Source organism: Amblyomma maculatum, chromosome 11, assembly GCF_055883805.1.
Source record: "Amblyomma maculatum isolate TAMU_Amacu chromosome 11, ASM5588380v1, whole genome shotgun sequence".
In the NCBI taxonomy this organism is placed as follows: domain Eukaryota; kingdom Metazoa; phylum Arthropoda; class Arachnida; order Ixodida; family Ixodidae; genus Amblyomma; species Amblyomma maculatum.
Window position 1 is genome coordinate 52,051,382 of NC_139354.1, and position 72,089 is coordinate 52,123,470.

The 72,089-nt window shown below is 42.5% G+C and overlaps 2 protein-coding genes across 2 annotated transcripts; both read right to left on the reverse strand.

Moving 5' to 3' along the window:
* Window positions 1-706: 706 nt before the first annotated feature.
* LOC146173798 (female-specific histamine-binding protein 2-like) lies at window positions 707-12,715 on the reverse strand. Its single transcript, XM_084583256.1, has 4 exons — window positions 12,443-12,715; window positions 7,994-8,160; window positions 6,167-6,246; window positions 707-816 (listed from the first exon to the last, which is right to left on the reverse strand). The coding sequence occupies exons 1-4, from the start codon at window positions 12,650-12,652 to the stop codon at window positions 722-724; spliced, it is 552 nt and encodes a 183-aa protein (XP_084439382.1). The 5' UTR covers window positions 12,653-12,715; the 3' UTR covers window positions 707-721.
* Window positions 12,716-23,681: 10,966 nt separating this feature from the next.
* Window positions 23,682-36,690, reverse strand: LOC146173799 (male-specific histamine-binding salivary protein-like). The gene is made up of 5 exons (XM_084584701.1): window positions 36,516-36,690; window positions 32,860-33,026; window positions 28,083-28,162; window positions 25,674-25,760; window positions 23,682-23,824 (listed from the first exon to the last, which is right to left on the reverse strand). Coding segments are annotated over exons 1-5 (507 nt in total). The 5' UTR covers window positions 36,687-36,690; the 3' UTR covers window positions 23,682-23,822.
* Window positions 36,691-72,089: the final 35,399 nt, after the last annotated feature.

Consider the following 72,089-nt stretch of genomic DNA (forward strand, 5'->3'; position numbering starts at 1 on the left):
TTCTGTCTTTATACAACTTCACAGCAAGCAGTTTCATTACTTATTTTAGCTAAATATGGTATGCTACTCAGGTTTGCAGATTAATGCCTCGAATATAATACTTTGGAAAGCATTACTTATTTGGAATAGCAGTTAAGTATCTTGCTGCCACTTCACTCGACCAAAGAAATCATTCAATGTTCACCCAACTTTCTTTGTATTGGTTGGCTTATTGGACTTTTTCCACGTCTGCAGCAACAAGTATAATTACAAGATGTTTAAGCCACCGTGAGCTGTAACCTCAAATTTCCTTTTAAATAGGCGAACTGGGATTAAAGAAATTATAATTTTTCGTGTTAGGTTCGAATATTTTCCGAAAGTGCTAAAGCAACAAGGACGGAGAAGAAACAGACTGTGGCAAGGAACAAAGTTCAAATCTGTTTTAGTCCAGCGGGTAGACCAGCTACCTTGTACGGTATTCATCTAAAGGCGTATTTGTAGCAGTTATGAACCATCATAAGCCCGACCTAGATCTCATATTAAACTTGACATGCAGGCTCTAGCCATGTAATTGCCCGTAGCTGGCTTATTTCTATTGAAAACAAGAATAAAGGATGCCAGAAGAATGATGATCCGACGCAATATAGACCTAGGGTTTTCACCAGCACATATGGCGCATCAGTTCATCTTTCTTTATTTTTCAAGCCCTGAAGTTTCATTTTATCGATGCGATTCATCTAGCTTACTTACCCATGCCACACGTTTCATAAGGGATGCTTAAAAGATTGCATGTTTCGCCATCGGAGTATATCACTGTGTCGTTTAAGAGAGAACAGTCTGCAAAAATAAACAGTAATATAAAAGAAGTCTTAAAACGAGTCAACTATAAGCAAGCCTCCGTCTTTCAGTTTTCAAATATAGTCTTTGAAAATCTTGGATGAAAATGTCACTATAAGCATCTATAAGCGCTCAGGAACATTATATTTGATCTTTTGCTTAGTCGGCATCTTCAATATATATATGTATGCTTTCAACATTTCGTTTTCAACTACTGAAACTAAGCATCATAATAAACTTCCACTAACTCAACAAAATTCAGGATATCCTGAGCAAAAAACCGCACTTTTCCACTAAGTTTAAAAACTGATATAATTCGAAAGATGTCAATATAATAAATGGCTTACAGGAAAGAAATGGCGCACTATCTGTCACACTTGTTTTGCGGACAACTGCCCCGCGTTATAAGGAAAGGGAGGATGATGGAAGTGAAAACGGAAAAAAAGAAATGGGTGCCGCGATGGAGGGCTCCGGAGTAATTTCGACCACCTGGGAATGTCTGAGGTACACTGACCGCACAGCACACGGACGCCTCTTCGTTTCGCCTACATCGAAACGCAGCCGCCGGCGGTCGGGATCGAGCCCGAGTTTCTCCGGAAACAGTAGTTGGGCTTCTTTACTGCCCAACAGCGGGGCTAGAAAGCAGTTAATATTTAAATAGAAATTGCAGGTAACGCTTGCACAGCCATTCATTTTTTTCATTCCACCTCCTCTAGGGAAAGGTCTGGTAAAAATGCAAAATTATCAAAATTTTATTCTGGACGCCCATCTGGCAAATACATTTATCGTAATACCTTGTTATATACCGTAATAGTTCCCATGAGCTTACTAAATGCTTACGTGTCTGTCACTTCCCTGTATAAGAGAGGTACGCAGACTGATATTATTCGCTATAGGCCAATGTGTTTCCTGTTCGCGTTTTCAAAGATGTTCCTGCGCGTCATATTACGAACTAGCAAATATAACAGCCAAAAATTTATTTTTAACTTAAAGATGACGTTTTAAAGGGTAGGTCATGAAAGAATCACTCAATATAAAAAATATAAAATATATATGCATGATAGATAGTAAATTGCACTGGGTCATGTAAAAGACAACAAAATGCACTGTATACTGCTATTGCAATATATTTGTCTGTTTATTTTGTACATATTAGATGAAGTTGGACAACCAAGGTCAAAAAATCACAACTTGAAACTGTTCACAACGGGTATGGGTCGAGCGTACGCTATCTGTCAGACCATGCCCCTTAATCTGCTATAAGCATTCATCGTAATTCCTGTTCCACATTACCTGTATGTATTCTACCTGATTTATTAATTTAATAAGGAGTATGATATATGTTTTCTCCGCCGCAGTTTATATGTGTTCATGGCACTCAACTGCAGTACACGGACTGTTGAACAAGTCCGAACATGTTTGACGCGGGTTCAAACAGGGCCACTGTGGAAGCTTGCCTATGGCGGTTAGGAGCAAGCCCCTCTTGGTCTGAGGAAGTCAGTGCTTGTTGAGATTGGCCAGCAATCTTCAAAACGTAAACAGTCAAACGGCAGACATTCCGCACTCAAACGCAGTTGCCTATTCTAACTCGTTTCTTCCCCGCACCTGTAATGATTGGAATAAACTGCCTGCATCCCTAACAAGTATAACTGAAGATGAAAAATTTAAATCCGAGCTACAAACTTTTTTTCTTGCCTAGTATTAAAACTTATTGTATGGTTATTTGCCTATCTTCATTGTATACCGTTTAGCTTATTATATATTTATATTTTATAATTTTTTACACCTATGCCATCTTCCTAAACTAGCCATGTACCTCGTTATTTTTTATATGCTTTTTTTCAGAGATTTGTACACCTATTGTGCTAACCTTCTGTTTTATATATATATATATATATATATATATATATATATATATATCCTGTATGCCCCCACCCCTCTGTAACGTACATCTGTACCCTAAGGGTATTTTAAATAAAAAAATAAAAATAAACTGTCAGAGCCAGGCACTGCACCATCCCTCAGATTGTGAGTTGTTCTGCAACACCTCCTTGAAAGCTAACGGCTATTTATTGGCCGTTAGCTGGAAAAGGCAGTTAACGTTATTTTGCAAATATGTGAAACATAGCTGCAAAGAAGTTATTGCCAGTAGATTCCCAAAACCTCAACATCTTATATAAATGCTGGACACATTTTTGTTTTGCCTACATTCTTGGCAAAATATGGCACATGGTAATACGAGACAAACTAGAAGAGATGATTTTTTTGTATTCTAAATTCTTTCATGTGTCCTGTCTTGTGGTTGTCTTTCTTGCGCTTGTGTTGCGCTGTCGTCTTACCGAGTAGGAGACAGGCGCCGCACTGACACAAAAGTTTTGTTCCATTTCAAGAAATGCAGATATTTCCTTACGGCCATTCTTTCTCTGTTATTGTAAGGAAAGCAATAAATAATTATTTAGCTGTCACCGAGCGCGATGTGTGGGTGTTTTTAATCTCGCTGTTACTTTGCGATCTTTTTTGCATAGAAATCTTTGTGAAGTACCGGGCAGAGCATGCCATTCATAACACATGCGATCAGAGTGGCTAAAATTATTTTCTATTGTTTTTGTCTCTCCTGCATGTCTTTAAATAGTTACCTAATAGCGAAATCAAGGGCAAAGTGAAATTAAAAGCATACAGCTTTAAAAAGCGAATATTCTGTGTGTATGCATACCTTCATAGAGACATGGGACACATGGAAACAAATGCTTTTCACAAATATCGTTTAATCATCACAGGCAATTGGGTAAATGTTTTTGAGTTGACTCCTTTCCTTGGCGCTCTTTTGTATTCCTTTTCTCTACGTGTTCTGCTGCCCACATGTAAGGTAGCCTAGTGAGCAGCAATACGTTACCCTCCCTGCCTCTCTATTCTGTTCTATTCTCTATATCTCCTATATACAATCTTCAATAAACCTTATGAAGCAATTCATCTATATATATGATACCCAAACTACTACATTTAACTCTCCCCAATGAGGGGAGAGGAATAGAAAATTGAATCCCGATGCTGCATTTCAGTTTCTGCTCAACGTCACCTCATGATCACCGACAACCGGAGCTAAAAGCATTTCAGGCTATAAAAACAAAGCCGAGAGCTATGGCACCGTAGATGCTGTGGTTAAACAAACGCTTAGCAAGAGATTTGAGAAGGACGAATTCAAAAATGATTTTAAAAAAGCAGGGGTTAGGTTAGCAAAGGAAATAATTTTGTTTCTATTCTGCTGATGGTTTTCCCGCAAAAAATACCTGATTCCCCTTGATGGTAACTAGAACTCAGGTTACTGATTAATACCTAGTTAAAATATGTTGCGTTTTGAGCCCTTTTATTAGCGATAGAGATAGCTCAAAATCATATTAAGCACCAGTGAATCCTTACTATTTTGATTCTTACTTTCCTTTCTAACTATGTCGAACCCTTAAAGGGGGGGGGGGGGGCTGATCAAGATATTTGTCATGAGGAGCTACCTCCCAGAAATTTCATAATTGCTGGAAATGCACACAGCTTTTTTCAACATTACTGCTTTCCTGAGTCACAATAATCACCTTTTTGTATGGAAAAGTATATTTTCTAGTTTCTTTTTGACGTTCTTAAGAACGGTTTGAGTTGAACTCGTTTTATACAAATAGGCTTCTCGTCATGTATGCTTCGGTGCGACTTTGCTTCCTAGTGTCAATTTCTAATGCTTTGAAACATCCTGGGTTCAACAGCAGCACAACTCGCAAAAGGGAGAGAAAGAAAGTACAAGCGTAACTAATAGACCGATTTTGTTCTGCTTAATTAGGCAGAGTGGTGTTCAGAAAATGGTGATATGGACGTGTATTAAATTTTTCACGCCTTCTCTATGGAGCCAGGGCCAAACGGTACAGTCTTTATCGAACGTTCAAGGATTAGAGTGTTTACTTTGGAACATTACATGACAATCCAGATGTCTGGACACATGCATGAAAATCCTAGGCGTATAAGAGGGCCGGAGAGAAAATCGCTTTACTTAAAGGAGATTCGTAATGCTATCGATACAATACAAACAATAAATGTAGCATGGAAACAGACCTCTTAAGCAAAGAAACAATTATCAAAGGATTCGCAGGCCCGTCCACATGTAGTTGCTCACGGTCGCTTTCTCTAAAGCGCAATGTGCTCTATCCCACTAGCATTGAAGCGCAGCATGTCGTCTAGGTCTTTCTCTGCATGTATAACACTGCACCCACAATCTGCAGAGCAGAAAGCAAAGGCGCTTTGAAGAGAGCGGCTGTGTTCCAAGTATGCATTGAAGAAACTATACGCTTGCGATTCAGGCCTTTCAGCTGCGCTCTTTGAACAAGGAATAATTCACTCTTATTGATGGTGGCGTCACCACTTTTGCCTTCGACGATCGCAGCAGTTTCACAAATTTCATTATTCGCAGTAGCATATCGAGCACATTGAGCGGAATTAGAATTTATGCAATGTGTTGGGCGCCTAGTCGCGTCTTCCCGTTGCAATGGTTTAGGAAAAGTACCCGACTCTTTTCTAGCTTTAAGGGGAGAACTTATTTCTCGCATATCTACCGTGTGTTGCTGTCTCTTTCTAACAAGAAAAGAATAAAGGTTAACATAAGGCAGCCCATCTGCTGAGGATTATAAGCGCGTCACAGGCGAGCTTTGATGCTAAGAACATTTCCCATTCTTTCCAATGACGCACTTTGCGATGCTGGAAATTGTTTATGCTTTTGGCAGGTTTGAAGTTCAAACAATGCAGGTTTTTATTTTTTATCTGAATATTTTTCATCTGGAGCGTAAAAGTGTGCGGTCAGAAGCATCTGACTTCTACGCAGATTCCCCCAAACATTATGTTCATTTAGGGCGAGGAGTTTAAGGAAGTTATCGTGAAACGCGCCCCGTTGGTCTCGATGCCTTATCTTTACACAGTCTGGACTGCCATACAAATATTCGGGAGGTGATGAAATGCGAAGGTTTTTAACTGGCAGGTTACGCTTAGATCCACTATTGCATATATTATCTACTCAAGCAGCGAAGCATCGCAGATATTCACCACTTGTTGTTTACAGTACTCCCTGTTTACAAGGCACTTGGAATATGCTTAGAAGAGCAGAACGTTGGGCGAGTTGGTTGAAATGCGCACTGAACAATGTGCTCACAGACACGTGGATAAGTCGACAAGCGCTCGTCCTTATTTTTCTCGAATTGTTTGCGTCTACGCGCAAACCTAACAGAATTTTTGGAATATACCTAGACTCCAGGATTCAAGGGAACCAAAATGTCTAAAATGAATGACTGTTACGTTACAAAACACGAAATGTTATACTTACTACGCAACTCGTACTGAATAGCATTCTGTTGAGTGTAATTATAAGTAGAAAGAGGCATTGTTCTTAAATCGAAACTAAAGCTGAAATATAAAGGTTTCGTACAAAATAAGATCAGTATGATACCTTAAGTATAACAAGTAACAGATCAGCCTACTTCTTCTATTTTTTATCTAAATGTGTGGCGAGAGTTCTCAGGCAGGCAACATGCAGTAGAACACTATGAAATGACTGATAACCTAGACTTTTGGAGTACAGGTAATCTCTAAGAGCAATGAAAGAGAAGCACATTTGCTTCAGGTTAAACAGAGGCAAATAACTAAGAAAACATAATTACCACAAAACAAGAAATCTTTAAATCATTTTTTAATAGAGAACGATGATTTTCTCGTGCAAGTGAAAATATGCACAATATAATAATATAGAGCAATAAGCAAAACTCTACAATCAGTTCTAACATAGTCAATTAGCGAAAGACAGGAACAGAGGCAAATGAAACACACGAGGCAATGCTGATCTATTAGCTTTGGTTTACAGAAACGGACGACCTGCCAAAATTGATTCATGCACGCCAAAGAAGGCCAAGTATGATGCGAGAGCTGTTTGCTATGTTGCTTTCTGTGTTAAATACTGGAAGCGGTTCTTTTTTTTTTTATTGCGCCAGTAATTTTATAACCAATTTAAGGCCTAACACCAACAACGAAGAGCATGAATATTTTTGAAGTAGCGAGTCTCACAATCACAACTGCCACTGTTCTTCATTTATCGTATACATTCCTATCGAAGCATTTACAGTATCCACTTTTCTTGACCATGCGGTAAAACACAAAATAGGCTATTCACTACTCGTGGAAGTGTTCCAGTTATCTCACTACATTTTGTAATGAGCTATTTACTTACCTATTAAGCTTGTGCAAACAAGGCATGCTTCTCTGCATATAAGCCCATGAATGCAAAGCATACACTACGTGCATTTAATGTCACCAGGATAAAACGAGCTGTAGACATCTGAACTAATTCAAAAGAACCCAGATAATAGGGGGGGAGGGAGCCTCTTTCCACTGCCCAACTCTTCCACTAACACACCTGTCAGCGTTCATTCATATTCGTTGACTGTTTCACTGTCCCCATTTCCCTGTAATGCCAAACCGCAGGTTAAAATAAATTATATAAAAAATAATACCCGAATAGGGCACCCTGTCTCCAAAGACTCGGGACTAACCACCTAAATAATTGCCTTTCAATGCCGATTCTTATTCGGAGAAGATAAAAGCACCTCGCCACGTCTCCTTAGGGAACAAAATAAGATTTAGGGTGGCATTTATTTTTCACTTTTTCACACAACGGTAATGCCAGCCCTGTTTATGAAGACAGCGGGAAAAGAAATGCCAGGAAGAGGTTGTGATGCGGAAAAAATAGAGTAAGAAATCTTCAAATCATTTTCGAGTATTTTTTCCCGTAAGGTGCCTCGTAACAGCAGAAACAATAATTTTAGATTCACGTCAAGAGCTTAACACTGACTGCTTGACCAGCTACTGTCTGGCGATGTAACATTTCATCGGGGCACTGTGGGCAGCGGTTATCTAAAATGCTGGGATACGGAAAAAGAGTGCTGCTGTTGTCCTCATGACATGTCTAGCATACCTCTGCCGAGTCATTGTTTCGTTGGGCAGTGATCAAGCGACTAGAAGTTCCCAGCGTTATACTGAGAAATTATAGAAGTATTTGTATGTTACAACGCCCTTTGTGCTAAGGACATTCGAAGAAGTGCATCTGATGCACTGATCTTCCATAAAGTATTTCTCTTTGACATAGTTTGAATTCACTTACCGCTTTCCATTTGAGGACGCATTCTGGAAGCTGAAGTTCGACACCACCGTTTTCTGATCCAAATATGTATGCCGCACATTTACACAAGTAAAGTTCTGACCCCAAAGGTATTCGGCAGTGTTGAACGTAGACTTTACAAGGTAATAAACATCGGTTTGGTTTAGAATCTGAAATACGTGATGTGCGACTGATTACAAACCAATGTCAGTCGCCATACTGCGGCCAAATGCCTCTAACCAGTGTTATTGTAAGGTGTCATACAGAGGCAGGGAGAAGCACTTAACTTAGTCAAGCGTAACTCCTATTCCGTGCTTGACCCGCCCAGATATCCTACCAGAATGGGTGGGTATGCGGTCTTGGTTGCGAGCTCCTTAGTCGTAGACTACTATAGAGCAACGAAGCATGACCCAGGCTTTTTTAGAATGGCGTTTAGCGAGAACAAAGAGCACATTAGAGAGCTCATCCCTAAGTGAACTTCTTAGCAACCTGGAGCCTGCCCTATATACCCAAATATTTGAACTTCTTTAGGAAGGGGTTTTGGAAAGTGTTTTTTTTTTATTTCTTATGTTTTAACCACTGCGGTAATCTTTATGTATAGATAAATGTTCCATTCGCCTACTTCTAGTCTTTGCTATTATTTTGCAGAGCGCAATGATTTGTCGTTAATGGCAATATGACGCAACTGCTGCGAGCCCAGAACAAAATTTGAAACCATTTTTGTAGATGTAGGCACGAAGAGTGTAATGTGAAAGCATAAAAATATCCGGCAACTGCCCACAGTTTCCTGTAAGTAAATTTACCGCATACCTTTGGTTTTATAAGGGAAATGCTTAATTACTCAGTGGGACGCCGGACAACATTCAGAAGCAAACATTTATTATGAATTAGCATCTTGGATCAGTTATCTGAATATGTTGTGTTTGCTGCGTCACAGCCAAGTTGCTTTGCATCTTAAACCCATGTGACTAAGTGATTAATTATCTGAATATGTTCGCAATAACTACGCTACAATAGAAAACAGTTACCTTGCAATTATGCTCAAAAACGTTACAAATTAGTTTTCTAATTTAGATTTGTGTACTCGCTGGAGAGCAGGGAAGTCACTGAAAACAAATTTCTGCCATGAATCCGAACTTTACTTTCGACTAATCTCTTACAACATGTGCGTAAAAATATCTGATGCAACCGACAGCTGCCTCACAATAAATGCTTTCCGAGAACCCTCATTATGAATGTACATAGCGGCGGGTGCTGAAAGCTTTTAAACGCACTCTCACTGCAAAAAGTGACCAAGAGTTTGCTAACTGCCCGAAGTATTTCGATGCAGGTCACACGGCTTCAACGCTGTGCATCTCAGGGTGAACGGAAAGCACCAGTGACTGGGTACGCCTTCGGGCAAAATGCTGTTGATTAGCACAAAGATATAATATAGATGATTTCTGTTGCAATGATTGGGCGCCGCCATCATGATAATCCAGAGAGGGAAAGTCCACACCGGCTCCTCTTGGAGCTATCTTGGGGGGCGTATGTTATAGGTGCAGCGATAGTGGCAATGTACAGCAGCTACTAAGCTTGGCTCTCGAAAGCTTATCGCCAGTGGCGGGCATTAGGTGTTTTCCTAGAGCGCGCGAGCGAACCGTATGCTATCCTTCTTGCATGGCGGAAACTGTTGGAAGCAGCAGCAGCGGCTTAAGCGAATGCGAAGGTCTTCGCTCCGTTCCCACAAGCCCAAATATCATTAAATGCTTGCTACGCTACGTTGACAAGATAGTGTGTACAAAGCATGTCTAGTTTTGTGCCGTTCTGTAAGAGTTAGGATCAAACGAGTCTTTCTAATCGAATGAGGAAGGTTCGAGGATGCTAAACAAAATTATGTTTGTAGGATACCTATTTAATTATTTAAACCAAAAATGTAAAAGTAAAATTATTCTGACATCAAAAAAGCCATACGATTATTATCGGCATCCAAGAAATGTCACGTCAGGCCAACCAAAATTGAATGTTTCTGACTTTATGAGCCAATAACTGCGTAATAGCGATCAGAAGTATGTAATAACGAGTGTCAATTATTCAAACAAAATATTTATCAAGGAGTAAAAGCGAAAAAGGCCCGCATATGTTTTCACGTCGCAACGATGTGGCTGCCATGGGGACAGCCGTCGGGGACGTCATGGCGCAGCCTAGAACGTGGGACATCACCGACGTCCGTCGGCGCTCCTCTCTACGACAGAAATGATGTTGTTGACTGGCGCCGTGACGTCACATCGCATCCTGCCAAAGCGCGACGCCATGACGTCCGGCTCTCTCTCTGTCGGTGCCGGATGACGCGGTACTTGTGTGCTTCGTGGAGGGGTTGGGGCGTAATGGTGCGGAGAACGCAACGCAGAACGGTGGAAGAAGAGTGAGAAATAGATAGGGAAAAAAAGAGAGGCAAGTGGAGGTGAAGAGGTTCGATTTCCGGTTCCGCCGTGTTCCCACCAGTGGACTTATGGTTGGAGGTGAACGGTTGATGAGGTGGAGGTGAATCGGCGGAATTGGACTTATGGTTGTCCGATGACGGACGGATCACTGTCCCAACGGCGCAATTGTTGGGCCATGGCCTAAGCATTTCAACCCACAAGAGCGAAGAACCAGGCCGGGGGAAAGCTTGTACCAATTAAAAACTCGTGTGTAGGCGGCACCAGCGATCGAACCCTGTACCTTCCGAAACTGAAGCGGATGCTGTACCAAAAGGCCATGCTTCTTTACACGGTAGACGAATGTCTAGGAGGCATCAACACTTTCGTATTCCTCCAATGCACATTCTGCAGTGCTCCCGGAATTTTTGATGAATTTCGCTGTTAAGTGTTTATGAGAATGTGCTGGTTGTATTGTTTATGATGCATGTATTTTCAGTAACGTTTTAAAATCCCTATGCTAACAGTGGGCACACGCTTGCATTGAATTGCAGCGCTGATTAGAAGGGGAGTACGATCCATTTCATGGCGTGTATGTTTTTGTCAACCGCGCCCATTTATATTCGATACTGCGCTGCCTTCATATCGCATGAATGAATGAATGGTTTGATATACACGTACAATGGCTAGAATGGTGGAATAAATGGCTGTCTAACCCCTACAATCGCGAAGAAAGCTTGGCAAGAGTAGGCAGCTGTAGAGCGCTGGCTCCCGAATGCAAAAAGCATACATGATAGAGTTGTGCCGCTTCAAAAACTTAATTGTTTACGTTAAATCACGTTTGATGACAAGCACATAACATAAGGGATGTCCACTGCACCATCACAAGGTATTTTTATGCAGCCTTTCAGTACGTAGCCTGGCGCAATGGCAACGTGTTCCCAACCAGTTGTTAAAGCATCGTTTACGAGGCGTGTCGTTGAGCAGAGAGCAGCAAATGTGCGGCCTCAGCTGCACCATGCAAACAGACATGCTCGCAACACTTACAAAAACGGATGTCGCAACCTTAAAAAGAGGCATAGCCCGATTGCGAAGCGGACGAGGGCTTTCTTGCTATGCACTACTCTTTTGTCATTGCTAGTCCAATACGCTTCGCTTCGAAGGCACATCGGACGGCACATTGAAATTACTCAGCGCTAGATTAAACAGTCTCTCTTAAAAATTCATTCCTGACCATCTCATTGTAGCAACAGCAGAAAATATATTTTAATTTCGGCGGCACATTTGCAGCGAAGCCTGCGTGCTAGCAGAAGATTAGTGCACTGCACAGGCGCAGCTGGCTGCATCAGAACTTGCTTGCATTGCCTTTTGCATTCCTACCAAGAAGACGGCATGGGTCAGCGAACCTCAAGGAAAATTTATTTTGTAGTCGGCTTATTATAGATAAGCAAATGTCATCATGCTCGTTTGCTCTGGCGCAAGCGATCCAACTTACCGTTGGCTCGGAGGGCTCGCGGGAGATACTGCCCGCGCGGCGTGCGTTGTTTTGCGGCCGCACAGACAAAAACTCGCCGATGGTACTAAGCCTACACAAACCGTTCGTAGGTGATTCACTGATAGACCAGGGGTCATTACCCTCTCACTAAAATTTTTCTCGAAAAAGGGAAAACAATATCTACAACAAGTGATGTCGCTCCTGAAGGTATTCCAAACGCTGGCACCTTAATGTTATCATAAATATCAAAACCACCGAGATGATGGCACTTTTCGATGCATCATCAGCGCTTCTACGTTCTTTCCTTTCTTCCATCCGCATTATTAGCAGCGAAGTCAACATATCGAGTGAAACGTGCGGCTCAATCTTCATTATGCCATTCGGTGTTGCGGCTCTGTGAAATTCCACGACAAATATTTCTACTTTTGGGACCAAAGAGTTGCACTCAGTGCAGATACACACGTGCAGTACGCGCCATCCCGAAACAATTTTCGGGAAATTTCTTATAGATCTTATAATATTCTCCAGTGAAATTGAAAATAAAATACAATTCCTTACATTCCAAGCGTCCTGGTACTTGCCAAGCCTTGTTTCGTTCGCCCAGATCGGAGTGGTGCTTTCGGTTGCAGCACAAGGGAGAAAAAATACAGGGGCAAGAAATGCAACTAGTAAAATAAGAGGGATTTTCTCATTGGAGATTAAATCAAATAAAGGCGAAATGCATTGTTTTCTGGATACGTCATAATAGTTAAATTCAGGAGAAACCATATTCCTATGACTTATCCGAACCAATCCTTATTACGGGCACAGATAGGAGTTGAAGAAAAGAATGAATTGTGTAAGTATTTGTACCTTATAATACCTAAATGTGAAAAGATCGAGAATGCCGACGCTGATGTTTGTTATGTTCATTCATTTTTGTTCTATCATATTTGCATTTAAAGTTCAAATGTGAGTGATTAGATGAACTTAAAGCTTTATTTAAATCCAGGCTTGGCCAGAAAAACCCACAATATAATTTTGACGTAGGAAGACATTTAAAACCTCAGATTGAATACCGGCCTGATGCTTGAGAGCGAATAGAAAACCTGAGTGTGCAGGCGGTTCAGGCTTCCTGCTGCGGAATTTACGAGACGAATGAAGTCATTGGAAGGGCTCCTGATATATAATGGAGTCGTAGTACATACTGATAATGTTTCATCTCCAGAAAGAAGAAATGCTTCTTTTGTTTAAAGTTTTGCAATTTATCACTAAATGCGCATCCAACCTTCTCAGTTTGTATAACTTTCCCTGAGAGGCTCTAATTCCTGATTGAGAGGCTTTACTTTCCTCAAAGTTCACTTATAATATTCGCGATGTAAAATGTATATATTTTCTAACACAAATGAGAAATGAATAAATATAAGCGCCGTGCCTTAAACAAAGCACTATAACTGCTCTTCTCACAACTGTACTATTCTTATGCAAATCACTCAAGAAGAAAGCCTTATTTCGTGTTATAAAGTAAACGCTAAATTTATCGCCATGTTTGCGTCGTTCAATGAAGAGTTAGGAGAATGAAATAAATGTGTAAGGTATGAAGGTGAAAAAAAGCACTTAAACAGCAAATTGGGTGATGTGGAGTAATTAGTTACTTGATCACAAGCAAAAAACTCTGGTAAACGTCGAAATCGACAGGAATGTTAGCATAGCGCAGGGGCGTGCAAAACGGTTACTCAAGACAGATTAGACCGGACATCGTCAAATTTAAGGCAGAAACACAAGCAATCCCATAAAAATTTGGAATAAATAAAAAATTGTCCACGATTACGTTATTTCCTAAAGCGAAACTAAAGAGGCGGCGAAGAAATTACGGAGACCTATAATATTCCTGCGTGAGAGAAATCATAGGGAGAAGGAATAGGTTTAGAAAGGCAAGGGAAAATGTCTTGAGATTGATGACGCCAAAGTATATTACATCAGTTATTGCAGAGCCATTTCGGCACGTTGAATAGGTAATCTTCTCTAATGAAGAAACAGTGTCAGACAGCATAAAGTAAAGGAGTTTACAATTGACAAATTTTAACTTGAAGAGCGGCGGAGGCAAATATGTCTGTGTGTAAAGCCATGGAGATAGACGAAATCCCAACCAAGCTAAATAATGGGCTTGATCCTTGAAGCAACTACATGTTGATAAATATGTTGGAAACAATCATAACAAACAGGAAATGCCGGTCAGCTGGCGACTGAGTAGGATAAATTTATTATATAAAAAATGAAGATAGGAAGAAAATTAAATCATATAGACCGATCACGGTAACGTAACCTAGGTTCAGGCTGGCAATGCAGGCAGTCAAACTAAAATGTAGGCATAGATAAAAAATAATGTACTGGGCAAACTTCAGAACGGGTTCAGGAAGGGTAGGCGCCTAGATGATAACATTGTCTTAATGACTCAATGCATAAAAATAATCAGCCCGGATAATATACTGCTGTATTTGTCCTTTCCGGACATAAACGGTGCCTACGACAGCGTAACCAGAGAACTTCTGTAGAAAATACTCAATTCTGAAGGCATCGGTAATTAAGTAATTGAACTACTGAAGGAAGTATACAGAGATAATAAAATTCAAATTGCATGGGAAGGGTTAAGGAGTGCGCCTACTGTCGAGGTATACAAAGGTATAAGGCAAGGATGTCCGCTTTCAGCGCTGTTCATGATGTATATAAAGAATATGGAAAGGAGCCTGAAAGACAGCACCCTTGGTTTTATTTGCTCGTATAATAGTTACGTGGAACATACGTATACCAAACGCTTCCAGGAATAATATTTGCGGACGACATAACTTTATTACCCAATAGCCAGGAGAGTTTACAAGCTATACAACATATGTGAATACCTAGGAGATGCAGTATGTTTTACCTTCACCACACTTCTGTCGGGTCTGATGGTATTCAACGATTTCAGTGATAAAAAGCTGAAAATACCACGAAGTGAGATATTAAAACTGGCATAATATAAGTACCTCGGGGTATGGATAAGTGAAGAACAGATATACATGAAAAAACAGGAACAGGCCACCAGGGCGAAGAAGCGAAGGAATGCAGCGATAATGAAGCACAGGTCATTCTAGGGGTACTGTAGATATTAAGTATCTAAAGGTATTTGGAAGGGAATAACGGTATCAGGGATTAAGTTCAGGAACTCGGTTTTGTGCTTAAGGACAGAAGTCCAATCGGGGTTCGAAATAAATCAAATATCTGTGCTAAGGTCACCACTCGGAACCAACGGCAAAACTACAAACGTTGAGTGCAGAGAGACATGGGCTGGGCCAGTTAGAGGCACGAGAGCCTAAGAGCAAAATATTGTACGAAGAACGCCTAAAAAAATGGACGACAATAGGTCAGCAACTAAAGTATTTAAGTACTTATACCGAAAGGCATTAACTCGTATTGGCGGAAAAACAAACAACAGAAATCTAACCATTGGGTATGTAGGAAAGCAGGAATGAGAAACAAAGAACATCAAACAACACGTTAAGAGCAGGAAGCTAAAAACTGGAATATTTCCATGGAACAGATGACAACCCTAGATATAGATAGAAAATAAAAACCTCGGATTAAGAAGGACACCTAGGACAATTTCAAAAGGCAGCGGCCTCGTTTTTGAAGCTAGATCAGGATGTCTTAGAGCCTGAAGCTCCAAAAGGAAGTTTAATCATGAAGGTGAAACAAATGAACATCTTATACAGAAGTTTGGCAGTATCCATCCAGATGTCGATGCAGACATTGTCACTCTAGCCGGGTAGCTGGAGCTTATAGATGAAAAGAAAGCGAATAGTTGAGCATGGTGATGAATATCACCATCCTGTTTCAAAGGGGACACTCCTAACGTCCGTCCGTCCGTCCGTCCGTCCATCCGTCCATCCGTCCATCCGTCCGTCCGTCCGTCCGTCCGTCCGTCCGTCCGTCCGTCCGTCCGTCCGTCCGTCCGTCCGTCCGTCCGTCCGTCCGTCCGTCCGTCCGTCCGTCCGTCCGTCCGTCCGTCCTTCCATCCATCCATCCATCCATCCATCCATCCATCCATCCATCCATCCATCCATCCATCCATCCATCCATCCATCCATCCATCCATTAACCTATGCGCGGCTTCAGGCCGTACACTCTTCCTCCTCGCTGTCGTTATCACGCGTCCACAAATACTGCAGCTCTCTCCCTCTTATATCCTCAATCGAGGTGTAACTGCGTCTTGTTCATTGCCACGGAGACGGCAGATTCGTTCGACATGGATAAATATGATCTGTTTGTCAATAGCATGGCGTGGAGTAAAACAAACGAAAAACAAAACAGTGTGGAGTTGTGGTTACCGCACTCGTCTGGGGATCGGAGAGTTATTGTTTCGATTCCAGGTGGAGGCAGTGGAATCGGCATCTTTTCTTTAAGTGCCACTATGGTGAACACTTATGCGCTCGAATTCCGGTCACGCCACTCATTGGACCTTTCGACCTAAAAACCCCAGCACACGTTCATCTCACAGCATAGATTGTCATTGTCATGGCTAAGCAAACGCAAGGCGAAGTCCTTGAGGATGGGAATCTTGCAGAAGCGACGAAATGTATGCCGCTGAAGAGAAGCCGCTGAAGGTAATATTCATAGTCTTAAAAATACTTTACGTATTAAAATTTTTCATATCAGTATTCATCACTGTTATTTCACTCTAGCTCATTGGGATAACATTGTAAACAGTGCACAGTGATCGTCTCTCGTGAGGCTTCAACATTGCGACGTCGGCACATGTATTTTCCGCAAACTAGAGCTGCAGCTATTTTCTGGGTTGATATTTTTCTTAGTATTTATGGTATGGTAATTTTTAGGGCAGCATTAAATGGGAATGCTGCCCTTCTGTAAACAACATAAAATGGGAATAATTCAGGCAAATTAATTGCTGCATATAGTCACTAGAGCCTGAGCGAAACTCTGTCTGAGGATATGCATGTTTCTTGTGCCTCGTAATGCAAATATATGGATGCCGATGATTGCTAATACCCATTCCCATGATTCACAATCTCATGCCCATTTTTCTGTCAGATTAATAATTGTAAGGAGAATATGGAATTTTTTTCTTGGTGGTATGTCCATGCTGACGGGAATGGTCTAATCTTATATAAAGATAATATAAAGCACCGCTTTAACTAAGCCGTATGAACGTGCTTGTGTGGCATAGAGTTAAAGTGTATTCAAATATCATATCAGGCTGATTCTAATGTCCCTCTCTAACATCAAAGGAGAGACCCGAGTTGGCGCAGCCGGTTTCTAGGCAGCGTGCGATCTTTCAGGCACTGGAAAAATGCTCAAGGGTAGCGTAGCGTAGCCTTCGCTACAAAATCCTGTGCATGGCTCTGCCAGGCGGTAGCTGACAGCTGACATGGCCAGCATTAACTGAATTTTGGGTCGCCTGATATTGCGTTTGGCAGGAGCCAACTCGGGCCTCCCCTTTTACACGGGAGGGTGACATTGGTAGCTATTCTAGACTGTTGAATTCATATTACACTTTCAACACGTAGGTCCGTTCATAAGGCATGGTTACAGCGGAGCCTTATATGGTTGCTGGTATCCCACGCTGTCACGTTATGACTTTAAAGGCGGAGCTTAAGAGCCTCCTAAATTTATTTTTCAGAACATCCCTGAGCAACATTGCTGCAAGGGATGAGCTAAACATGTACTCCGAAACATTGCCCAATTTAGTGCTTTTCGAGCAGCAGTACAGTGTAGTAAATTTCTATTTTGACAATAATAAAGCAAGGTGAAGAGCACATTGTTTATAAAACATTTACTAGTTTGGAGAATAGTTCCTGTCTGGCTTTTTTCGCGTGCATTCTGGAACTGTGTTTCTCGTCCAAAAGGATTTTAAAAACGTAACAGCATGTGGTTGTGGTTATTTGTATAAATATCCACAGTTAGTCAAAAAGGAGCCCACTGCTAAGCCTCGGAAAGAACAGGAGCGAAAATAGCGTTCTATATGAAATTATTCTCACGGTTCTAAAAATAGGTAACTGTTTGAAATATCGATTTAAACGTTTCTCTGTGGGGTACCGGATTAAAAATGGCGAGTCTGTCTTCACAACTTTCTCAAACAGTCCGGCATATTTGAAAAGGTGATGAAATGATAAAAGCGTGAGATCAATCTAATCATAAATTTGTAATTTCTCAAGAGTGGCGCCTTTGTTGAGACAAAAAACCGCATTAGGAATGTCAACCGTCCTTTAAAAAAGAACACGAACCCTTCAGGACTGGCAGATGCGCGAAATGCCTGTTATAATATTACACTTGTACCCTGGACGAACACGCGATTCAGACATGGTTAAAGTTTGTGTAAAATTTTGTCTTTTAATTAATTTGGTTCCTGCAGCAATGACGTCAATGTTTATTATAGGTCAAGCCAACCTTAAATCACCATAGATACATTGTTCTTTGAACCGTTAGTTGCCTATAAATTTTTAGCCTGCCTCTGTAAAATGCGGAATGGCAGCGTGAGATGATGCAGCACATACGTAAAAATTCTCTTGACTGGAACATTTTGAATGAAATTCATTAAATCAGGTGTCATGCATGCTTTTTCTAGGAAAGAAGTGCGTAAAGTTTAAATACCTAGTTGAAGGCCTACCGCTAAATTGATTTATGCATACTACTACATTAGGCCTGATTAACACGTGAAATCCAGGCGAAAGAACTACTTGGCGTGAAGGAGTGCTCATTCCATCAACATTAACAATTACTGGTAGACATCACTAATTTTTTCTGAGTTGATTAACTTGAGAAAAGCTGTTTGCCCTGTTACCTTTTCGCAAACTAGCGCCTTCTCATGTATATACAGCGTCGAAAATGAGGAATAATGCAAGACTATCTATTGCTTCAGTATTTATGACTGCCAACCGAAGGGTCGTATTACTGTTTGTGACGAGATATTGCAGTTCTTTATTTCACTACTTTGCAGCAATTTGGGACGAAGCAAATTAGCACCTTGGTACTTTGGTTTGGGAGCGCTGTATTGGACGAAATGGTTAAATACTACCGAGCTTGCATTCATTAAATGTTTCAAATGTCATTTTATGCAATGGGGCAGTGTGCGTGTACAGTTCAGGAGAAATTTTTCAGTACGCGAGAAAATCAATTTTCGCTTACAGGAGTCACGCTGTTTCGCGATCACTTCATTTTACTGTATTATCATTCTGATCTGACTTTCCACTCTAGAGGCATCGTTTCGTGACACTGGTAAATAACAGAAGTATATACTGTTATTCCTCATTACGCATCTTGAGTACACTTCTCACGAACAGTGCATCGACAAAATATTGAGTAAGGTGTCAGGAGACCATCTGTTAGCCACCACCCAGTCGGAAAAAACTACAGAAAATTTTCTGATGTTACGACAAAATTTCTGTGCGGTTTTTGACGGGAAACCTGTTGCGACAGCAGAACATTCTGTAGTAACATCAGAAATTTCTCTAATTACAACAGAAAAGTGTTACAGAACTACAGACAACAGAAATATACTACAGAAAAACTACAGAACTACAGAAAAAACTGATGGTTATGACAGAACTACAGGATATTTTGTCGTATTTTGGACACAGTTCCGTAGTTTTTTTCGACTGGGCACTAATATAACGTGGGGCGTAACTTCACACATCTGCCAATCTATACATAACAGATAAAAGAGAAAGAAAAGGTGAAAAATATAATGAGTAGATAAGGTTTAGAGTTGATGTTGTGGAGATTCCGAACTACATGTAACCACATTGATGAAATGAGGACAGTCATGTTTTGCAACATGTTAGCCACCATTCACAAGTTGTCTCAACGTGAAATGCGCAGTACAAGGCCCCAAAATTTCGTTCAAGGTGTAAAACGTCAGAAGTACATGAAATATGTGAAGAATAGAATTAGTCAGCCGAGTAAATGTTTTTCAAATGTGCACATGACGGCATTGATTTGCGTAATGGTTACTCTAAGCGTCAGTGATCTGGGATTCTTGATTAGTGAAGAAAAATGAGAAATATTAAGATATCCAGTGTTTTAATATTAACGGAACATAAAAACCAAGAAAGAACTGAAAATTTTCTTCTTGAGGCTGGATTATGGATCTCGGTTCATCCTTCTATTTATTCAGCGACTTAGAGAGGAAATCTTAAGCGCGCTTCCACTCACCGCGCACTTTCCTTTCCGAATTTGTATTCACCTGCGTGACAGAAATCAAGATGGAAATCTGGGAACGAGATAGAGACTCGTTATGGCAACGAACGCTTGCGGGCACTCGCGTTCACGGTAACGTCCCCCTTAAAGCAGCACACAGCGCTGATATCAGCGAACAAGAGCGGTAAGGTTAAAAGCAACACCACTTCTTTGTAACATTCTGTTGTCAAAAACGCACCGTAATTTTCGCCTGCTTTACATTATGGCCGCGAATCTATTTCTTTGACATGATACACCACGCCGCAGAGTGCGTGACGACCAATAGGAGAGGCACACAACCATACACATACATAAACAAGGACAATGATGCACAGACAGCTGATCAATTGTACACCAACATCCTTTTCCTTCTCTACTTCTAAGCACACACACCACGTCTTCTTTGGCGGTCTTACCAGGGATCTAAAATGCCTTTCTCTTTCTTTGATAGGAGCAAAAAAGGCATGCTGACGCAACCTTCACTAGCTAAAGATATCTCCCAGGCTTCCAAAATTGCTCTCGTTGTCTTTGTTCTTCCTCAAAACTGCTACCTTGTAAAGTTCTACTTGAAACATTTCTTTTTCACATAAAGTGCAGTCTTTGCAGCATAACGCAACGTTAGTCCCGGACTTATCCAAAATAGTAAAGACATGTTTCTTTATCCTATCATTTATGCATCTTCCGGTCTGCCCGATGTAATTCTTGCCACAGGACAAGGGAATGCGATAAACAATCCCTTGGATACACTCAGAATATCTTGTTCGATGCGCTGTTTTACATCGTGATGTATTGCCACTTCCATTTACACGCCCACATCTACTTCTAGCTTTGTTGGATATCGTAGGAATTATATGAACGCCGTGCTTCTCCCCAATCTTTATCATGTTGTGAGTGAAGCCGTGGATATAGGACATCAAAGAGCTCTTCTTCCTCAGCAGCAGATGTTCATTCTCTATCCTTTGTCGCTTAATTTAGGTCAACATGCTTTCAGCTATGTTGCACATGAATTCGTCAGGAAATCCTGCTTCTATTAGCCTCTCGTTCTTTTTTAAGAAACTTTGCTAATACTGTGATGGCATGATTTCGTAAGAGCTGAAAGCAAAGAAGCCTTCGCTATGCCTCTGTTCACTGTCTTCGAATAATATGGCGTATACAGCAGGAATTGCTTCTAAGAGTTATAAAGTTTTTGCAATCAGCAGCAACTAGTATTTTTTAAGTGCGGAAAATAGCCTCACTTTGTCAAGATAGCTAGTGACTGCATCGATACCTTACTGTAGGCGCTACTTCACTACGAGACCCAGAAGTGCACCAACGAGCAAAGTCATCTCTTTCCAAAGCACTGAGGTGCAAGTGCAAAGTAAGAGCAAAGTCATCCATTTCCAAAGCACTGAGGTTTAAGTGCAATGTTTATGGAAAGTTCTGTAAGATAGTTTTCATCGGTCAGTGGATACTTGCTTCATCCGCGACCAGCTTATTTGTAGTGCATGTGGCTATTTTACTAAAAAAAGAAAGTGCTCATTAGTATGCCCAACGATTTTATTTGCAGGTCAACAACTCTCAAAGGCTCAACGAAAGCCCTGACGCTGTACCTGAAAAAGCAATCGATTTGCGCAGTTAATCAAATGCGGCGGTTTTTGAAGTAGGTGCGTTCAAACGGGATCAAATCTGGAGTTGTTACGCTAGCACTGCTTCGCCTTAAGAAGCAACGCGGCATTAGACAGCGTCGAAACGCAGCAAACTTTATGGGAGTCCTAGGAGAGCAATGTCTGAAATCATTAATTTCATTTAGCTTTCGCTTTCCACTTCATTGCAAATCAAGTCCACGGTATATGAAAGCCACATGCTTGTAACAAACTCCTCTCCGTACACTTGTAAATTCGGCTTGTTGGGGTGCAGATCAGCTCAATTAATGCGAGCTAGCCACAACGTGCGGCGATCTGTGCGCCGCGTCTTGTCGCGGTCGCAATGTCTGCGATGATTCTCGGCAGGCGAACGAAGTGCGTGTTTGTCGTCTTCTTCTTTCGCCTCAAAATGTTACTTCGAATGCAGCAATCAAATATAGCACAGAAAAGTCATATCGTAGCTGCGGAAAGATACAAACGAATACGAAGCAATCCGACCTAGGTAGCGACGCACATGCGTTCAGTCTGGCAGTGGTTCGCCGGCAGGGCCGGCTCGTGAAGCGCACATACCGGAAGTGACGTCGGTACAACCCATGCATTCAGTCAGTGTATATGGTATATGCTGAAGTAACCGGCTAGGGGTGCTAGTCAGAGGTACTGAATTCTGGTGACTTTGGTGGGGTTTCTAGACTCGCTGTAGGAGGAGGATCTCTGTACAAACCGAGGGTGACTGTCTGTATCTCGCTGTCGGTCTCAATTTAATGAGCAGCCACTCCGATGTTATTTCGTGATGCATCTCTGTACAAAATTGTCTAATCAGTAGGATGAACATAACTCGAAATGTGAGCAAAGCATCTGATTGTGTAAGCATCAGCTCCCAAGTTCTTGGAATGAAGATTACTCTGAGGTTATCTGGGAGCGGGGAAGGAAAGGTAATGATAGGGCGGCCGATAGGCTTGAGGGAAACTTGCTGAGCTATCCAAAGGCCTCATTTAGTGCTAAAAGAAGCGTCATTTTTCGGTGTAGTGGTTGCTGCATGATGCCTCCGACGAGATAAAGAGCCCCGTAGATTATCGGCACTCACTTACCTTATGTACAGGAATGTTAAGAGCAGCCTTCAACAATGTACGAAGCGCCATTTCAATCTGATTATTTTGTGACAGTTTAGAGTGAGCTATCGAACTTTAGATAATTGTTTTGAGTGCTGATGCCTGGACAAGCTGCTTGACTTGACTCTCGTGTAGCCCGGCGAGCTTAGTGACAAGGTGACGTAGAAGATGCGTAAGCTACCTGCCAATTTTAACGGTCGTAGAAACATTTTCCTGATTAGTTGACTCATGTATATGAGGTGACGAGGTGACCTGACATTGTAGAAGTGATTGGAAGGTCGTGTTGTCTTCGATACCAAGTTTACACAATAAGCGGCAATTAGGATTTTTTAGCCCCGGGAAATAGCCCTATTTTGTCAAGATGACAGCACCGATATCTTATTGTAGTCTGTATTGCTACAGAAGACCCAGAAATGCACCAAAGTGCGAGGTCGTCTGCATATAATGTATGTTTTATATTTTGTATGCACGGAAGAATACGAGATTGGGGAGCTATTGCGAAGTTGAAAATGTTGGGTGAGAAAATATCGCCGTGAGGAGTACGATTCCTCGCTTATAGTGTCTTTAAAATAATTTGAAAAATTCAGTCGTTTTAAAATAATAATGCACAAAGGAAGAAGCCAGCTCTTCAATAAATTAGACATGTGAACGAATTGTTGTTTCTATGTGGGTACGATTTATCTGCCGGAACAATTTTGAACTCGTTTAAACAGAGTTGTAAAAAATGAGCTAAAGCAAATCAGAACCTCAGAATCAGTAATTAAACGCTGAGTTATCCGGAATGAACAAAGTTAAAGAAAGCAAATTGATATTCTTTATTAACTATTTAATCCTTTGAACTCAAGATATTTCGGTCACGCTGTTTTGGACAGTTTCACAATCATTGTTAGAAATCTCGTAGCTGCCTTTTTCGGCACAGAGGAGATCAAACAAGAAATAACAACACTTGGGAGTAGTCCCGTTTCTTAGGTATTCTTCCCTCACCCAGAGCTCGCATCCTGTAATAGAGAAGGAAATACACATTTCATCCAAAATAGAATCCTTTTTTTCTTTCGGGTAACCGAAGCTCTTTTTTAAAGTGCTACAGGTCTGAAAACCTTTATTAGCCCCTAAAAATTACTTATCACATATCTGGCTGACAGTTTATTTTAACGAGTTCTTCATAACTTTTACAAATATAACTGCAATCAACGAAGTTAAAAAATAAGCTATTCACATATAAACTGTGCTAAATTTGACCACGATATATTTATTAACACCAAAGGTTTGCGCATGGTCTACAGAAACGCACCTTGCACCTTTACAATTGTTCTCTTACAGAAGGGAACGCAAAATTATTCCTTCCCCGAGCTCTTGGGTTCACCAACATTAAGACGACAAAAGTCCTCATTCCCGACGTGTATTTCACTTATGGACGGTAAAGTATCAGAAACTAACCCATTTCTTCTCGCACGGTTTCGAGTTTTGGTTTTGGCGCGGAAATTTGACTCAGTCATCACGTTCAGGAAAAACTACGCAAGCCATGAATAAATGATAGTGCTTAAGCTGCTTTGTCGATATTCCTTTACATCCGTTACTTCGAGCGGCCTGATGAAACGAAGTTACTGACCTATTAAGTTGTAGTTATGTCGCAAATTATCTGATGTCCACTATGATTTATCAGAGTGGTCTAAAGCAAGTACGGGTTTTTTTTTTCCGAATAATACTGGATATGACCAATAAGCATGATAACTACGGTTTACCAGTATTTTTTTTTTACCTTCAAGTCGTAGGTCTTTATAAATAACAGATATACCTATTTTTCACGGGGTTAAGTGTGGGGAGTCGGTAAAGCTGCCTTGGCGGCATAAAGATTAATCCATAATCGGATTATATACGCGATACTAAACTGGTTACGCAGCCCTTGTTATCTTGAATGTAAAGCAAAGCTGAAATTCAATGCAACGAAGACCGCAATACCAGTGTCCCACACGAACGTTGATCGGCAGCAACACGTACTTGCTTGCGGCTTCCACCAGTACGTCTAGCATACCTGTTTGTTTTCTGTCTATGTCAAGTTGCTTTTTAGGCTTTATTAAATTGTAATTTTAAAAGACGCCTCTTCGCACGATGATTTTATAGCAAGGCGAATATTTGGAATTTGTTAAAAGTTTTCGATTAGCATATGTATGATCGTATGGATTTGCATATGTAAAATTACGTGTCCAATGTTTTGTTTTCTTTCAGGGAATTAGTCAGGCATCACAAAACTGAAGGCCATAAAGTGAAATGTGGGCCCCATTAAATTTAACAATTGTTCACTGTGGTTTGAAATATTCAATCTCAATGACAAAAGAAATCATAGCTCATTACTTTGCCTTTTTTCCATTGCATTCATATATAACGACATCGTTATACGAGGTAGTTATGCTAGAATAATATTCTTTTCCTTGTCTTTACTAAGTACAGAAATTGATTTTGTATATCTTGTACAGGTACTAAGACAAAGGCATTGTTATAAATCTTTAATTCCGAAGAGCCGACTCAGCGAGCTTAAAAATACGTTTTTTTCTTTGCGTTCGGTATACCGAATCACAATCCGAATTAAAAAACTCTTGAAAATGCCGCGCAATTTTTTTCTAACCTAGCTTGAGTTTTGACTCATAATTATTGCCTCTATAAAAAAAGTTGGATAAATTTTACTAAAATATTTCATATTACTCGGGATTAGCAGGTTCGTGACTATGCGTTTGTTGTAAAACCAATGTGCACAGCACTGCACGCGCGGATCTCTCCATTTTGTTAACATGCAAGTTTGCAAATAGCTTGAAGCATGGATTTATCGGTGCATGTCTTCGTCGTACTTACACATCCCACCATTTTCATAAGGGATGCTAAAAAGATTACAACTTTCGCCATCGGTAAAAATCACGGTGTCTGTCACGAGAGAACAATCTGTAAAATTAGGAGGGAAACAAATTGAGCGAGAAGTGAGTAGATGAAAACAAAGCACAAAATTTGAATTTTTTGTAAAGTCGCGTTTAGGGCACATGAAGAATAACATCTGGCGGGTGAAGAGCAGTTAAAGACATGACACATAGTATTTTAACCAGTAATGTATAGATAAAAATCGCTTCACACTTTATGTGCTTTTAGAATGCGTCAAACACAATGCAATTTTTACTCCAAGCCTAATGATAAATTGAGGTTGTTGGCCTTGTTCATATTATAGTGAAGCATTTTGTGCAAACGCAATTTTTTGTTAACCACCGGAATGAGTTAAGGGACGGAAAGATTATTACACATGTCAGGATCACTTAAAAAAGTATGTTCTATAACATCTCTTTTACGCTGAACATTCGACATGATACGCTTCAAAGCAGATGGGATAAAAATATGAAACCAGAAATAAAGGCTCTTCAGCTCCAAAAATATTATCGCACCACATGCAGGAAAGGTCTCTTCCAGGTATGAAATAATGCAGACTTTTTTTGCAGGAATACAATAGATAATTACAGTCTTTCTAATACTTCATAATAAATTAATAAGGTGGGCCAAACAAGATAACGATCTGAAGACCTATAAACAGCTAGCCACCGAGGTTTCAATAATGGAGGACTATTGCTTTTGGAGTAGTTTTATTTATTTTAGAGCGCGGTATATGTGATGACAATTGTATTTCAGTAGTGTGTGTTACAAGCTGAGGAGAGACAGGCTGAAGGAATGGGCCCATGATAACTTGATGAATAAAAGATTTGAAAATATTGAAATCAATTTCTTCCAACTTTTTCATGCTTTCTATATGTAGCAGCATTTGACGTAGCATATTGCCATATATTGCTGGATAAACGGAAATTGTGGAGTGCGAATTCTTGCGTGGTTAGGCAGCAAAAAAAGTATACGCTAAACAGTTCTTTAGGTTTTTTTACAAATTATTATGTTATCTATCACAATAACAGATTTACTGTATTGCCAATCATTTGGATCTATCTTACAACTACGTCTTTTCTGTATCTATGCATACCATGACCTGTAAGACAGAAGAAAGCAATTGCAGGTTTATTTTTCTTTTGCTAGACAAGCCGAAGTAGCAGCTATAAACTAGCCAGCTCACTTCGTCTTCTACTCAAGACGAGATTACCGATGATGATCAACATGCGCAGATGAAATAGACATTCAGTCGCAGTGCTTAAACTCCTCCCCATCCAGAAGGAAGAGGCCATCCTGGTTGCAGGCTATTGATGTAGTTCGGCGGATAAAATGTTTCAAACGCGACATGTGCACTGTCAAGGAGCAGTAACTGCGGTAGTCATGAAGAAATGGGACAGGCGCGTACGTTTTAAGCAGTTCAGAGGAGATATTTGTTCCAGAACCGTGTACGGGCCAATAAAACGGCAGAGAAAAGTTTTCAACAAGCCGGTGTGCGAGTGGGTGTCAAAAGCAATACTTCGTAGCCAGGGCAGAAAGACACTGATCGATGGGTCGAATCATATAGGTGGAACAGTTTCTCGATAAGCGAAATCGGTTCCGAGTATTCCTTGCCCTTCAGCAAGGCAATGTGTGCTTTAGCAGTAAAAGAGATTTTATTAAAGTCTTACAATGTCTTTATTTTGTCTACAATAAAATGGAAAATTTGGGTAAATATTCGACACTGCTCCAGCTTTTGAGTGCCAAACGTTTTCCTCCATCCTTTTTAGCTGTGTTTACTACTATGTAAACAGGGAACGGTGTTAATTCTAGGCGCTGCAGCTCAGCAATACGCTTGGGCGAAATGTGATTTTGTTAAAGTTATATTTACGTTTTAAGCAATAGATTCCTTCCTAATGAAAGGTATCCTTCATGCTCTTTTCTTGTATGATCCCAAAGACTTGAATGGGCCCGATTCAGCAGAGAAGGCGGAGAGAAAGCGACTCTCTTGAAGCAGGTGAGTACACAAAATCTCGCCTCAAACATTACGTGTCCTTCTTAACAAACGTTTATGAATTTGCCATTAGACTTAGTAGCAGACCAACACATAATTGCTCACTGAGACCGTAATATAAAAGTAAAAAGAGAAGCGGTTACACAATGAGATGGGTTAACCGATACAGCGCATTTAGGCTTGACCCTGAAGAAAATTTCAACTAAAGCAACATCTCCTAATTCAATTCCTTCATTATGTTCTGTGATTCCTAATGTTCAAAGGGTGTTTCGAATATATAATTCAATATTCACGATAGCCAGAAGGACAAAAATACAAAGAACTTAATTTGTATGTGCCCAATACACTGTACTTACTGGGCAGCTGGTATTGAATGGCGTTTGATTGATTGTAACCATACGTTGTGGTAGGTATTGTTAGCAGACTGAAATCAAAACTGAAAAAGAAAAATTTACTGATCAATATCAAATCACCACGCTAAATTTAATGTGAGTGCGCAGGAAAATCTGAATAATTCTGTGGCTTAGGGCCAATCACACAGGAATTTTGAGGAGCAAATAGATTTTTGAAATAGAGTGCATTGATGTTGACTGCTTAGACTTATTCTGAAATATTATGCGCAATCCATCTAAGCCCTCAACGCAAGACATTATTATCGCTTGTTCTGAATACTGTCCAAATATCTTGTAAGAGTAGAGCAAAAAAATGAATTACCACCAAAAGCGAATGCTTAAAAAACTATTCAATGACCATATGTTAAATATTGATAGTGAAAATTAATATATAATTATGATCGAAAACGCATTAGAATCGCTGCAATAACTCTATTATCGAAATGCGAGAGCATGCTTTTTATCAATTTTTTTATTACTAATTTTCTTAGCACTAATTTTGATTATTTCATAACCACAAATTTCCTTGCTAGAAATGTTTTACAAGTAATTTTGTTAAGACTGATTTCCTTATTATAATTTTGTATTTCTAATTTTTTGGCGACAGATTCTCCAATACCTGATTTTTTCACTGATTTTCTTAGCGCTAAGTTTTTTGTGGGTGTTTTTCTTATCACTGTTTCTTTTTACGTATTCATTATCACTAATCATGCTTCTAAACCTTCGTTTACATTTTAAAATATTTTTCATCACAGCCCCTATCACCAACACGTTTTGGCCTCAATTTCTGGCTACACAACATAGTAAGCTTAGGATTTCACCCTAATAAAAAATCAATTTTTAAAGTAGGTTTCAATAGTAGACGTATATGGCACAGATACGATAGCGTCTTTATTTTTATGTATGACTTTTTTTTTCTCATCCGAATGATGAAACTATTCAACGGCCTCTTTGCCGTGTCTATCTGATCACTCTTTTCATTCTTTCTTTGTCGTCATCCTTGCCTTATTCTGTTCGCACCGCTACCCAGTGTACAATGAACCAACTATTATCGAATGCAGCCGTCTTTGTGTATTAGTGCTCCTGGAAACGAATCTCCTTCATTATATCATCGGACCGACAGGGGCACGTTTTGATCGAAAGTGATGCGCCTGTCGTTTGGTGCCTTAGCAGGATGTCCCCACCTAAACAGTTGGAGAAATTGAGCAGTGCTAACCACGGCGGACTTCTGTGCAAATAATTACTCCTTGCATGCACCCACATTTAAATGTACAGTCTTTGTCAAATGTATACGGCCCAAGAAGTTTTGTTCTAAGCCCAGTAACGAGGCTTGTAAAGAAACTCTAGTGTCAAAAATCTCTCGGGTGACAAATACACCCTGATTCTCCTCTAGCTTAAATTCATATTCCAGTAGTGCTGGCAGCAGCCGCATTACAGTGCTTAGAAGCGAACCTTTTGGGCCGTATACTTTTGAAAAAGACTGTACGTGCGAGCAGATGTCTTGTGTGTTATTCTGCCCATTTTCATGCTTATTTTTTTTTCAACTGTGGCTGTGAATGAATGTTGGAGACATCAGAAGAGCAGCGTGCGTGCAACAGCAACAAAAATGAATATGTTGTGCGTCAGTGTTCATTTGCGCAAGCATTATATGCGAACCTAACTGAGAGTGTCTTCAACTTGGTAAATAAATAAGCTTTTTTTAAAAAACCTTCTGTTATCAATATTTATATGTTTTTCTTTTCATCTTTAGGTTTGCTGACATGCATGATTTATTAAAACTAATCTTTTGTTTAAATCCCGTAGTGTGCTTGTTTGCTCTAGGTATCTTTACGGGTGCCTGGCCATATCTCAGCCATGACGCCGAAGCGAGTGCCGGGTTGGTGTAGCGGTTGACTGCACTACTGCTTAGATTTAGAGCACGCGTGGAACTCTGCAGAGCATAGAGAGGGGGAGAGCTTTTGCGGGACCGTGCGATGTATTGCAAGCTTTATGTGTTTTTCTATTTATTACAGCTTTGGTTATCAAAAACATTTTATTTCCAGAGCTACGAAAAAAAAAAACGACGCTTGCACTTTCGTTTCAATGCTCATGCACTGCGAAGGATGACATATCAAAAAGGTAGGAGGTGTCATATTCCGCAAAGAAAGCAAATGTAGCTTGCCTGCTTCACCCTGTGTTATAAAAACGATCGGCTGTAATTTCGAAAAATAGCTCTGGCACTCAACTTCCAATAGCATCTCTAGCGAGCGCGCAAGGAGTTTGAGAAAGGAAACATTAAGAGCGGCGCCGGATCCGAAGCAGCATTTACACAGTGTCACGAGCCCTTCGCAGCTCTACGAAAGGTAAGGACCAAATGTTCCAAAGAGAACGGTGTGCGAATTATGAATGAGTAACCGGACACCTGTCGCCCCGTATTTAGGGCGACAGCTGCACATGATCACAGTAAGCATAGCAGACTTTCCGGATGAATTCATTGAGGCCTATAATTTGACACTTCGCCTTGCTGCAAACAGCTACTGCGAAGCGTACGAATATGCCGCCGCTTGCCAAGCCTGTACCACGCAAAGTAGCATCCAACCGCTCCTTTAAGGAAATTCCTGGATTTTTAATGAAATCGAGAGACATTCATTGTTTATCACAGTACTCGACGTCCAAGGTAATATGATACAGTTTACTGCACCCGCACGCACTTTTCTGCCGCAATCACAACTTGCTCCTCCACTGACTACTACCCTTCTTTGCCTCTAACATTCTCCCTACGTTTTTCACTGGTACGATGGAAACGCCGCACGTTCACTTGAAAAGTGGCCTCTGAAATTTTGAGTACTCGAATTATCCATCTGCAGGGAAACTGCTGCATTCACGTCCAAAAGCCGAGTTCAAGAAAAACATCCTTTGCTATAGGTGTTTCTTAGGAGCTAAATTGAGACATCGATTTCCTCTTCTCTTGTGGCAATTAGGCAACACACTAATTACGAAAAGCTTACCACTATTTAAATAATGAAATTATGCGTGAGAGCTTTAATATTTCTTAATATGTCCCTGCACATTTACTGTAGCGACGTCTGGACGCATTTTACATTAACGTGCGAATAAAAATATTAAATAAAATAAACATGAACAAAAGAAAAAACGAAGCGTGCCACGGAAACGGATCGGCTGCAAATACTGATCGCGCATGGCGAGAACGTTCTGCCAAAGGCTTTGTGCCACCATTAGTCAGTGCCTCTGTTCCTCAATCTTTTATTTTGTACTACCGCTGCTACATGGCCAGACCAGCAATTATGACGTTGCCACCGAATGTAAGTGCTCATTGACATATCATTAGAAGCTTTCTAGGTGTTTGCGCTACACTCATAAAACAAAGACAAGTGACTTGAGCCGTCGATGGGTCGTTCACTGGCAGATAGGAGCGCAACACCACCTCAAGCTCCCCGCTCAAGCCGCTGTTCATCGCGTTGGCGCCTCTGTTCTCCAGAAGAATTGTCGTCTTTCCCTTATTTTTACCAGGCAGTCATAATACTTTCATGTCCGCACGTGCCAGATAGGTCACTACTAACATAATGGGCGTCTCACGTTCCTAATAAATTTACGCAGAATAACCATGCTTTCCCGGACGACTTCACATTGATCGCAATGCCATGGAATACAGGCCTTTCCAGTCATCATTGCGGAATATTGTGATGTCGGCTAGAAATAGTAAACTAAACCGAAACTTTGTCGAGTTTGGCACCAGCCAACTTTTCAGTATTTCGATAAGCGTACCTCTTTTGGCCCCGCCATTGTACTTTGACTGTTTTCAATTCCCACTTTCGTGTGTAATTCTGAAGCCCTGAGACTAAAATAAATTTCACATAATTCCCTCCCCGCAATCAGAGGCATAACAAAAGTCAGCTAATCTAAAGTGTGTTTTGAAGAGATTGTAATTATCGCCTCACTGTTCAGTGGTCAAACAGAAGGACGCGGGACGCATCCCTGCCGCGGCGGTGCCACTTTTCGCTAGAGGGGAAAACCAAGCCGCCCGTGTGCCGTGCGATGCAAGTGCATGCGAGAGACTAGAAGGTGGCTAATATATTCGAAACTCTTCACTACGGCGCCCTCATTGCCTAATGCGCTTTGAGACGTTCAACTGTAAATCCGAAGCGAACTAAACAAGCGATAGCAGCATATAGAAGCGCCACGTAATATTTGTTTAGTGTCTACAATAATTAGGGATATATTTTGTTTTTAAATTCTTAATACACTGTCAATAAGAAAAATTATGCCTGCTGGTGGAAAGTGGAAAAAATGTGAACGACGAGGAAAAGGTTTTGATAAACGTAAAGTGCAGTCATCAGCTGTCTACCGATCTTCAAATTCGGTTGCAGCCATGGGTGCCCATGGAAATTACTAGTTTAAACGCAAATTTCGCAATTCCATCAATGAGCGACTTGATACCTGTCAGTTGAACTATTACGGCGCATGCTGCCGGTGACTGTTACAATAAATACTGTAGCAAGTGATTCAGGGGCTACGTACGGTTCCGCGACAACTGTAGCAAACGGCGCAATCCGCTCGATATTGATGCATCAGCCATTCTAAAAGCGCCGAGTCACTCCGTTAGTGGCCAGAGACCAAGCGAACGGTCGATGTCGACATGATGAGTTTTTTGACTAGATAATCAACGTCTTCGAAACGGTACGCACTTGTGCTGATCGTGCATAAAGCGTCCTCACGTTTCATATACAGTGATCTCACTTACGTTGTTCCTCTCGAGGACGAATTTCTGAACCTGAAATTTGATCTCCTTGCTGCCTCATTATCATATTCATGGTGGACATTGACACAGGTGAAGTTGTCGCCCCAAAGGTAGCCAGCAGTGTCGAACGTTGACTTAACCAGGTAATACACCTCAGTTTGGTTTAAGATCTGAAAATCACGACGAGCACAACAAGGTTGAAACCCACGTCTGTTATTCGTCTGCCACAAAGTATCTCTTCTAACGCATATTTTCATGTGTCATAGAGAGAAATATTTTGGGGGGAGGGATTCTATTCGGACAAATGCATTCCTCCTTTCCCGCTGTTCCATACCTATATAGCCCCAAAGCAAGGGCGGCTGGGCTCAGAATCATGATTAAACTCCGCTGAGACAAAGCCGGCGGTGGCATTGCGAAGCATTTCCAGCTGGCGAATATCTTCATTTAGGTGAAAGCCTTATCTCGTTCACGAGACACGTAACTTAGGCGGAAAGGTTTTTTTTTTCAGTGCCTCTCCGCAAAAGATGCCCATAAAAAGTTGTGCCAGTCATGCTATCACGAGAATGGCTTGAAAATTATAGGGTTGCATTTAGCTCTCCTTATATCTAGAAATGCGAAATGAATGCGAATTCCGTGCAGACCTCTCCTACAAGCTCGTTGGGAATTTGTTGCTTTTTCTGCGTATAGAAGTTTATTTTACTTTACTTTTCATTCATTGTTTCGAATTCCTTTGTTTGCTTTACTTATTTTTTATTGTAGCAGAAGAGACATCTGGGCGAGTCAGTACGGTGACAGGTTGAATAAAGAGCGCTACAGACTAGGACGAAGAGCAAGAAGCAAACATGACGGACGCTATAACAGCGCCCGTCCTTTTTACTTGTTGATTTTCGTCCTAGTCTGTAGCGCGGTTTATTCATCATATTCATAAATTTTTTTGTAGTTTGGTGTGCTTTATTTTTCTTTTTTTGTTTCATAAATATTAGCTCATCTTCTTATAATACGTCTATAACGTGTATTTTTCTCTATTTCAACAAGGCTCTGCAGCGTTCTTACTCCAGAAAATAATTATGGACACATTCATATAGGTAGGCATAGAATAGTGACTAGTTATCAGCGCGCTAGGCTGGAACACTAAAGGTAGGTGGTTTGAGTCTTTAGCAGAATGTGGACACGCCCTCCTCACGAACCTGTCCATATCTCGTGGACACACTCTGATGAGGCTGCTTATGAGGAAGCAAATTCTTCCGCGGAAATAAGCTTCAATGAATTGTTTGGTCCCTAGGATCTCTAAACCATTTTGCAACAGCATCTAAACCATTCTGCAACATTCTGCAATTAGCATCCGTGAAATTTTAATGTTGTTATGGTATGCCTTAAACAGCAAGCGGGGGAAGAAAACTTGCATCATAACATGCCGGGAAATATTTCATCAAAACAAACACTCGATAAGGCAATTTTTTTTATAGAACTCATAATAGTGCCAACCGAGGAAGGAAAGTTCTGGCCCTAGAGTTCAGAATTACGAGATGTTAGATCTAAAATTTTCAAGCTCAATGTTTTTACATACTGTTTAGCATCTTGGTGACAATTATATGCAAACAGATGTTCGCATGGCAGCCATATATTTTTCCGATTGTTCTCAAATGCCCAAGTTTTGTATTTTATGGTAATTTTAAACTGCTGTAAGCAGGAAATATTTAAAAAAACGAAGTGAACTATGAGAGGATATCACGAACACAAGGAAAAACACAACGAAGTGCCGCTGCGCTGCTCGAGCACCGCCTAAGTGTGTGCCTATACTGGCTGTGTTCTTGTGTTGTTCGCTTTGCAGCTTACAGAGAGATATATTCCCTGTTGAACTCTTGGTAAAGCACCTTTCAAAACAAATATTCACGGTTATCGCAAATTAAGACAATATTCGTCAATACACGTACTAAGGCATCTGATAACAAGCCTTAGTTAGGTCACAATATCTGAAAAAAACATACGGGAGTGGTTTTCTATATAAAAGAAGTAATTACTCGCTGTGGACGCGAAACAGGTTGTTTTAAAAAGGGTTAATTGTTACCCATCAAACAAAGGGTTGTTACTCATGGTAAACTATGAACGTTTTTTTAAATTTTCCCAAAAAGGCATATAATAACAGTCCAGACTTGCCAGACACTTATTTTCTAGAATACAACCTATCACATTCATAAGGCTGTTTAATTGTTTGGTGAGTACGACAGAAAAGCGCTCGTCGTGTCTGCGGCTGCTGGACCTGCTGACCGACAATCTGGGATAGCTGAAGTGTATGCAGAAGCCTAAGGAAAACCGGCTCCTGGACCTATGCTTAGAACCTAGGTACTCGACGATCGCAACTGAAAAAAAGATATTTATATAGCTATAATCGTCAATGTCTTTCATGGAAACCATGTATGCCACAGCAAGCAATTGCTGCCAGTCAAACGCAATATAATAAGCGTTTCCTCTCCAGTTAGAACAGCCGTAGAATTACAGCTGCATTTGAAGGTAACTAGAAGCAGGATGCTTGTGAAAAGCTATATTCGAGCTCACCGAAATTTCTGCCTGCATGCTGATTTTCCTGTGGTGGAATGCTAAATTCGAACACACTTTCAGTCACCTGAACATCATCAAATATTGACAAGAAATCTAATTTCAAGAGATATGCTAAATCCAGTTAATTATTTGCGCCCACTCGGAAGGAAGTGTAAATGCGCCCTGGAATCCTGACAGATCACCAATGCAAGCCGAAAAATCGTCGATACTAACGTGTACATCGGCACCAGTGCAGCGAAACCGCCTAGATCGGCGGAAGGAGAAGACAATTTCTCGCAGAAATCGCCGCAAACAAATATGAAGCAGATGTCACCGTTTCGCTAGTGAACGTACTTGAGCAAAGAAGCCGTGGAGCAGAACAAGACAATTGCCAGCGGGATTGCTTTCTTTCTGTTCGTACCCACATTCGATATTGTTGATGTCTACACTGATATCCTCGCCGCCTTTAAGCCGCGTAAGGTGGTTTGGAACATATTCCCAACAACAAAATCTATTTACCATTTGTGCATAAAAAGCCCTCTTCGGTGCGTATACACTAGATTCGCGGCTATGTTATAGCACGATATTCACGTTGATACAATGACATATATACATTGACACAGCACACATCACGATATATTTCCCTTGTACTCGAACCAAATCCGCTCTTGTCCCATATTTGCAAGACAAAACATTTGGCGCCAGCGGACACGGGCTGTAATGATTTCATGTTTGTACCCTCTCCCTCGTTGTCTTACTCGAGAGGATAAGAAGGTATCCGAGTGCCGGAATAAGGCGAAAGTTGCTCTGACCACTTCGGGGCGTCATTGTTGGTGTAACAAACGCTTGCAAATATCTGACCACTGCCCGTATGGTCCGCTTCGCTGGAATTGCGCGACGTAAACCTCCTGAACATTTTGTTATTCTTATTTCTTAGGCTCTTGTTTAACAATAGGATTGAATAACTGGCGCTCCAGTTCCAGTAAACACTGCTCTCTTCCCATTTCTTTGTTCGATGAACGCTAAGAAGTCATTTCACGTGAGGCTAATCTTTGATAGTTTAACAAATATTTTTGGGACTATACTTTTGTTTAAATTGAAAGCTCCGTGCAACCCCTCACCTTCCAAGCATCCTGGTACCTGCCAAGTCTTGTTTCGTTTGCCCAAATAGGAGTTGTCACTTCGCTTGCAGTGCTAGGTAGCAAAACATAAGACAAAACAGAGAAAGCGAGGAAAAGCGTGTAGCACTTAGCACTGATCGGTGATCCTGTTGATGATGGGGAGAATTCCATCTTTGATATCTTATGGCTGGTACAAGCAGCAGAAAGTAATTTCCATAACCATAAAAACACCCAACTCATCTGTGCGGACGCTGAAAAAAAAAGAAAAAAAGGCGAGAGAACAAACTCACTGGGGCAATTTTGTGAAATTAAAAGCGAAGACGTTCATTGCTTCGGCTTGACGCACTTTTTTCATGCCGTCCAAGTTCGTTTCTTTGACATTAGTTTATGCTTGTGAGGCTATAATTTGACGAATGATAATGAAGTGCTCAAGGTGATAGTTTGGCGAAATAACTTTCAGTTCTTGTTTTGCAAATGGGATTGCAAAACAAGAACTCCAATTTCTGGCGAGTTTTGCAATTCTTAAAAAAAAAAGTCGCCTCAATTTTGCGCAGACAAAATTAAGCAAAACGTGCCGCCTGTATTATAAGTTTGCTCGAACATTTTTTGACGAAAGGAAATGTTTGGAGATACCTGATATATTTACGGTACGAGTGTTTTCAAATACTTTTTTTAATATGTGAGAAACGGTGCAATCTATTGATGGGCTGTAGTGTTACAAGGTGTACTAATTCAAATTGCTTCAGTTTGCAATAAGTTTCTTTTCTGTTTACTATTTTTGAATCTGTACTCATCGCGAAGTTCTTTTAAACAATTCTGACTTCCATTTTTTACCATTTGCTGAACGAAAACCAGGACTATATTAAGGTATAATATCATTGTTCGAAACACGCTAAAGCTAGTATTTGGCATTGTCATCGTTTATTTTGGTTGCTCATGTAACTGTTGCATTATTACGGGATTTTGAGAAGTACATGTAAATCACCGATGGCCAGCGCAATTATTGCCAGACATCAGCAGTCTGGGCATTGCGTGCTATTTGAAGACCGTCCAATCCGGACAGTCATGCACAATTGAGATAGTGCCATGGATATTGCAGACAGGGAACTGTGACTGCGTGCGAATTCTGGATTGCCTGAAGTTCAAACACACAAAAGGCATTCCCCTGCGTTATGACGCAACGCACAGTGCCCACACTCATTTTAAATATACGCAGGGCAACTATAAAGAATTTTCTAACATTTATTTAATAATAAAAAAATCGTAACAATCTAAAGCGGTCCCAGCCACTTCCATTTCTTGTCTGTAGTCCCGTTTTGAAACATAAATATTCCTTTAGGCAAAAATGTGACGCCTGAATATCTATCACAGCTTGTAGCAGCAGGTGGCTACTAAGGCAAAAAGACAAGCGTTTCTTATTGGGAACTAATATAATATATACTTAAAGCACTTATAGTGCAAAATATGCAGATAAAAGGTATTCACTCAAGATTGACTCACTAATAAAGCGATGGCGTATTTTTCACACTGCAACAGAAGAGCTATGATAGCACCTGTTCCAAACGAATCACTCTCAAAGTTAATGTCAAGCGGATGTTCTCTGGAACGGTGGCTATTTTGTTGGCGAGCATGATATTGCAGCAAGGTTCACCGAGTTATGAGTTCAGTGAAAGCTGGGGACGTAACGTGCAGAGCACTTTTCGCGCAGAATTCCCCCTCGTTAGGTGGCACAGTTCGTCTCAACAAGACAAAGACGCTAAAGGGTGCCTCTCGTTACTTTGTGATACAGATGGAAAGGTAAAAGTAAACTAATATTATTCGCGGTATTGGAAAGCTCTAAAACATAACGTTGCGTAGTTCTAATTTGCTAAATTGTTAAGTGATGTGATAACACCTTTATTCTTCAACCACATAAGGAGGCCCCCAATCCCCGCCCCCGGCACGCAGGCCTAAGGGACGGGAGCCAGGACCTCCGCGATCGGAAGCAGGCAAAGAGGTCTTGGTTGTTCGCGGCTTCTTCCGCCAGGAGGATCGCTTGCTGCTGTGGAGCAGGGACCTCGCCCCGAAGCAGGGCTTCCGAGGCATTTCTACAATTTATTTTTGCTTTAGCCCCTGGGTAGGTTGCACATTCCTAGATTATATGGTCGAGGGTCCCTCTCTGCACACAGAGTTTGCAGTTATCGTTTTTTCTATCGTCCATCTGGACATAATATCCACAGAACGAGTTTACAAAGTTCCCAGCTTGCAGGCGCCGCCGTGCGACTGCCTCCCTATTGTTTAGACTTTTATCCGGTGGGGGCACCAGTCTCCTGCTTAACCTGTAATTTTCAAGAATCTCCGTATAATTTTGCAGACGCTCGTTCATGTTCCGGCAGTCGGGCGGCTCCACAGTTACCCGGATGTAGAGAGCTCGGGCTAACTCGCGGGCCGCTTCGTTGCCAGGAACGGACACGTGTGAACGGGTGCAAATTAGTTGAATTTTCTTGTTTAGTCATCTACTGGCCACAATCCTTGGCGCTTCCAGCGAGACCATAACGTTTCCAAAGTTCCAAATGGCTGTTTTGCTATCGCTGATTATAAAATCGGCTTGCGTTCCTCTTGACGTAAACCATACACCATAATTGAGCGGGCTCTACATTCCACCGTGTGCTGCTGACGTCACGGGCTGGTCAGAAATGCTAAGCATTGAGAGCGGAGAGAGAGATCAAAAGTGGTTTCACGGCATGTATATATGCACGCATCGGTTTAGCTCGCGCTTTTTCAAATTGATGATGTTTACACATTAGTGTTGGGCAACAGGTGCTAGTTCAATGCTCGGTGGCTCACACATTTTTCATCTGAAGCGATAGGTGCATGTGCAAGGTAATAGTGTGCCGATAAGGCGTTTAAAGCCTCGTATCCCAGAAAAAGGTCTTACGTGTTTTCGCAACATTTTTTATCAATTCTAAATACCTACTATGTGGGCCTTCCCAGACGCTTTTCGCCTGGCTCTTTATTGCGTTGAAAAGACGTCTAAAAACAGTATCTGCTATTGTTGCTTGAAGAACACCATCATTCTAAGCAGCGAGCTGTCGAGGAGTGGTTGTCAAAGGAGAGTGGACAATGGTATTCTAAGTGAAAATTTCGAATGCATTTTCACATTATGGCCTTGAGACAATAATACTGAGTGGGCAAATTTGTTATACACATTCTACCCTCGCAACTTATGTAGCTCCTTGCGGAGGCACAGACGGATGTCTGGCGCCTACAAAATACGATTTTGACAACAATAGACCTTCAAATTTATCCTCACTCCTCCAAGGGCTTTGAGGCTGAGCAATCATTTTCCTAATTTTTTTCCGTTGCAGCTTGCCTACGCCACCACAAAGAGATATGCCTCAGAAGGCAGACGGAAATCTGTTCTCGTATCTTAATCGGATATTCGCATAAACGGTGCATGCATTCGCTATTCCTGGAGCAGGTTATAATGAGGGAATAATTTAGTGCATATGACAGGCATATATTTTATGTAATAGACGTGCAGCAGAAAGTGACTGGGCTCTTTCTCCTAAACTCGAACAGAGTTGCCCGCCATGCCACTCGACAGATCACACTGTGCCGTGTAGAGCATTAGGGCGGCTCATCCAGTCAAAAACAGCTCAGTGAATTTGCTTCTTAGGATGCATGGTCCCCAGTATGTAGCTTAGAGCCCTTCCAATTATTTTGTTAAAAGCGCCCAGCGTTGCAACATCCAAGCCATTGAAGAATGTCAGCTCAAAATACGGTTAAATTACTGCTGTTTTCAAAGCCCAGAGCATACTCTTTCTTTTCCGTATTTTCAACTCCGGATGCAGGTTTATAGCTGTTGGAAACTATTCTTGGCGTTTTTTAATAGTATCATATAGCACAGTAAACGAAGCTTTTTAGAAAGGCGAAAAAGCCATTAAATTGAAATCGCTAAAAAACAAGAGGAGCTGCCATTCAAGCCGCTACTAGAAATCTTACTTGAAGGCATCGCATCCAGCCCACCTACATCAGGCTGTCCCCGTGTTGTAAGGGACAGCCAGAAGCACAGCGGCACTTGCGTCGCGACATGGCAGAGCTAAAGACGCAGTTTAGCAAGAGCATCCCAGCGTGAACAATGCAGATTTTCGGGAGGAAAGAGCCACTCAAATGCGCAAGTTGAATTCTACACGAATACTTTGATGATGATAGAGATTGCTCTGCGAGGTAATTTAAAGGTGCTCTTTCAGGCACAGAAACAATTATAATATCGTGTAACGTGATGAACACAAAGCAAAAGCTGACGCCCGGAAGCAAAGTGAAGCAGATTAAACCATTTGTTGCATGGGACCCGGTTGGTGTGGATGAATTAAGGTGCATATTAAAACACGTACTACATCTGACTACATCTGCCAGAGGGAGTCGATGTGTCAACTAAAGGTTCTATGAGTAAATTTCACCCTGAGGGGTGGCGCAGTGGTTCCCGCGCTCGATTACTGTTCCCAAGGACGCGGGATCGAATCCTGGCCTCGGCGGACGCTTTTCGATAGAGGCAAAAAGCAAGGCGCCAGTGTGCTGTGCGATGTCAGTGCACGTTAAAGAACCCCAGGTGGTCGAAATTTCCGGAGTCCTCCACTACAGCGTTTTTCATAGCCTGAGTCGCTTTGGGGCGTTAAACCCCACAAACCAAACCAAACCGATGAGTAAATTACAGTGTACGCCAAAGCCCTTTACAATGATGGTGATGTATTCCTCCTAACGCGAGCAGAATCTGAGTTGAAACCCGACTTTCTGGAAGCGTGCCATGTGTCGCTGTCTTTTGAGATGTCCAAGTCGGTTTTGGTCGCACCACATTTAATTTGACACGCTTCTGTGCAAAGTGTATTTGTAAAGACACCTTTTACTCATTTTGTTGTGTTCTTTCTAGTGTGCTGTTTCTTAATTATTGCAAAATAACTCGGTAAATTTCTGAATTGTTTAGTTTTTGAAAACAGCGTAGAACTGCACCTTACAGAAAGGCTACAATATAAAGCAGAAGAGGGGGACATGCTGTCAGAGTGGGGGACGCAGTAGAGTAGGCAAAGGTCGACAGGTAGACTTGTAAGCGGAAAGGAGAGGAATAGGTATTGCGGGGGCGGTAGGTATTTGGTTCGAAAAACGAGATCATGCCTCAGGCATGTGGGATATGGTAAGTCTTCTGGAATTGCAGGAATGCTACCCGTGTTCGCCGGCACAGACTGTGAGCTGTGACTGGGGCATGTAAGAATAGGAACGGAAACTAGGATTTTCAAACTCTTTGTCAGACATGAAGTTTCTACGCTACTCTAGGATATTCGGGCGGCTTGGTAAAATTTGCTGTTTACAGTAGCTTACGTCTGTGCGCTATTAATGTCTCAAATGATGTTTGGGATGCTTATGTGTGAGGCGAAGATCAGGGATTGTTGACAGGATCTGTTACAGTCCTTTGGGTGGCTCGTTGGTCGTAGCGTGATATCCGCTTACAAGTATTGCTTTGTTCAGACCCGGTATTAGAGATGGCAGAAAAAAACTCCAAAAAGGGCAAAAGTGGCTCCTATGCCTCTATAAGCGTGTCGATTCCAAGGAATTGCATTGATGCTTTAGGTAGGGTTCATGGGCATCGCGGGGGCACGTTGCACCTCCGGCCAGAGCTACGCCATGGAGCCGGATGGTGACCAAGTGAGTCAGCGTAAAAAGTAGCGTAGAATCTGGCTACTTCGGACGATCCAACAGACATATTGGTCACAGCAGAAACTCTATGACACAATAACTGAGTAAAGCGAAGAGAGTAGTCGAAACTCCAGAACAACGGGAAGAGCGACTTGAGAAATGCTGCCGCCGCTACTACGCTTCGAGGTCAGAACGCTGGGCATCGGACGCAGCGTCATATCCTGGGACAGTAGCCGAAGAACAGTCGAATTTGCAAAAGCCAGAACACAATCTAGAACACATTGCGGTCTGAGCGGCAATAATATATTTATTTCAATAAAACCTTTACCACGTATAACCATATAGGAGAGCTCAATGCTTTACCTGGCGTAGCCTCACGAAGCTATCGCGATGTATATACTCGGTTTAGGCGAAGCTATGTCAACAGCTATTTTTGTTTGTTAGGGAAAAGAATAGCATGACCATTAGTGTAATGCGGTTTTAAAGCTTCATATATTCTAAATCACTATCGGTTCTACATGAAATGGGGGAGAAATTTAAGGAGCCTTGCAATCTCAGTGCACGTTAAAGAAACCCAAGGTGGTCGAAATTCCTGGAGTCCTCCACTAAGGTGCCTTTCATAACCTCCCTTGGTTTGTGAAATTAAACCCCCATAACAAAGCCAAAAGTTTTATGATTGCTGTGTAGCAAAGCACGGTCAAATGGCAATCTTGTAGCCAGAAAAAATTCCCCCTGCCCCTAGAAAAGAATTATAAGTGTTCCATAAATTATGGGAGCATTTACAGGAAGTTCCGTCCCATAGTAGTGTTATCAACAGCGTGATACAAGTACCTGTCTCTCACTATTGCTTAAAAATATTTATGCTGGCACCAAACAAATCTTCAGATTTCTCTCACAGTAAACGTTGTGATATTTTATATAGGTACAGCATTAAGGTAATTGAGTAGATGGGAATTTTATAAGGGAAACAAAAGTAACCTCCCCTTAAAAGGTGAAATGCAGTCCGTTAAGAAACTTTCGAAAATAGCTGCTAGCGCTGAGATGTTTTGCATTATGAAGGCCAGCCACAATTTTTTCTACTTTATCAACGTTTTCCTTTCTTTATTATTCTTTTTTTAACGATGCTACAAGCATTGCCAATATCTTATGCGTACCAAATCATCTCGAATTTTTTCCATTTGTAAGTTTATAAATCTGTGCTACTTTCCACCCGTTGAATCATTGGGATATTTTAAGCGAACCTTCTAGTGTGGCTCCGGATATCATATTGAAATAGGGTTTCAGTTACGTGCGCTGTACATTGTGTCTATAAGGCCTCATAGGATATCGCTGGGACCCACCTTTCTAAACAGGCACCCTTCAAATTACCAATAAATCGTGGAAAAGTGCAGATTTGCTTAACGCCTTTGTGATTCGCGAGGAGAGAAAAGAACTTATCAGTAAAACCTTTTTTACCTATACGCAATCTCATGCTCAAACATTTGTACTACTCAACGTTTGTAAAGAAAAGTGTTGCGGGGACATATTTGCCTTCATTATTGCAGCAGAGATTGTTTCTGCACATCTTGTAGAGACTTTCAAGCTTTGGGTCAAAGGTATCGTGTTATTTTGCGACATATAAAACGGCGCGCAAACAAACGATGCCTCAAACCGCCTCTAGAATGTGTCTGTAAAGAGAAGCAGGCAGCCTAGTTAATAGGACAAGAGTATCAAGAATATGGCACGAAGTTGAACGGAGTGTTGACTGTACCTTTCAATCGAGCGCTAGCATGCGACTGAAAGCGCCAAATGTTGAAGGACTGGCAACGCTTATGTTTGTCTTGTTGGTATATAATATTTCAGCAGCACATTTTATGTGAACTCAATTTGGCATGGTTTAAAACGTAAACTTCATTAATATAATATGAGGCAATATTTTCATTGTTCTTACGTCTCCCTTTCTAGGAGGCAAGGAAGAGAGAACTAATTCCCCTTTTTCATTTTCTTTAGAGGACAGGCAGTGGCAGCCGTTGGTCTGCCATCGCGATGAATTATCGCCTAATCGTGCTCTGGTACACCAAATGCAGACTGCTCATAGATCTCGTATTGAATATTTTGGAAGATCGATCCTTAGTGAGTTGCTGTATGATGACAATTTACCGGAGTAAGAAACTGCTCAAATAATTTCTTCGTTCAGTTGCACGGGCCTTACCTGAAATCGTAACTTGAGTGTCATCACTTCTGCACGACTGACACATAACGTCTTCTTTGGTCGGGGTTACCAAGGGAAGCCATCCACTCTCCAGATGAGAGGCGTGAATTTCTGCTTATTCTTATTGAGACATAAAATATATTTCTTCCTGCAATCAATTTGGAGAACTGGCGTCGTGACGCCAAGATCCGCGATGAAAATATTCTGAGATATGCAACGCGCTAGAACCCCAAACCCTCGGCGACAGCCCATATCAATGAATGTCAGGGCGTCAAAGGTAAATATGGCCAAAGTAGGCAATTATAGTGCACGGTAACGTGTCTGCCGAGGGCGATAAACCTATTGTAGTGAACACATTGCAACCGATGTTGATATCCATTGATTGTAGGGTCGATATAACTGTAGGCTGGACCCGCTGAACGTCAGAGAGTGGGTTGTATCTCCAAGTCCGTTATCGTGTGATCATGAAGTCCTGCTGGACTCTTTATAACATGTCCTTCAATGTCAGAACTCCAATACTCGTGTTTTCTTGCTGCACTTTGGCTGGAGGTAACAGAAAGCGGTGAATTCCTTTGATGTAACTGTTGCTAAGGATGCAACTGTTAACGCTACTCATGGAACCAAGGCTCATGATTCTGAAGAGGAATAAAAGTATCAAGATGCTAAGGCCAGAATCAAAACGCACGCAGTACCTTTTGTGTGTAACGCATGGTAGTAAGTCGAAAGAACTGGACGAGGAGATATGTAGTATTGATTTGACTTAAAGGCGCGCAACCGCGCGTTAACTTGCCTCTAGCCACTTCTCGTCTCGCACATTTAAGCCCTTAGACAAGCTTCCATTATTTTCCAGCTTCTTCACTGAGTTTCAGCATCGTTCGCGATTTTAAATAAGATATAGCTACGGTTTCGAGAAGAACATTTCCCACCTGATGTGCATGCTCCAGTGCACGTGTAGCGTGCCTTTCCCCGAACCAGAGCATTGTTGTTTTGTACAAAATAACACAAATATTTTTTAGGAAGCTAACTTTTTGAGGGCCATTTGGGCAGGGCGAATGTCACGTGTATGTGAGAAGAACTTTATTATCCATACAATTAATATGCTTCACCATTCACCACGACGAGGAACTGTTCTATACAAAGTTGGCCTCTGTCTATCTTTAGTATGAACCCTTTCCTTCCTCTTCAGCTCCTTTTTCCCAGCTCTTTACCACAGGTTTGCATAAATCTTGCTCATAAACATCATGGCTGCCGACAGCTCCACACAACAGTTCAAATATGAACGCGCAACAGGGCGGTAGATTCTCCTTATATATGCTGTTTACCCACAACTCGCAACCTGAAATAAAGAATATGGTTCTAAGCAAGAAATGCCTGGGTGCCATCTCCGCCGCATGAATTATCGCGTATCTGAAGAATCAATGGTAGGCGCAAGAATTTTAAATAAACATAAGAAATAAATTATTGTTTTTTTAAACCGCCCTGGTAATACACTAAAAATTTAAGCACCAGGATTTGGTATTTTTTAGCGGCAGTTAAAATAATTTATATTCCTATTTGCACATATTTTATCTACACGATGCCCAACAATTTTTAAACTGAATGTAAACTGAAAAGTTATAAAATTACAGCGGAAAATTATAGTCTTCATCGTGTTTTTAGTCTTAGTATTTATGAATGCAAAACAAAATATGTTCAACGAGCAACCTTGGCAACCCGAATGACTGCATGTTTTCTCTCTGTAATTCAAAACGAATATTTTTAAAATAGCCCCATCACTGTCGATGGTTACAACCTGCGATCCCTCCTTTCTTCACAAGTGTGTGTGTGTGTGTGTGTGTGTGTGTGTGTGTGTGTGTGTGTGTGTGTGTGTGTGTGTGTGTGTGTGTGTGTGTGTGTGTGTGTGTGTGCGTGCGTGCGTGCGTGTGTGTGTGTGTGCGTGCGTGCGTGCGTGCGTGCGTGTGTGTGTGTGCGTGCGTGCGTGCGTGCGTGCGTGTGCGTGCGTGCGTGCGTGCGTGCGCGTGCGCGCGCGTGTGTGTGTGTGTGTGTGTGTGTGGGAGAAAGAAGGAAGCCAATATAAAATTGGATCATCAGGAATACAAAAACAGAAAAGTGGATCTATTTCAACGTTTCAATCGGGGACAGCCCTTTGTCAAGCTAGCTTTTTTTCAAGGCAACCTACATTAGTGCATTGCCACTTTTTTCCTGAAGAAAACCGTAAGGAAATAGCTAATTAGTATTTACCAGTTGTTAACTATTGAATATACTTGACTAGCACATGTGACTAAACTGCTCTGAAATTGTTTCACGGTGTGTGGTTTCACGGAGACGGTGTCTGTGCATGAACGTGCGTGCGTGCGTGAGTGAGTGTATATATGTGTGTGTGAAAATAAAAATTAGTTGTGGTTTAACACTAATTAACCCTATTTAAATTGCGAGAGCAACGGTGGAAAATTTTTTTGCCCGATAGATTATCCCCCTATCACGCCCTATCTGTGTAAGGTGCTACATTCTTGGAGACCCTTAAGCTCATCCTTTAAGAGTATGACGCGAGAGCGTAAGTTTCCAGTGCTCTTCTTCTTCTTTTTCTCCTTTTTCTTTTTCTACCTCTTCTTCTTCTTCTTATCCTGCTTCTCCTCCTCCTCGTCTGTTCAAGGTCAAGCGTGGCCTCCGCCGGGACCACGCGACGGCTCCAAACCTGGCGCAGTGTTTCTATCGCAACAATATGAACAATAATTTGAAAGAAAATATATTCGGCGGGACTAGACAAACATCGGGGCCTCCCAGTGATCCTCAATTCATTGCATTGACTTCTAATCAATTTGAACATAAAACCGACCGTGATTTGTACACCGTTTAAAATTTCGGGCTTAGAGGAGGCTTACAAAGTACAAAGACGGGAAGTGAAATTGCAAATATGCTATGCCAACCTGAAGCCTATCAAAAGCTACATCCAAGGTGCGTTTTTTTCATTTGGAGGAGAAAATGTGGAAATGCGAGAAAGTGCACAAGCACAAAAATGTATATAAGAACACAGGGTCAACTTTCCGCAACATGACTACAAGGCACAGAAAGAGAACCCCCAATGTTTCCTTCGTGGGACCGTATCAAGCAGCATTTACCTGAGACACAAAGACGTTGACGAGCACCGTGAAAATTTTGACCGGAGAATATATTTTTGTGCGCGTGAGCGCGCTATTTGTGAAACTTCATCATTTCATGAGGCTTCATATCAAACGGGGCCGTCCACTGAACACAAAAAGGGAATGCGAAAATGTTCCCAATAAAATATTTCAAAATCTTAGAGAGGCAGGTGTCTTAGAGTATTCCGGACTGGAATTTTTGCGAAGTTCTGTCGCATTGTCAAATCAGATTCTTTGCTCATGTTATTTCAAATTTTATCGGTAAATTTGAAATAAATGGTAGGAAATAGTTTTCAGACATAACTTTATTACTTTTTATTATCCCAACCACAAAATTTTGTATATTTAGAAATTTTTCCTTGTTTTATGCTGGTAATTTGCGATTTTTTACAAAGTTGTTACCTTTTTTAGGCAGTCTTAATTACTCGATAGTGCAGAACTAAAGTCAGAAGAGATATTTCGCGGCGCACCGGAAGCTTAAACAACTCGTGAAAAAATGTCCTCGAAGGCTCTCATCAATATCCCGCGTAGGCGCCTTTAAACAATTTTTGAGCCTGCTTGATCTGCTCAGTCATCACATTGGCAGGCCTCGGTCTGGTAATGGAGGCGGAGAATGGTCGTCTACTGAAGGGGCATTCACACTATGCCGATCGAGGTCGCCATGCCATCGGCAGATGCGTTTTTCTGCGTGTTTTTCATGCTTTTCACACTGCGCCGACGACGACAGCGTGCTGATTGTTGGCTGAAGAGCGTGTCGATTGCCTGACGCTGATAGCGGTGCAGTCGGGTAGCTTTCAGCTGAGTTCCTTGTCGTACTAAAGCAGCGCGATGCTTCGCTGTCCAAATGACCAACAGCCCTCACCTTGTTCACTTCATTCGGCCCACAGCTGCGCCGCACATCTTCTCAGACTCGATGGTTGTTGATTTCAATATTCAATACCCAACTTTTTGGGTCCTTGTTTAGCAAATGCCTCGTGCGTTTGCTATATGGATGTTTTAAGACATGTCACGCTTTGGTGCTTCCTATGTGAGCAAAGCTTCTCCAGATAATACACCGATGACGACTGCATTCCATCCCTGCTACTGCTGACATCTGTGTACGAATACATAGTCCTCCTTTCCATGACATAATCTCATACGGCGGACTGTACTTTACCTGAATATTTTTTTTCTCGCGGTCCAGTTACAACATTGGGATGTGTGGGTTTGGTTGTTTACGTCGTACGAGACCGGCGGGCTTCCTACTAAATATATTTCATTTCTACGGTGTCGCCAATACTTGAGTCTAAATTGCTCCATCCAGAAGAACGTTGGCTTGTCGTTTACAATAATTAAGTCGGTATAGTTCGTGTCCACGAGTGACGCCGTCTACAACATAACATGTGCAGTAACCTTCAACATTGCTCGGCAGATCGTGTCACACCGGCAATTACCGCTTCCTGTACCGGCGTCCTGTGATAAGCGGAAGCATTTCTTTCAGGTCAGTGAGGCGAAACCTACGCTCGATGACCGTCTGCAGCCGCAAGTTTTTTAATTTGCTTTCCATAATAATCGAAATCGCACACATGAATCCTAAAAGCTCGCTAGGTCGATTCGCCATAGAGCGGGAGTGGCATTGACTCATATTTAAAACGTTGCGGCCATGGGCCTGTGATTTGTCGCCATTTGGTGCGGTGGCAGCCCGGTATGTTGCTCTTTTTTGGGACGTATATGTTTCGTCCATGGCCCCTTTTTTCAAGTATTGAACCCCCGAAGACCCAAGTATCAAGGAGGGAGCAAGCTTGTATCCATTAGAAACCGGTGGGTACGCGGCTAACGAATAAGAAGTTAAGGAGAAGAAATGGGAAGGGGCAGATGGATTTCGAAGGTAGAATAACCGATTATCTCTGAGAGTAGCCAATGGGATGTCAAGGGAAGGTAAGCGTAGCAGGGGGCGGCAGAAAATTAAGTGGGCGAATGAGATTATGAAATTCGCAGGGGTGAAGTAGTTGCAGCTAGCAAAGGACCGGGTTAATTGGAGAAAAATGGGAAACAGCTTCATCCTGCAGTTAGTATAGTCCGGAGGATAAGGATGATGATGATCATGACAACTCTGCGGAACCAGGGGCGAAACCAGTACCTCTCAAATGCAAGGCGGATGCTCTTTCTTAAATCCGCTGTTTCGAGTTTCAAAATATGAATGTATAAAATGCCACTCTTCTCTCCTTAATTTTAGCATGTATGCGGCTGAGAGAAGGACGGCTATGCGCCATACGCTGCTCGTCGGTATTACATTTTCTTTCGCTAGCCGATCTGCCCCGAACCACGCGAGCAACCATCTGCAGATGCGTTTCGGGGGCGTCGTTGGCACAAACAATTCTAGAGTGCACCTGGGCCAATAAAATGAAATGAAGCGAAAGCCATTATAGCGAGGGGGATGTCCTCACTACGGCACCTCTATCTCCCTCTCTTGTTTCAATCTCACCTTCCTCCCTTCCTTTACGGCGTGACCGCTACTGTGCCTTTTAAATCTTGTAAATCAATTTAAAACGCTGCTGATGCCTGCTGTACTACCGCCTCTAGACATAATGGTCTGCTTCTGTTTGCTGTGTGGTGTGGCGTTCGAGGAAGTGGCAAATGAAAGGCACCGTCCGGAGGCCTGGATTGAATGGCCGGCGGGGTCAGCTTCGTATAGGCACGAATCGCCTGGTGACGTCATGACCTGTCGACTGTACATCGAGAGCCCCTTATCGAACTAAACCAGCATTTCATTGAGCGCATCAAAGTAGACCAGCGTTCTATAAATTATTTACAGGAAATGAAAGACCCAGTATCTGTCACTCACTCAATCCCTCTATCATCCTCACGGCAGATGAGGAAAATTATGAAGAGCTTTTCACGATCCGTGGCGTGGCGCATTGGTAAAGCCCTCAGCTTGGATCCAGGCTATGGACACTCAATTCCCCGTGGAGGCAAGGTTTATTAATTTATATTATTGCGAAAGCAATACTACTATCACTTACAAGCCTTTGCGGTGCGATGGCGGTGCACATGAAATGACCTTTCGCATGAGTGGAAGCGTGGGCGAGTTGGTGATGGTACGATTGGTGCATAGCGCTAAAAGGACAAGGACAAAGCGAGACACACATAGCGCCCGTCCTGTGTGTCTCGCTGTGTCCTTGTCCTTTTAGCGCTATGCACCAATCGAATCTTTCGCATGACCTCTGTGCGACGTCACGCCTCAAAGCTGAGCGACCAACTCGCGCCGTCCGTGAGAGACGGCGGTGCGCATGAACGGCGGCCTAACTCCCACTCTCTACGCCAGGAGCGCCACAGGTGTTATGACGTCCCGCCTCAAAACTGGGCGACCAACTCGCGCCGTCCGTGAGAGACGGCGGTGTGCATGAACGGCGGTCTACCTCCCGCTCTCTCCGCCAGGAGCGCCACAGGTGTTATGACGTCACACCTCAAAGCTGGGCGACCAACTCGCGCCGTCCGTGAGAGACGGCGGTGCGCATGAATGGCGGCCTAACTCCCGCTCTCTGCGCCAGGAGCGCCACAGGTGTTGTGACGTTAAACAGCTGTATAAAGCGGCAACCGACTGGCGCCGTCCGTGAGAGACGGCGTTGCGCATGACTACGATGCCGCCTACTGCTAAGGATGCTTTCGCAACTTACCTCTAAGCTAAGCCTCTGCCAATTTTTTAACTTGCTCTCGAAAGTGTGACACCCTATGCCGGCAGGCTCTGATTCTGCCTGAAAATCTGCCACACCATGATGACAAATGGTCTTTCGCCATACTGGCATCGTTCGCGGCCTAGTGTAGAAGACCGGTTCATCACTGAAAGGATCGACAGGCCCGACCGCCGACTAGAAATGCTCTAGTGTGAATGGGCCTTAACTGCTGCGGGCTGAAATATATCATCCATGAAAAAAAATGAGGTTTGTTCAGAAACTTTGGAAATTACGTTTCCACACTTCGCTGTTCGTTGAGCCTTATCTCCATTTAAAACCCAATCATGGAAGTTGAACGCTAAGGTTCTGAACTTTTCTCAGTTTACCTGTCTTAAAGGTCACTTGGAATCAACCCAAGTCACAAAAATTGACTGTGAATCGAGGGCCCACTCTGGGCAAATGGCGCAGCCCATACGGGTCCCATGCGTGATTTGTAACTCGTGCCCAGAGTTTTTGTCAAGATCTGCCTCAATTCGTACCTGTGCGTGCCGCCCAAATAGGGCTGCCCGAATCCTCCCAGATAGCCAAATGTGGGAGCATAACAAATCATCAATGAGCCCTTCTTTTACTCAGGCGGATGGTGCCCAATTGATCACTGTTTTGTACCCATGTCAGCTAATTCCTCGTATACAAAACTAGTACAAGCTCTGGTTGCTGGAGGCCAGTCCGATTTAGACTCTCCCATGAGTTGTCTTGATGGGATTTAGTTGCCATTTTGGTGCTGAACAAGTGCCATTAAACATCCAGTGTAAAATATTGAGCAATATTTCTTTAACTATTATTCTATACTGAGCAATATTATCAAAATCTACTCCCAACACTATAATAATATGGGCTGGCCGACATTGCCCGTAAACGTTGGTCTAAAAATTTTATTGCGGCTCTCTGTGTGGAATAATATTGGCGCAAGGAAGACTCGGAGGTAGTTCAGCACATTCTTGTCAAGCGGAACAATCACTGCTGCATAATTCCTGTTAATACTGCATAATTTATATAACTACTAGAGTAAAAACGATAGTCATTATTAACGGTATAAATATACTTAGAACCGTTATATGAAACCTCCAGAAGAGGCATTTTCCGGCGCATATAAATGGAGGAGGAGAAAAGGAGCACGGAAAGCAGGGATGTTAACCAGAAATAATGAATGGCGGTTGGCTACCCTGCACTGGGAAATGGAAATGGAGGATTAAATGGGGAGGTAGAAGAGGAGAGGAGGCGAGAGTCATAGTCTGTCAATTGGCTAGTCTCTTCTAGAAAGCGAAGACGTGTCTTGTAGGTTTTGAGCGCAGATGACTTTTGTGGCCGTGGTCCCAAGACCTTCCCTTCCGTTAAGGGGAGATCGTCCAGACGATTCAATGCAGTACTCAGCGTATGCAGTTCAATTGAAAAAAGAGGACGATCACAAAGGAGGTGCTCAATCGTCTCATCAAGGCCACATCGTTCACAAGTAGGGCTGTCAGCCATCCTGATCAGCAAGGTGTATTTGTTTGCGAAAGCAACGCCAAGCCATAGCTGGCACAGTAACGTAGTTTCCCGACGTGTTATGCTGTTGGGAATACGAAGGCACACACCGGCGCCCAATGCCTACAGGCGACGATTGGAGAACTCTCCGGTGGTCTACGCTCAATGTGTCAGCTCTACAGCCAAACAGCGACGCCCGCTCGCTGCGTCGGTTCTTGTTAACGGAATTTGGACTGGAAGTCAGTCATTGTGGGCAGAACGGGCAGCGCCGTCCGTCTCGTTATTTCCTGCAATGCCACAGTGTCCTGGCAACCACTGGTAAAGGATGTCGTGGATTTTGGGTATTGCGGCGTGGTGCAGCGTGCGCATCTCTGCAATTAGCTGTTCATGTGAGCTGTGCCGTAGTGCCGCTTGCATGTCTTAAAGCGCTGCTTTGGTGTCAGTGAAAACTTACCATTCTTGGGGAGTTCGTGGCTGATGTATTCGACTGTAGCCCGTAGGGTAGCTAGTTCCGCACCAATCGAAGAGGTGAGATGTATAGTCTTTAGTTTTATCAAGACGGACATTGCCGGTACTACCACTGACCCCATGGTGCTGGCTGACGAAACTAAGCCATCCGTGTACTCATGTATTCGGCGATTGTGCTTAGAGTGAAGGTAATCCAGCGTCATTCGTTGCAGAGCAGGCATTGCTACCCTAGCTTTCTTCTATATGCCAGGAATTTATAGGTGAATCAGAGGTTCATGTAGGCTTCATATGGACGCGCATGGTTTTGAAGCAGAGGTGAACTGCGAGGAAAGATAAGTGCGGTGAGCTTCAACGGTTTTGGGAAAGACAGTACATGGTCTAGTTGCTGGCAGATCTGCCAGGTGGTAATTGGGAACTCGTGCAAGGTGTCTAATGTGGGTTCTCAGGATCTGGACAGCAACGTAGGCAGTGACAGGATGTTCCTCGGCTAGAAGAGCAGTTACTGCCATTGAGGTACATTTAGGCAAACCAAGGCAGATGCGGTGAGCTTGCACTGCACACTTTGGAAAGTCCGAATGTTCGCCTTCGTGATGTTGTTGAATGTCAGAAGGCTGTACCACATGTACCTCATATATAATGATAATGAAGCTGTAGCATCGAGAGCACTGATGCGTCCGATCCTCCCCCGAGGAAGGATAGAGCATGGACAATGGCGAGAAGTCTCTTTTTCATGTCATTCAGATGTGGGCTCCACGAGATTCCTGTCGCTGACAACTCTCAAGAAGCGATGACGTTTTTCATAGGGAATGGCTTCCCTGTTTAGAGATATTGTATAGTGTGACTTTGGTTTTCGTGTAAAGGGCCCAAGCGATAACCCCGTCGGGCCCAGGCGATGACGACCATCTGCAACTAGCTAGCGCGGCGTCGAGTTCTTAAAGAGACAATAACATATCCATGCGGAAATCCCTCGATGGTGGTACATCACAGCAATACTCCCCTGATAGTGGGTTTGGGAGGTCCGTCATCTTTACACAGAATTCTTCGGCTACATCAACCTCGCTGCGTCGCTGGTGCAGCGCGAGGGAGTTGAATGGATAGCGCTGTTGATGTGTCCGGAATCCACGAATCACATTCAAAACTTGTGTCAAGGACTGCCGTGGATCAAGTGTCGCACAAAAAGTTCGCCAGCGTTGAGTCTCAAGTGTCTGAATACTGCGCTATATCTTCTTTTGTACGCGCCTGGCATACCGAAGGTCTAGGTGCGACTTCGTGTGATGGTATCTACGCTCTGCTCACCGCCGTAACAATCGCAGTCGCTGTAATTCAGTATAAAACGTGTATAGGTTGCCACAGGGTTGAAGAAGCGGGTTGCTCTATCCATAGCCTCCTTACACTTTCCTTCGATACCGGTGTAGGAGCCTTCAACGCAAGCATATTCCATAATTTCTTTGAAAACTTTCCAGTCAATGTATCACATACGTGGTGCTGAGGAAGATGTGACATGGCCAGTAATGGTAAGGAGGTCCGGTGTGGTCGCTGTTATAAAGATGTGACATGGCCAGTAATAGTAAGGTAGGTCGGGGTGTGGTCGCTGTTATAGCTTTTAATATCTGAAAGCCAGAGGACGCGTCTTATAAGGCATTCCGAAACGAAAGTCAAGTCCAGGCAACTGCTATAATGCACTCCTCTAGTATACGTCGAGGTTCCGTCATTTAGGCATTCAAGGTTACTGTCTGAGGCAAATAAGACGAGCTTCCTGCCCCTGAGGTCCATCCCAACACCTCCCCACAAAGGGTGATGGGCATTGAAATCTCCTGTGATAATCCATGGACCACTTGTGACTCCCATCAGGTCACTCAGTCTCTCGGTGTCAAAACGGCTCGATGGCGCCAGGTACACAGCCACAAGTGTAAACTTCAAGGCGTGGCTTTTCACGGTCATGGAGACATCAGTTCAGTTCAGTCGTTCAGTCGGGTCCGACTCTTCGTGACCCTATGGACCATGTCACGCCACGCTTTCCGGTCTCTCACTATCTTCCTAACATCACATAACTTCATCTCATGGAGACATAGCGGTTATTATTGTTAGGAAGAACCGTATGAAGCACGTATGTTACTTCACGTCAAGTGTATACGATAACTTTGCTAGTTCTGGTGCACGCATAACCGGATATTCGCAAAAATTTTGATATGTTCGATTCACAAATAACGAGAATGGGGAAATGATTTTCACGGACAATGCGCCGAATATCTGTTATCTGAGAACGAAATACATAAATAAAGTGGCACTCGAAAAGGTAGAATGGGGAACTTCGTAGAGTTAAGCTTGGCTGCGGCCAATTTTTATCCCACTTTGGATTGCAATAGGCAGCCCTGAATGGCTCATCCTATTTTACCGCAACGATTGCGAATATATATTGCATTTGACAGCAAATACACAAAAATGCCCCTGGGGTCCGCCTGGCAGTATGTCAACTTTTCAGCCCAGCCGCGACCCATGCGGGATCGATTCGGCTTTTTAGTGCGCAGACATATTTCGGGTAGTCCATCTTCGATCTGCTTTGGGCCCACATTTGCGCCGCATCAGCCCTAAAGTGCCTCAGAAGACACCAATTAGGCCAGAAATCGGCATGACCCCATTCCAGCCCCGTCGCAGCCGATGCGGGAACTATAGAGTTTTTCGTAGACAGGCTCATTTGAGCAGCCCAGGAGTTTTTTACATGAAGCGCGCAGCTCCGTCTTTCCATCCCTCAAGTAACCCTAAATGAATCCAGTAGCAAAGTGCGATAATGCCAGCTTATAGCCCCGCCACGGCCTATGCGGGACCTATTGTGCTTTTGAGTGAGCAGTCCCAATTGGATTAGCCCAGGCTTTCATTACATAAAGCCCCAATTTGCTTCGAATCTGCCCTAAAGTTCCTCACGAAAGACCCTTGAGGGGCAGTTGTTGAAATATGCGCTCACTTAGCCCTTGCCAAGGCTATATGATGTCCAAATGCGAAACCTGAGGCAAGCCCAATGTTGGATTGCCGGCATGATCCCTAAAAGGGGTACTCATGGCAATATTGTGGTGCCACCAGCTTAACTTCCCAATATGGGCCAAGGGGAGCCCCGCACTTTGTGCTACTTGGAAAGTGGTCATACGTATGCGTCTATTATGCTTGGTGTTACGTTTTTATACCTGTGTGTTAATAAGGCACAATGAATATTACTGGATCGGGTATACTCATCTTTTTCTGTAAACTAAGCTCTTAGATTATTTACAGAAATGAACACCCGTACTATAGAAACGCCTAACCGGGTTTGTGCAGTGATAAGACGCCCGACTATTGTGTCGGAGTACTCGGATTCGATCCCCACCGCGGCGGCTGCGTTTCGATGGAGGCAAAATGAATGGGCGTCCGTGTGCTGTGCGATGTTGTTGTTTTTGTGGCTGTAGGAAGAAGGAAAAGAAAATGCACGGGCCCGACATTGGCTCCGCAGCTGAGCCACCTCCGCCGCCCCACGCGGACAGAAGAAAGTAAAGAAGAAAGAAACAGAAGAGGGAGAGAAAGACGTGCGCCGCAACAGCCGCCGTCCACCACCCAAGCGACGGCGGGCGCAAGGACTGCCCACAACAATTAAAAATTCGGTGGTAAGCAAGCCCCCGCCGCAAACGGCGTTGACCTACCAGTCCCAGCCCCGTAAGGCCAGGTGCACACACCCTTCACCGCGCACGTTAATGATCCTCAGGCGGTTAATATTTAATCCATATCCCTCCACTACGGTTCCTCTTTCGCTCTATCCCCGTTCACTCTCAACTTCATCTCTTCCCTTACGGAGCGGTTCAGGTGCCCACAGAAACAAGCGTGACAGATACTGCGTGTTTCCCTTCTTGTGATCCAATTTTTCATTTTGTATCTACAAGAATGAACGCGGGTATTCATCCACTGCGCACAACAATGAGTTCCATTCGTGAACCAATGACATGATATGAGCATGATGTATTGCATATAAGGCTTTTCCAGTTATTGAATTACTAACCGTGTGTTCACAGCTTAGCCTAACTGCACATTCAGCATGACCTACCTTTCCCGCCATCCATTCTGGGCACGTGAAACAAATCGCAGCTTTTTCCATCAGTGAAAATGACGGCATCAGTCTTTTTTATGTCTGCAAAAAGTACATTGCACAGGTGCAGAGGTTATGTCTCAGATCACAAATAAAGTTTTATTGTAGCTTCCCTTTGATATAAAGTAAGTATATCTGTTTTCTTACATTTTAAATAACTTTTGAAATCCTTTGGTTCAAATTACATAAAAACAAAATAAAGAAGCAAGAAAACGATTTTAGTCTCAATTATGTGCTGTTTAATTTAAGGAAATGATTTATTTGTAGTCATCGAGTTATGGCCAAATTGCTATATACAACTAATCCTGTTCCTACACTGTCCTTTAAATCTGTAATCATTTCTTGGCAATCGTTCACATGCATACAAACAAGGCTAATTCTGCACATACAAGTATAATTACATCAATTTTTTTCTTCACAGTTCAGGAGCATGCTACTTCTTCTGAACTCGACTCTAAGTTTCAGCAGGTATGAATGAAAGGCTGCAGTTTACTTCCTAAGCCCACTTGTTCTCTCTAACATTTGAGAAGCTGTGCGCTTGATCTTCTTGAGAAAGTCTCAATCAAAAGAAGTTCGTTCTCTGAGCGCCGAGTAATGTTCTGGAAGCCTTACCGTCAATGTTTAAATTATCTAGGCCATTCAGTCCCGAACATATTCAAATGCGATAATTAGCTCAAAATGCATACAGTTTTTTATCTTGTATTATAAGAATTCTTGGCCAATGAAGTAAGCAGTGCCAGTATGAACAATTATTAACGTACACAATAGAGAGAGCAGCTAAGTAAATTGAGCCAGAGTTCTTCATCATTTTGTAGCACAGTTTCTTACATTCATGCCATTCTAAAACACTACACCGAAATTTACGCATATGACTTACGCCCATTGGATTCATATATGTACTCAATGCCATTCTTTCGAGAGTAATTTAGCGCAGACTTTGCCTCCACTTCTTCTACTAAATCGACATGGCTGCAACACAGAGGGAACACAGGAAAGAAGTGGAAGTTGTAATGAGTTGCGGGATTCCCAGTGACATGAATAATGAAGCATGTAAGCATCGTGATAGTATATACGATTACTAGATTCAAGCACAGATAAACTTTTTATCTTTCTCTTCGTAATGCTTAAATGCAAACCAGGCGAAAGTCTTTAACAATTCTTAGCATTGGGGCTTCTGGATATATTGTATTTAGGGACATTGTTGTGATTTACAACTATTCACCGTCATGCATTATTTAGGTAACAGCAAACAATATTTGGGCATTAGATGTGTATGCAATTATCTTGTACCATTTTTCATATCAAGACACAAAAGAGCAAAAGAAAATCCGGCTTATGACAAGAGGCCAGCTGATACTCAAGATTCTGAACCAATGTTAACACATCATGGGAGGCAATTGGGCACTAGAAATGTAAGGTTTTGGTGAACGTCAGAAAGTTTATACATGTATGGAATGAAGAAAGATTACAACAAATAATTTCATGAATAGTTGTTTTGAATTATTATACGTTCAATTGCAAGCGACTGCTAATTATTAGCTCTTGACCCTTTATTGAACATGTCGTACAACGTACGTCGTGGTAGTCCTCACCGAAACATTTTCAACCACATCATACTACGCAGGTCATGATAGTCCTCATCAGTAGATAATAACTGATTTTTCACAAAACACCTCTAACTACCGCAAAGAATGTTTTTGCGACTCGCTTTTTCTACTCTGTATGATTTATATCGGCGCATAAATGAAAAGGCAGCTTAGTAGGCAGAAAGAATTCGACCCGCTGCTTCAAAACAACCGTAAAACTTTACGTTATTGCTTGGTATTGCTCCTTTTAAGGAGCGAAGTAGCCTCTTCGGAATTTCACTAGGCAGCACAACAACTATCTCTAGCTTTTTGGACGGCATTCTTAACGACAGCTGTTATTAATTTAACAGCAGTATGTCAAATGATGTACGCAACAGGTTTAACGAGGATGCTCGAGCTGATTGTTTTAGCGGACGAGGTCATTTGTGCGCATCAACTCTTGGTGGGTGTCACGCTTCATTTGCAGCGTCGGCGCCCTTACTAGCCATCTCCATTTCGTTGATTTCGAGAACAGCGATGTAGCTCAGAAAGAATTTTATGCCTACAATTTCCCGGCATTGAGGTAATGTTTTATCTTTCCTCCATCCGCACAATGAAATTTCTTAAATTCAACACATTTCATGATTTCCTCTTTCCACATCTGCGTGCCCGCACAACTTTGTTTTCCCTACATAAAATAAAATTATTTAACATAATTCTTCGACGTGTAGCGCTCCTAACCGAAGGTCTCGTGAAACCTCCCTGGTTCGCGTCGCAATGCTTGCGGCATGCGGCTGCGGAGCACATCGGGATGTTCCCAGATATCAGCTGCAGTCATCTCCGCCTACGTACGTTTAAATGGATAAACCTCACGGGTGCAGTATGAAACAGGCCACCTTACAGAATGCCAGGCGGTCGAATTAACAACAAATCCCTCTACTACTGTGCTATCATTTTATGTTCAAGAGCTCAAAAATTAAAAGCCTTTTCGTTGTTACCATCGCTGGCCTTGATGGCAATATCGACATGGGGACCGAGGAACCAACCCGGATTGATGTAACTATTGTTGGTTGTCACTACCCCCGCTTCCCAATGCTGATATAAAAGGATAGAAGTTAGTTCGCGAGGAGAAATGTAAACGAGGATACTGCAGGGGTGAAGAAAGCGCGTGAAGGAAAGTGAGGAAGCAGTGTAGATTACCAGCAGGGGCTGGTGCAGGGAATTCTAAAAAATCTACTCATACATCTGTGACATCACGCGCACTGCCTAGTTCGATGTACTACGCCATGAATTCAGAAAAGGAGCTTGTGACAGCTATGGCTGTCGTGCTTTTTATCCTTGCCGCCGCCACTTCCGCTTCTGGTCAAACTTTATGGGGTACTGCGATCTATCCCTGCAAAGTAATAGATTTCACAAGACAGTACAAAAGCCTTTGGTTTCTACATTGCACTGGTTTTTGCCGGCTCTGCCAAACCCATTCACTACACCTGTATCGAAGCATGCTGCCACCGGCCCAAGCTGCAGAACATTAGCGCCGCAGTTCGTCTTTGCATGTTTTGTCCTCGACGCCGTAGAGAAAAAAATTCCTCCTCAGCTGCATTCAAGTTTTTCATTATAACTTATTGTAAACTTACTGTGGATTTGCCATGCCTCTTGACGCTTTAGCTGAAGAAGCATTTACATATCTAATTGATGTAAAAAACTATAAGGACGCTTAAACTTAGCCTTAAGTGTAGGCCCGATAGGCAACTGCTTCTTATGAACCTGCAGGTTTAAATCATTTGTTTATATGTTAAAATATTTAATATTATTAGCACTATGATGTTGGTGCACATATCAGAGAGTCGTTAGGAAGTCAATCGCCCCATAATAAATCTACTGGAACCATCACTAACATAGCTTGAACAATGACCCTTCGTAGTTTACGCGTTCGAGTCCCCACGGCATTCCCACAGCACGTGTTCCAATCAAACGTGAGAAAATTGCTTAATATATAAGGTCTCTTTTCCAGAATGCGCCCATTAGAGGAATATTGCTTTCGTTTAAAACCTGCACCAATCTTTGAGCTGCACTTGAATGTGGAGATTTAAAATTATTCCTGGAGGGCATCTATAAAACGTCATGAACCTCTCTCCAAACCAGAAATGTTTTCTAATATTATCTATGGCGCGGATAAGTATTTTTGCCTGAAGAAGCTTCCTGCAGTCGCAGAATAGGTCTCTAGGTAAAAATCCCGTATCGTCAAACACTACTTTTTACTAGTTCTATATTATCCGATAAAATCTGCTGGCGATGTTTCCCGTCTCATATCAAAATCAGGTTGTTGCGGAATGGTATACCGCTCGAACCGGACAAAGAAGTCCGGTATGGAGCTTATAACGGAGAGGCCATATCAACATGCAAGTCGAACAGGACATGTCATGTCCCGTATGGATCTCAATCTGCATGGACCGGTATGGTATGGAGCTCATACCCGATAAATTATTTTCGGTGTGGATCTGAAACCGAGCGAACAGGTGCGGTAAGGAGCTCAAGTACCAATATCCTTTTCAACTCAAACCGTAAGTGCCCGTCTTTCACGAAAATGTTACCGAACATGGTATATTCGCTTCTCAGCTCAAGTCGAACCATTCGATGCAGCTCAACCGCAATGACCATGCGGGAGCATGCCAGCGCGCTAAATGAGCATTAAACCATACACAGCATACATTACAACTCTTTTTTTATACGTCGCATTTATTATTTCAAAAATACATCGAACCTATGAAGCCTAGTAGGTGTGCTTTAGAAGAGAGATGTGCGCAACGCGTTTGCGCGTTCTTCCACCCAAGAGCTAGCGTTCATTACAAGCAACAATCGCTGCAACTCGTCCTACCTTGCAGTGTATCATCGTATCTGCTACACAGGAAGAACTTTAAACTTGGAAGATCACGAAAGACAGTAGCGTTATGCCAGCGACCACAAACATGTGTTCTAGCATAACTGAAACACATCGCTGACCATCGAAATGTGCACATATAGCCACAAATATGACGACGCTACCATGATTGCATACATAAACTAAACATTTAGTCAGAAGTGAATATATCATTGTCTCGGTTCCGCTGGCTGCATGTGAAGCTAAAGCACTCAATAGGACAAGGATTGTTTCGCGGATATCTCTTTATATGGCAAAAATACCTTGAGTTCGATAACCAAATATTTAGCACCAGTATATCATATTAGTAATAAGGTTTATCATAAAAGTGCGGTACACTGGTAAGCCATCGTTGTAGCCAGGAAAAATATTCACCGTGTTTAAAGGGCGATCCATGGGCTAAAAGCACAGTTTTCACCCCCGTGAAAAACGTACAACGTGCGAAACCGCCAAGTGCACTATATATAAAAACAAATTTAGCTGCCGTGGCTGCCTACGTTACCTAGCACATCCTCAACACCATGTTTGTAACAGTGGGTCATACGGATACTCACTAATCTTGGCTGTGAGGTGACAGGCTCAAGCTTGGATGGGTCGAGACCCTTGGGTGTTTGGTCGCGTGCAGCTTTGTAAAACGTTCTTGTTTGAAAAGCTTTCTGCATCGGGAACATTTATGTTGTGCGAGAAAGAAGCTACAGGTAAAAAAAATAATATTCGCATCCTTCGCTGGGTGCTCTCAATAGGAACCGTTGGGTTGTGACAACCTTTTCATTCCTGTTGAGTCTGGTGGCATAGGCCTTGTTTACTTCTTCGTGCTTGAACAGATTTAACTTTCTTTTCTCTTTTTACCTGGCGAAAAAATACGTTTTTAATATATATTGGCGCTCAGTTACTTTACCTACTACACTAACTGGAGAAGCGTAAGTAGGGGCTCAATGGAGATTCCATAAGGAGAGAAATTACGGACAGTTTCGGTTTGCACATTGTGCGTTTTTAATCCGCACAATGTGCAAACTGAAAGTGTCCGTAATCTCCTTAAGGAATCTCTATTGAGCCCTACATAGTGTTACAAGTCGTGTTATGTGCATGTTTATTCAATTTGCTACATAAATTGTTCTTTAAATAGCGCACGTCAACTCTGCCTCTTAAGACATACCTTTATGCAAATGATGTGTTTGTGCCATGGCTGATCGAATTGCAGCCTGTGTAACAAGCCAGCGAATTGACACTTTATTCATTTAACCCCACCGGGGTGGTGCAGTGATAAGACGCCCGACTACTGCCCGGAATACCCGGGTTCGAAACCGACCCCGGCGGCTGCGTTTCGATGGAGGCGAAACGAAGAGGCGTCCATGTGCTGCGCGATGTCAGCGCACGTTAAAGATCCACAGGGGGTCGAAATTTCCGGCGTCCTCCACTACGGCGTCTCTCATAGCCTCAGTCGCTTTGGGACGTTAAACCCCACAAACCAAACCAAACCAAACTTCCTTTATTTAGTTTTCGTACTGTCTTGCCACGATTCCTTCTAGAGAGCTTTTCACGGCGTATCCTTGAACCAGCGCGCCTGCACTCGCGTTTCTGGCTTGGAGAGTATACTACCACAGTTGCCATCTCTCATTGGGCTGTGACATCGCCGACTCGCACAGCAGTAACAAGCCGACATCTGTGGTTTTCGAGGCGGCGCGCTTCAACTATTTCGTACTGTAATCGAAAATCATCTGGTTGTAATTGCGCTGTCTACGGTTGCACTAACAACCAGCGCAAAAGAAACATTCTAGGCGTTATAGTGTGTCCAGGGCATAGCATTCCACGAGACGAGTGCCGATGCGATATGTTTATGCTGCATCGTTTCCCCACGTCACCTGAACTACGGCGGCAGTGGATTGCTGCCATTAACAGGAAAGATTTTAATGTCAGAGAATTGTCCCGTGTATGCTCGCGACACTTCGTCGGAGGAAAGAAGACGGACGAAAACACTGTCCCCATGTTAGATATGGGCTACAAGAGGAAAGCAAGTTTTTGTCGACCTTCACTCACGACTTAGCTGGGCACGCACACTTCTGCTACGGGGTTGTAACGCCACCTTTTTTCAGGTGCTTGTTGGACGGCGCCGTTTAGTCATACGCACGTACACTCCGCCACCGAAAAATGTATACGTTTTCACACTTCGCGTACATTTCCAAAGTGTGACAACTCGCGCTTGTTTACAGAAGCGGAGCTCTGGCTCCAATTGTGCAGCGATGCTGGACAGACAAGTGACGTCGGCGCGCAAGCCTGCCCAGATACGGTAAGTGTATTCTTTTAGCTTTCTTAAGGTGCAATACCCAGACATATTCCGCCGACTAGGTGAATGCGCGGAGCAACAACGTCGCGAACCTGCGAAATCAGTCACGCGGAACCCTTTCATGTGCTTCGGGAAGTAGTTCACTTTCTTTTAGTGCTGTTTTTTGCTAGCATTTGTGACACAGCGCAAGAGCAAATTATGTCAAGAATACCTCCTTGACTGAATGTGCATATCAAGAGACGACATCCTCAAGAGACGACATCCTCATGGCAGTCCGTACAGTGGTCTTCATATTTTTCCGAAGCTCTGCAGTGGCGTGCTCTGTGCCAAATTTGCATTAAATGGTCAAATTTTATTGCTGTGCAGTCCATGTTCAGTGACGAGGACACTGAAAGACCACTTGATGAGCATGGCGCTTGTTTGGCAAGTGCAAACCTAGGATGCCATTTAATGCCCAACACTTTCGCATTCCGAAGCACATTTATGTGCATGTCATGGCATCCACTGATAGCCTAGAGCTAAATCACCTAATCCTAAATCACTAAATCATTCCCTTGTCGGACACTTTGAATCAGTATTAAAGCTCTTCAAAAGATTTTCAGTTTCGTAGAGAAAGGAGAGCTTAAGTGGCCATGCTAAGGCACATGAAGTAGGAACAATCCCTACAGCTGGTGTCAATGGTGTCATGGAGGCAGCTGATGGCATTGCTGTGGAGCCGAAATCAGATGAAGAGGCAGCTGCTACAGTAAGTGCCTTCCTAGCATCTGCTCAGCGAGTCCCGAAGTGTCCATGTTATCACTAAGTGCTACACAAATTCTGCAAGTGAATGTGCTTAATAACTATGATCGGCACTTATATGCATTTTTCTTTATTGCACACATAATGTAGACGCCATGACATTTTAAACACTTGTAGACCGGTACTGTACTAAGTACGTTTGTGTAGAAGCAGTCAGTGATATGGAGGTAAAAAAGGGCTTTAGTTCATTGTCTGGTGAACAGCGCTTGTAAGAGTCTTGGTGTAACTTTTTTTCGGATTCAATTAAGCCACACAGTGTTCACTGATTCTCTTTCAGACAGCTGATGACACGGCGGAGGAGCCGAAATAAAATGAAGTGGCAGCTGCTACGGTAAGTGCCTTCCTAGTATAAGTCCACTGTGTTCTGATGCCGTGACACTTTAAGTGCTTGCAGCTCTGTGCTGTACTAAGAACAGTTGTGCTTCAACTTGTACAGAGGCACTCAGTCATATGCAGGTAAAAAAGAAAAAAAGGGCTTTAGTTCATTGTCTGGTAAACAACTGTTGCAAGGGTTTTTCGGATTCAATTAAACCACAGAGTGTTCACTGATTCGCTTTCAGGCTTCTGACGACATGGCCGAGGAGCCGAAATCAGATGAAGTGGCAGCTGCTGCAGTAAGGGCCTTCCTAGCATTAGCCCAGGTGCCCATATTCCCACTAAGTGTCACATAAATTCTGAAATCTAATGTGCGCAATTTTATGAATAACAGTTTTTGCTTTTTTTTATGCAGGTAGTACCCGACAAGCCTGAAGAGGCACTTCCAGACATAGTAATACCTACTATGGCAAGTGCCCTCCTATCAGCTGCATTCTGTCTCTTGTTTCAATGCTGATCAGAGTTAAGCGGTAGAGAAAGTAGTGTAATGAAAAGAAAGGTGGATATGTCGCCCAGGGGTGAAAATACCCTGGCCTTCTACTCCCCTCTGTGGAAGGGAGAATAGGAAGTAAGCGAGAGGGTGTGAATAGAGGGTGATGATGTCGCAGTACAGTGATAGATGGGAAAATTGTTTCGTCAAAACTGCATGTAGTTTCTACTTGTGGCCCAAATTATTGAGGACAACACACACGCTGGGAAGCACTCTTCTCACACAACATGCTGCACCTCTTCCACACAGACCTCTTGTGATTGCCCGCACACTGGCACAGTTAAAAAGAGCTGTCTTCTCACATGCCGTCTCCAATACACGCACACATACCACGCAGTGCACCAGAAAAAGCTCGAAATGCACAGGCATGTTTGAACACAAAAGCATATGCACGTGTGGTATGCACTGCAAAGTGTGTACTTGCACACAGCCAGCTCTCATAGCTGTCACAGGCAGGAATCTAGGCCTGTTTCGTCTAAATACTTAAACAGAGGCTTCATCGCACGCCAGTTATCGGAGTTAAGAGGTAGATGGCTGCCCTCAAAATGCACGCGCTGTGACATGTTAAGCACTTGTAGCTAGCTCAGTGCTGTACTAAGGACAGTTGTGCTGTATTTTATATCACAGCACCCTGTGGTAACACAGACTTTTGTATAATGTCTGGCGAACAATGCTTGCAAGTGTTGCGACTTGAACTTTTGTTCGGATTTGATGCTGGGCAGGTTGAATTCTTAGCATACCAGCCTTTCAATGCTTTGGGGAAAAGGTGCAAGGTCCCCATGCATATCAGAAGCCATACCGAGTGGTACTGCTTATTAAACTGCAGCTGACACTGAATTCACAATGTTTTTCTATAATGCAGGCAGCTGCTGAAATGGCTGAGGACGTGATGAACGATGAAGTTACACCTGCCTCAGTAAGTGCCTACCTGGTTCCAGCTGTGTGCTATTCTTTTAACGTCAGCCATGGCTAGGATAGATGGTTGGACGCAAAATATAATCTCTCGCAAACTAGAATAGAGCATCTTTGTGAAAGGCCCACGACTGATGGCTTAGTTTGTGTAAAACTAGCCTGTAAGTTGGAGATAAAAGTAATAGGAGCATATATTATGACAAGATTGCAGTCAAGGTCAAGCATCAGACTGCTAGCAATATTGACACGCATTGTTGTTCCATTATTCAGGCAGAAACCGAGACAGCCGATGAGGGGATCCCATATGAATTGACGCCTGCCATGGTAAGTGGCAACATGCGCATGTGTCCTGCATAGTATCCTTTTAGCATTAGTGCTAATGGGAAATGGTTGCATTCATAATGCGCAAGCTCTGACGCACATAATTTTGTATTGCCCCGCTCTGGTGGCTCACTGGTTACGCCACTCGACGGCTGAATCCTAGAACATGGAATCAAATCCTGGCTGCGGCTGTCGCCTATCAAGAAATTTATGAAGCCCTCCCCTACCTCGTCTCTCATAGCCCTTGTTACTTGTTGACATAAATACCTATAAATTAAATAAAAAATATGTATCAGTGGCAAAAAATTGTTGCTAACACGCGTACGGTTTTCAGGTGCTAGAGCCGAGTTTGAATATAATTCACCTCTGTTCATGGGAATGACCTTTTAGAGTGCTAATTATGATGTGACATGGAGACGGTGATTTATGAAACTCGTATGACTAAAAGTAATTCTGGAAATCCTACCACAGGCTGTTCAGTCAGTACACTATCCAATATACTCCATCATGTTCGCATGATATGAAGCGTCAGTCTCCAAGGTTCCAAGGTGTCTTACAAATGTTTATTCATCTGGTTCAGCAGAAAACATTTTACCAATTTCGTGAAGAGAATGTTTGGCATGCTTAGAGAAAATTAATGATTCTGTTGTCAGATTTTTATGGCTGCTAATGACTGGGTCCACCACAAGACGAAACTAACGTTCATGTAATGGAACTCCAAGCTGCCGCCACTAGCTTCTGTGTAGCTGAAACATGCAAGGCAATAGTTTCTTGAAATGCAGAGGCCATTTTATAAACCGTCTACTATAGTGATTCAGCCGCAAATGCGTTTGTTGCATAGAGAAGCCATAAAAACTCGGTCAGAAGTTTAAGGGTGTATTACAGCTTCAACAAAATGTGGCAGGTCATAAGCTGCCGTCAGGAAATGCAGCTCTGCATACATCTTCAAACCACACCAAAGTACACACCTGGCAACTTATTACCAGGTTTTCATTTGCAATGAAAAGAAATTCCTGTTATGGGCATAGAATTTCTTTTCATCAGTCAGCAATGTGAAAAAAATTTTCCTATAGTTGGAAAAAAATCTGTTTATAGCTTGAGGGCATTTATTCTCTAGGCGCAGTGTGCATTAGGGAGACTTGAAGTTGTAAATTCGATGTTTGCAGAAAATATGTTTCATATTCAAGTAAAACTTGTTGTAGTCTTCACTTGTTGCACATTGACTTTTATGCTTCAACTTCTGCACAGCTAGCGTTCATACATGGAGGTGAAAAGTATTTTAGTATTATTTCTGGCAAATGAATATGTGCAGTTTGGATAATCACCAAACTCTTGCCACTCTATTGGTACATTGTTTTGTTACTTAGTTGGTGTGCTAGTGACTCTTATCCTCATTCACATTATCCTCATTCACAAGAAAGGGGACCATAAGGACCTTAAAAATTACAGACCAATCAACTTACTGTCTGTTACGCATAAGGTATTTACTAAGGTAATCGCTAATAGAATCTGGACAACCTTAGACTGCAATCAAGCAAAGGATCAAGCAGACTTTCGGAAATGGTACTCTACTATCGATCATATCCATACCATCAATCAGGAGATAGAAAAATGCTCGGAATATAACAGGCCCTTATATATAGCATTCACTGATTACGAAAAAGCATTTGACTCAGTTGAAACCTCGGCGGTGATGCAGGCATTGCGAAATCAGGGGGTAGACGAGCCGTACGCGCAAGTACTGGAAGATATATATAGTGGCTGCACAGCAACCATAATTCTGCATAAGGAAATTAACAAAATTCCCATAAAGAAAGGTGTTAGGCAAGGAGACACAATCTCCCCAGTACTATTCACAGCTTGTTTAGAGGAAGTATTCAGAGACTTGGAATGGGAGCAGTTAGGGATAAGGGTAGATGGATAATACCTCAGTAATCTGCGATTTGCTGATGACATTGCCTTGCTAAGCAACTCGGGGGATGAACTGCAAGTAATGATTGATGACCTAGACAGGAAAAGTAGAAAGGTAGGCTTGAAAATCAATATGCAGAATACTAAGGTAATGTTCAACAGCCTCCGGAAGGAACAGCAGTTTACATTAGGTAGCGAAATACTGGAAGTAGTAGGCGAATATGTCTACTTAGGTATTAACCGCAGATCCGCACCATAAAAAGGAAATAACAAGAAGAATAAGATTGGGATTGAGCGCATTTGGCAAGCACTCGCAGATTATGACTAGCAGCTTACCGGTATCGCTCAAGAAGAAAGTATACAACAGTTGCATCTTGCCTCTACTCATCTATGGGGCTGAAACGTGGAGGCTAACCAAGAGAGTTCTACTTAAGTTGAGGGCAACCCAGAGGGCTATGGAACGAAAAATAGTAGGGGTAACATTAAGGGATAGAAAGCGTGCTGAGTGAGTCAGAGAAATAACTCCAGTTACAGACATTCTAGTGGAAATTAAGAAGAAGAAATGGACATGGGCAGGACATGCAGTGCGAAGAGAGGATAACCGACGGTCGCTGAGGGTAACAAACTGGATTCCAAGGGAAGGAAAGCGTAGCAGGGGGCGGCAGAAAGTTAGGTGGGCGGATGAGATTAAGAAGTTCACAGGGGTCAAGCTGATGCAGCTAGCACAGACCCGGGTTAAGTGGAGAAATATGGGAGAGGCCTTCGCCCTGCAGTGGGTATAATTAGGCAGATGGTGATGATGAGTGACTCTCGCTACTTTTATATTTTATGCAGGAACAACTTGCTGAAATGAAAACAAGAGCAACTCAGTGGGAGGATATGTATAATGACTACTGTTACATCAGACCTTGACTTCAGACATGGTCATCTAAGCAGCAGCTGTTTGCAGCAACATCAGGAGAACACGACTGTGTCTTTTATACCGGGCTAGCCAAGATTCACTTCCAGAACTTAACTGCAGCAGTAAAAGTAGAGTCAGAAAAGGCATTCACGGTGCAGTCTTATGGAGACCAGCTACTCCTTACCGTCATGCGACTGCACCTTGGCCTTCTCTACAAGCACTTGGCCAGAATATTTTAGATATCTGTGAGGAGTGTTTTTAACAGTTTTAAACACATTCTAGAAGTGCTCTACAGCATCATGAAAAGGAGGAGGAGGAAGATGACGAGGAAAAGCAGGGAGGTTAACCGGTAGAAGCAACCGGTTTGCTACCCTGCACTGGGGGAAGGGGATGAGTGGATATAAAAGTTGTGAGAGAGGGATAGTTGAAGTTAGTGCAGTCACATAACAGACACGTCACATCACATCACGTCAGTCATATCATAGCAAACTCATAGTCTTTCGATTAGGCCTGTGCTTTTCATAAAGCGGAGCAGTGCCTGGGAGGCCTTCACCGCTGAGGATCGCCGTGGCCAGGGGCTTAAAATCTTAATTTCAGTCAATGGGCGTCCATCTAGATGCTCCAGCGTACGGCACAGACACTGCCTTTCCTCATTGTATATCGGGCACTCACGAAGAATGTGGCCTATATAATCGTCGCATCCACAGTTTGTACATGCAGAGCTGTTTGCCATGTCTATGCATATCATAAAAGAACACGAGTTTGTGAATGCTACGCCAACCCACATGCGGCACAGCAAAGTTTCTTCGCGCCGGGTTGGCCAGGATCATGAAAAAGGTTGTGTTATGGCTGCCAAGGTCTACCATCCAAAACAGTATGCCACAGTCATTCATTGACAGTGGCTATGAAATGACCACATGCATTGTGGACTGTTCACAGGTGAACTTACAGCGAATAAAACAATTGATGGCGAGGGCTCCGACATACAGTAGCTTTAAGTCACATAATTCTGTAAAGTTTTTCATTGCCATAGCGCCAAACGGCTTTATAATGTTTGTGTCGCAAGCTTATGGAGGACGTGCGTCAGACAAGCCTATCACGAACGACAGCAAGCTCGAGGACCATCTCGGCCTTGGAGATGAAGTCATGGCCGATAGGGGTTTCACGCTGACCACTAGCATGATAATCCAAGGAGTGAAGCTAAACTTGCCTCTCTTCACAAAAGGTAAGGATGTTACAAAAAAATTCCTAATAAATATCTGGATTGTCTTATGGATATGTCATTTTACAGGGAAGCCGCAACTCAGCAAAGAGGAAGTAACCAGAACAAGACGAATAGCCTACGTGCTCATTCATGTGGAGCGTGCCATAAATAGGATAACGACCTACAGAATATTTAAACAGGCCCTGCCCATCAAGTCCAAGACGATGCCTAGTAAAGTCATTATTGTTTGTGCATGGCTTTGCAACCGGAACGGCCCTTTAATTGCTATCGGGAAGGAGACCACAAGTGATAAAATTTTTGCAAAGTGCAACAACTGCGAGATTTTGAGGGCATTGATCAGTTAAGGGCCAGAGTTGTTTTCGAAAAATAAAATAAAGAATTCTTTTTGTCAACTGTGTCTTTCTCCCCATTGCTTTTTTGTTGCATTCACATGGTGAATGCTACGGTGAAATATTCACGTGGTGACAACCTGGGAAGGTGCAGAATCACACTTGTAAAAACTTTGCTCACACGTATGCTGCAAGCTGTTTTCACAAACATTAAAGCTGATTCTAAATTATGCAAGAAATTATCTGTGGCACCTGCTAATAAGCAAACAAATGCAGGGACGATGAGGGGCTTTGTTATGAAATACAGAAGAAAGGAGCTAACAGCCAAGACACTTAAGGAAAGCATAGGTGAATTTTTTATTGTGTAGTAATAATCGAGGAAGTAACTGGCTAGAAAGTAGGATAAAAAATAACCCCATGTTGCTGGTGGAAACCGAATTCAGAAGTCATAGGTTTCGTTCCTAGCGGCGACATGTTATTTTTTCTCCTACTTTCTGGCCAATTACTTCCATGATTATTACTTCACAATGAAAAAACTTTCCCCTGTGCTTTCCTTAGCGTCGTGGGTTGTTAGCTTCTTTTTCGTGTGATACCTGCATCACTTTTTGAAAATTTAAAATGCTTTATGTAATCAGCACCATTAAGTAAAGTAGGCCTCCATGTTTTGTAAAATGGCATTGACTGCCACGGGTGCCACCATAATTTAAATATGCATTAGCTTGAAACAATGTTTTGTCTCAATGCCGGCCAGGTACAGCTAACTGATTAATGAAGGTTTCCTCCTGCCCCTTA

Excerpts from the sequence above, each read along its gene's own strand:
- LOC146173798 (XM_084583256.1), bottom strand. The coding sequence starts at position 12,652 with ATGGTTTCTCCTGAATTTAACTATTATGACGTATCCAGAAAACAATGC. Across the intron at positions 6,247-7,993 it reads GCGTCCTCAAATGGAAAGCG|CTTTAGTTTCGATTTAAGAA; the intron begins GTAAGTGAATTC and ends TTTATATTTCAG. Across the intron at positions 817-6,166 it reads TATTCAGTACGAGTTGCGTA|ACTGTTCTCTCTTAAACGAC; the intron begins GTAAGTATAACA and ends TTATTTTTGCAG.
- LOC146173799 (XM_084584701.1), bottom strand. The coding sequence starts at position 36,686 with ATGGAATTCTCCCCATCATCAACAGGATCACCGATCAGTGCTAAGTGC. Across the intron at positions 33,027-36,515 it reads GGTACCAGGATGCTTGGAAG|ATCTTAAACCAAACTGAGGT; the intron begins GTGAGGGGTTGC and ends CGTGATTTTCAG. Across the intron at positions 25,761-28,082 it reads CATTCAATACCAGCTGCCCA|ATTGTTCTCTCGTGACAGAC; the intron begins GTAAGTACAGTG and ends CTAATTTTACAG.